This window comes from Aegilops tauschii, chromosome 6, assembly GCF_002575655.3.
Source record: "Aegilops tauschii subsp. strangulata cultivar AL8/78 chromosome 6, Aet v6.0, whole genome shotgun sequence".
NCBI classification, from domain to species: Eukaryota; Viridiplantae; Streptophyta; class Magnoliopsida; order Poales; family Poaceae; genus Aegilops; species Aegilops tauschii.
The window spans coordinates 305,373,797-305,445,627 of record NC_053040.3 but is presented as its reverse complement, the minus strand read 5'-3'; the positions used below and the strand labels follow the sequence as shown (position 1 = coordinate 305,445,627).

Here is a 71,831-nt window from a genome sequence, read left to right as displayed (position 1 = left end):
AATAACCTAGATAATTAACCTAATTAAACTAGTTAACCTGACTAGTTCTCTGTCAAAGCTCTAACTAATTTTTTTCCACTAACCTAGATAATTAACCTAATTAAACTAGTTAACCTAACTACTTCTCTGTCAAAGCCCTAACTAAATTTTTGCCCTAACCTAGATAATTAACATAATTAAACTAGCTAACCTATGCATGAGAGAGAGAGGAGGGGTGGGGGCTTACAGAGGATGGCTCCGGTGGTGGCGAGGGAGGCAGTGGTGGCGAGGGAGGCAGGGGCGTCTCCGGTGACGGCGAGGGAGGCAGTTGTGGCGAGGGAGGATCCGGTGGCGTCGACGGCGGCTCCGGTGGCGTTGATGAGGCCGCGCGGCTCCGTGGCGTTGGGGGCGGCTCCGGTGGCATCGACGGCGCACGGCTCTGGTGGCTCCGGGGGCGTCGACGTCGGCAGGAGACGGCAGCGAAGTGGGGCGACGGTGAATCGGGGAGACGGCGGCGGGCTGGGTCGAGAGATTTGGGGGGCAAGTGGTGGCCGGGGGGAAACGGTTTTTTGGTTAAGTCAAAATTAGCGGTAGCGCGTTTCGCAAAACGCGCTATAGCTAAGGTAGCTATAGCGCTTTTCCCAAAACGCGCTACTGCTATAGCTATGTAATTTTCTCCCTTTTTTATTTCCTTTTCTGTTTCTATAGCGGGGGTCTGGGAAACGCGTTGCAGCTACGTTAGCTATAGCGCCTCTTACGAACACACGCTACAGCTATGCCTTTCTCTGTTTTTTCGCCTTTTCATTTATTTTGCTTTACATTTTATTTTTTTCTTTCTCCTTTCTCTGTTTCTTTCATTTTCATTTACTTTTCTATTTGTTTTTCATTTTATTTTATTTCCATTAGCAGTAGCGCTCTTCTTAGGAAACGCGCTGCTACTCATCCCTTAGCGGTAGCGCGCTTCCTCCAAGCCGGCTACTGCTATGCGTAGCCTATCGTTCCACCAATGGGAATATTAGTAGTAGCGCTTTTACGGCCACACGCGCTACTGCTACAATTGTATCTGCAGCGCGGTTTATTCTGAACCGCTAATACTATCTAGCACTAGCGCCCTTTTTTGACCCGCGTTGTTGCTAAATTTCTGTGTATAAGGTTTTCCCTAGTAGTGTCTAGATGCATGTTGGATAGCGGTCGATGTGTGGAGTAATAGTAGTAGATGCAGGCAGGAGTCGGTCTACTTGTCGCGGACGTGATGCCTATATACATGATCATACCTAGATATTCTCATAACTATGCTCAATTCTATCAATTGCTCAACAGTAATTCGTTCACCCACTGTAATACTTATGCTATCTTGAGAGAAGCCACTAGTGAAACCTATGGCCCCCGGGTCTATTTTCCATCATATTAATCTCCCGTCAACAAGCTATTTCTGTCTCCGTTTAATTTGGTTTTATTTTACTTTGCATCTTTATTATAAAAATACCAAAAATATTATCTTATCATATCTTTGAGATCTCACTTTTGTAAGTGACCGTGAAGGGATTGACAACCCCTTTATTGCGTTGGTTGTGAGGTTTTTATTTGTTTGTGTAGGTGCGAGGGACTCGTGCGTGGCCTCCTACTTGATTGATACCTTGGTTCTCAAAAACTGAGGGAAATACTTACGCTACTTTACTGCATCACCCTTTCCTCTTCAAGGGAAAACCAACGCAGTGCTCAAGAGGTAGCAAGAAGGATTTCTGGCGCCGTTGCCGGGGAGGCTTACGTGAAGTCAAGTCAAGATTTGACTCCCAGCAACTAGCCATTTCTGGCGCCGTTGCCGGGGAGTCTACGCAAAAGTCAACATACCAAGTACCCATCACAAACTCTTATCTCCCGCATTACATTATTTGCCATTTGCCTCTCGTTTTCCTCTCCCCCACTTCACCCTTGCCGTTTTATTCGCCCCTCTTCCGTTCGTCCTTCTATTTGCTCGTGTTACCATGTGCCTTCTATGTGCTTGCATCTTCGCTTGCTAAAAATCTATTATTATGGATCCTCGTCCCCTTGCTAATCTTTTTAAGAGATCCAATTATGATGAACCAATTGCTAGTGAGTTTTGTGCACTAGATTATCTTTATGAAGTTTTGCTTGAAATTTGTGAATCTGAAAATTGTGATGAAGTACTTTATGAAGAGATTCACGATAGCTCCTTGAATAAAAAAGCATGATTGCAATGATTTTACTATAAATTCTCTTGATGTCAATTGTGCTAATAATATGCAAAACCCTAAGCTTGGGGATGCTAGTTTTGCTATGTCTACTACTTGTTGCAATGATCATGATTGGGGCGATTCTTCTTATGATCTTGAAAATTTATTTAAGCCCCATGATGATTATGAGATTGATAATAATGTTTGCAATAATATTGAAGTGGGTTTGGAAGAATGTCAACTTTAGATCCCACATAGTTGGAGAATGTTCGATCTTATGGTATTGTTGATAAAAGTGGGTTTGGAGAGGTCATGACTTTAGTTAATGATAATCCCACTATTTCGGAAGAGTGTCAACTTTGCATACATGTGGATCGTGTTAATAATATGTTTTGTGATAGCTATATTGTTGAATTTTCTTATGATCCTACATGTAATTATTATGAGAGAGGAAAATATGGTTGTAGAAATTTTCATGTTACTAAATTACCTCTCGTTATGTTGAGATTGCTCTTGTTTCTTTCCGCTTCCTTGCATATGCTAGTTTTTCTTGCCTTGATAATTTGTTTGCCTATAAGATGTCTATGAATAGGAAGTATGTTAGACTTAGATGTGATTTTCACATGTTTTATGATGCTCTCTTTGCGTTTCAATTACTATCTTTTATGTGAGCATCGTCGAAATCTCAATGCCTAGCTAAAAAGGCTATAAAGAAAAGCGCTTGCTGGGAGACAACCCAATATTTATCCTTGCTGTTTAGCAAATAATATTTGATCTAGCCTCTGGTTAGATTTTTTTATGTTTTAATTAGTGTTTGTGCCAAGTTAAACCTATAGGATCTTCTTGGATGATAGTTATTTGATCTTGCTGAAAATTCCAGAAATTATCTGTTCACGAAAACAATTGTTAAAAATCACCAGAACGTGATAAAATATTTATTCCAATTTCTTCTGATCAATAAACAAATTTTCTAGGTCTTCCTATTTTGGCTGAATTTTTTGAGTTCCATAAGTCTGCGTTAGTTACAGATTACTACAGACTGTTCTGTTTTTGACAGATTCTGTTTTTCGTGTGTTGTTTGCTTATTGTGATGAATCTATGGCTAATAAAATAGTTTATAATCCATAGAGAAGTTGGAATACAGTAGGTTTAACACCAATATAAATAAAGAATGAGTTCATTACAGTACCTTGAAGTGGTGTTTTGTTTTCTTTCGCTAACGGAGCTCACGAGATTTTCTGCTAAGTTTTGTGTTGTGAAGTTTTCAAGTTTTGGGTAAAAGATTTGATGGATTATGGAACAAGGAGTGGCAAGGGCCTAAGCTTGGGGATGCCCATGGCACCCCAAGATAATCTAAGGACACCAAAAAGCCAAAGCTTGGGGATGGCCCGGAAGGCATCCCCTCTTTCGTCTACTTCCATCGGTAACTTTACTTGGAGCTATATTTTTATTCACCACATGATATGTGTTTTGCTTGGAGCGTCTTGTATTATTTGAGTCTTTGATTGTTAGTTACCACAATCATCCTTGCTGTACACACCTTTTGAGAGAGACACACATGATTCGGAATTTATTAGAATACTCTATGTGCTTCACTTATATCTTTTGAGCTATATAGTTTTTGCTCTAGTGCTTCACTTATATCTTTTAGAGCACGGTGGTGGATTTGTTTTATAGAAACTATTGTTCTCTCATGCTTCACTTATATTATTTTGAGAGTCCTACAAAACAGCATGGTAATTTGCTTAAATTGGAAATTAGTCCTAAAAGTAATAGGCATTCAAGACTAGTAAAAAAAATTATCTTATGAGTGTGTTGAATACTATGAGAAGTTTGATGCTTGATGATTGTTTTGAGATATGAAGATGGTGATAGTAGAGTCATGCTAGTTTAGTAGTTATGAATTTGAGGAATACTTGTGTTAAAGTTTGTGATTCCCGTAGCATGCACGTATGGTGAACCGTTATGTGATGAAGTCGGAGCATGATTTATTTATTGATTGTCTTCCTTATGAGTGGCGGTCGGGGACGAGCGACGGTCTTTTCCTATCAATATATCCCCCTAGGAGCATGCGCGTAATACTTTTCTTTGATAATTGTAGATTTTTGCAATAAATATATGAGTTCTGTATGACTAATGTTGAGTCCATGGATTATACACACTCTCTTCCTTCCACCATTGCTAGCCTCTCTAATACCGCGCACTTTTCGCCGGTATCATACACCCACCATATATCTTCCTCAAAACAGCCACCATACCTACCTATTATGGCATTTCCATAGCCATTCCGAGATAATATTGCATGCAACTTTCCACCGTTCCGTTTATTATGACACGCTTCATCATTGTCATATTGCTTTGCATGATCATGTAGTTGACATCGTATTTGTGGCAAAGCCACCGTTCATAATTCTTTCATACATGTCACTCTTGATTCATTGCATATCCCGGTACACCGCCGGAGGAATTCACATAGAGTCATATTTAGTTCTAAGTATTGAGTTGTAATTCTTGAGTTGTAAGTAAATAAAGTGTGATGATCATCATTTTTAGAGCATTGTCCCAAGTGAGGAAAGGATGATGGAGACTATGATTCCCCCGCAAGTCGGGATGAGAATCCGGACGAAAAATAAAAAGAAGGAAGAAAAAAAGAGGCCATAAAAAAAGAGAAAAAGGCCCAAATAAAAAATGAGAGAAAAAGAGAGAAGGGACAATGTTACTATCCTTTTACCACACTTGTGCTTCAAAGTAGCACCATGACCTTCATGATAGAGAGTCTCTTATGATATCACTTTTATATACTAGTGGGAATTTTTCATTATAGAACTTGGCTTGTATATTCCAACAATGGGCCTCCTCAAGTGCCCTAGGTCTTCATGAGCAAGCAAGTTGGATGCACACCCACTTAGTTTCTTTTGTTGAGCTTTCATATATTTATAGCTCTAGTGCATCCGTTGCATGGCAATCCCTACTCACTCACATTGATATCTATTGATGGGCATCTCCATAGCCCGTTGATACGCCTAGTTGATGTGAGACTATCTTCCCCTTTTTGTCTTCTCCACAACCACCGTTCTATTCCACATATAGTGCTATGTCCATGGCTCACACTCATGTATTGCGTGAAGATTGAAAAAGTTTGAGAACACCAAAAATATGAAACAATTGCTTGGCTTGTCATCGGGGTTGTGCATGATTTAAATATTTTGTGTGGTGAAGATAGAGCATAGCCAGACTATATGATTTTGTAGGGATAACTTTCTTTGGCCATGTTATTTTGAGAAGACATAATTGCTTGGTTAGTATGCTTGAAGTATTATTATTTTTATGTTAATATTAAACTTTTATCTTGAATCTTTCGGATTTGAATATTCATACCACAATTAAGAGAATTACATTGAGAATTATGCTAAGTAGCATTACACATCAAAAATTCTGTTTTTATCATTTACCTACTCGAGGACGAGCAAGAATTAAGCTTGGGGATGCTTGAAATCCTTCTTGCTACCTCTTGAGCACTGCGTTGGTTTTCCCTTGAAGAGGAAAGGGTGATGCAGTAAAGTAGCGTAAGTATTTCCCTCAGTTTTTGAGAACTAAGGTATCAATCCAGTAGGAGGCCACGCACGAGTCCCTCGCACCTACACAAAAAATAAAAACCTCGCAACCAACGCCATAAAGGGGCTGTCAATCCCTTCACGGTCACTTACGAAAGTGAGATCTGATAGATATGATAAGATAATATTTTTGGTATTTTTATAATAAAGATGCAAAGTAGAATAAAAGCAAAATAAACGGCGACAGAAATAGCTTGTTGACGGGAGACTAATATGATGGAAAATAGACCCGGGGGCCATAGGTTTCACTAGTGGCTTCTCTCAAGATAGCATAAGTATTACGGTGGGTGAACGAATTACTGTTGAGCAATTGATAGAATTGAGCATAGTTATGAGAATATCTAGGTATGATCATGTATATAGGCATCACGTCCGCGACAAGTAGAACGACTCCTGCCTGCAACTACTACTATTACTCCAGACATCGACCGCTATCCAGCATGCATCTAGAGTATTAAGTTCAAAAGAACAGAGTAACGCTTTAAGTAAGATGACATGATGTAGAGGGATAAACTCATGCAATATGATATAAACCCCATCTTGTTATCCTCGATGGCAACAATACAATATGTGCCTTGCGGCCCCTACTGTCACTGGGAAAGGACACCGCAAGATTGAACCCAAAGCTAAGCACTTCTCCCATTGCAAGAAAGATCAATCTAGTAGGCCAAACCAAACTGATAATTCGAAGAGACTTGCAAAGATAACCAATCATACATAAAAGAATTCAGAGAAGATTCAAATATTGTTCATGGATAAACTTGATCATAAACCCACAATTCATCAGTCTCAACAAACACACCGCAAAAGAAGATTACATCGAATAGATCTCCACGAGAGAGGGGGAGAACATTGTATCGAGATCCAAAAAGAGAGAAGAAGCCATCTAGCTAATAACTATGGACCCGAAGGTCTGAGCTAAACTACTCACACATCATCGGAGAAGCGATGGTGTTGATGTAGAAGCCCTCCGTGAGCAATGCCCCCTCCGGCAGAGCGCCGGAAAAGGCCCCAAGATGGGATCTCACGGGTACAGAAGGTTGCGGCGGTGGAATTAGGTTTTTGGATCTGTATCTGGTGGTTTGGGGGTACGTAGGTATATATAGGAGGAAGAAGTACGTCGGTGGAGCAACGTGGGCCCCACGATGGTGGAGGGCGCGCCCCTACCTCGTGCCCTCCTGGTTGCTTTCTTGACGTAGGGTCCAAGTCCTCTGGATCACGTTTGTTCCGAAAATCACGTTCCCGAAGGTTTCATTCCGTTTGGACTCCGTTTGATATTCTTTTTCTGCGAAACACTGAAATAGGCAAAAAACAGCAATTCTGGGCTGGGCCTCCGGTTAATAGGTTAGTCCCAAAAATAATATAAAAGTGTATAATAAAGCCCATTAATCATCCAAAACAGAATATAATATAGCATGTAACAATCAAAAATTATAGATACGTTGGAGACGTATCAGAAGGAAAGGGGGGTCGACCCCCCACCCAATTCGGATTGGGCTTGTGGGGGCGCGCCCTCACCTTGGCCGCCTCCTCCTCTCTCCCAATAAGGCCCATACACTCCCTGGGGGGTCCGGTAACCCCCGGTACTCCGGTAAATGCCCGAACTCACCCGGAACCATTCCGATGTCCAAACATAGCCTTCCAATATATCGATCTTTATGTCTTGACCATTTCGAGACTCCTCGTCATGTCCGTGATCATATCCGGGGCTCCAAACAACCTTCGGTACATCAAAACACATAAACTCATAATACTGATCGTCATCGAACGTTAAGCGTGTGGACCCTACGGGTTCGAGAACTATGTAGACATGACCGAGACTCATCTCCGGTCAATAACAAATAGCGGAAATTGCATGCTCATATTTGTTCCTACATATTCTACGAAGATCTTTATCGGTCAAACCGCATAACAACATATGTTGTTCCCTTTGTCATCGGTATGTTACTTGCCCGAGATTCGATCGTCGGTATCTCAATACCTAGTTCAATCTCGTTACCGGCAAGTCTCTTTACTCGTTCCGTAATGCAACATCACGTAACTAACTTATTAGTCACATTGCTTGCAAGGCTTATAGTGATGTGCATTACCGAGAGGGCCCAGAGATACCTCTCCGATACACGGAGTGAAAAATCCTAATCTCGATCAATGCCAACTAAACAAACACCATCGGAGACACTTGTAGAGAATATTTATAGTCACCCAGTTACGTTGTGACATTTGATAGCACACTAAGTGTTCCTCCGGTATTCGGGAGTTGCGTAATCTCATAGTCATAGAAACATGTATAAGTTATGAAGAAAGCAATAGCAACAACCTAAACGATCATCGTGCTAAGCTAACGGATGGGTCAAGTCAATCACATCATTCTCTAATGATGTGATCCCGTTAATCAAATGACAACTCATGTCTATGGTTAGGTAACTTAACCATCTTTGATTAACGAGCTAGTCAAGTAGAGGCATACTAGTGACACTCTGTTTGTCTATGTATTCACACATGTATTAAGTTTCCGGTTAATACAATTCTAGCATGAATAATAAACATTTATCATGATATAAGGAAATATAAATAACAACTTTATTATTGCCTCTAGGGCATATTTCCTTCAGTCTCTGACTTGCACTAGAGTCAATAATCTAGATTACATAGTAATGATTCTAACACCCATGGAGTCTTGGTGCTGATCATGTTTTGCTCGTGAGAGAGGCTTATTTAACGGGGCTGCAACATTCAGATCCGTATGTATCTTGCAAATCTCTATGTCTCCCTCCTTGACTTGATCGTGGATGGAATTGAAGCATCTCTTGATGTGCTTGGTTCTCTTGTGAAATCTGGATTCCTTTGCCAAGGCAATTGCACTAGTATTGGCACAAAAGATTTTCATTGGACCTGATGCACTAGGTATGACACCTAGATCGGATATGAACCCCTTCATCCAGACTCCTTCATTTGTTGCTTCCGAAGCAGCTATGTACTCCGCTTCACACGTAGATCCCGCCACGACACTCTGCTTAGAACTGCACCAACTGACAGCTCCACCATACAATAAAAATACGTATCCGGCTTGAGACTTAGAGTCATCCGGATCAGTTTCAAAGCTTGCATCGACGTAACCGTTTACGACGAGCTCTTTGTCACCTCCATAAGCGAGAAACATATCCTTAGTCCTTTTCAGGTATTTCAGGATGTTCTTGACCGCTGTCCAGTGATCCACTCCTGGATTACTTTGTTACCTCCCTGCTAAACTAATAGCAAGGCACACATCAGGTCTGGTACACAGCATTGCATACATGATAGAACCTATGGTTGAAGCATAGGGAATGACTTTCATTTTATCTCTATCTTCTGCAGTGGTCGGGCATTGAGTCTGACTCAATTTCACACCTTGTAACACAGGCAAGAACCCTTTGTTTGCTTGATCCATTTTGAACTTCTTCAAAACTTTATCAAGGTGTGTGCTTTGTGAAAGTCCAATTAAGCGTCTTGATCTATCTCTATAGATCTTGATGCCCAATATATAAGCAGCTTCACCGAGGTCTTTCATTGAAAAATTCTTATTCAAGTATCCTTTTATGCTATTCAGAAATTCAGTATCATTTCTGATTAATAATATGTCATCCACGTATAATATCATAAATGCTACAGAGCTCCCACTCACATTCTTGTAAATACAGGTTTCTCCAAAAGTTTGTATAAAACCATATGCTTTGATCACACTATCAAAGCATATATTCCAACTCCGAGATGCTTGCGCCAGTCCATAAATGGATCGCTGGAGCTTACACACTTTGTTAGCACCTTTTGGATTGTCAAAACCTTCTGGTTGCATCATATACAACTCTTCTATAAGATATCCATTAAGGAATGCAGTTTTGACATCCATTTGCCAAATTTCATAATCATAAAATGCGGCAATTGCTAACATGATTCGGATGGACTTAAGCATCGCTACGGGTGAGAAAGTCTCATCGTAGTCAACTCCTTGAACTTGTCGAAAACCTTTCATAACAAGTCGAGCTTTGTAGACAGTAATATTACCATCAGCGTCAGTCTTCTTCTTGAAGATCCATTTATTCTCTATGGCTTGCTGATCATCGGGCAAGTCAACCAACGTCCACACTTTGTTCTCATACATGGATCCCATTTCAGATTTCATGGCCTCAAGCCATTTTGCGGAATCTGGGCTCATCATCGCTTCCTCATAGTTCGTAGGTTCGTCATGGTCAAGTAACATGACCTCCAGAACAGGATTACCGTACCACTCTGGTGCGGATCTTACTCTGGTTCACCTACGAGGTTCGGTAGTAACTTGATCAGAAGTTTCATGATCGTCATCATTAGCTTCCTCACTTACAGGTGTAGGAATCACTGGAACTGATTTTTGTGATGAACTACTTTCCAATAAGGGAGTAGGTACAATTACCTCGTCAAGTTCTACTTTCCTCCCACTCACTTCTTTCGAGAGAAACTCCTTCTCTAGAAAGGATCCATTCTTAGCAACGAATATCTTGCCTTTAGATCTGTGATAGAAGGTGTACCCAACAGTCTCCTTTGGGTATCCTATGAAGACACATTTCTCCGATTTGGTTCGAGCTTATCAGGTTGAAGCTTTTTCACATAAGCATCGCAGCCCCAAACTTTAAGAAACGACAAATTGGGTTTCTTGCCAGACCACAGTTCAAAGGTGTCGTCTCAACGGATTTAGATGGTGCCCTGTTTAACGTGAATGTAGCCGTCTCTAAAGCGTAACCCCAAAACGATAGCGATAAATCAGTAAGAGACATCATAGATCGCACCATATCTAATAAAGTGCGGTTACGACGTTTGGACACACCATTACATTGTGGTGTTCCAGGTGGCGTGAGTTGCGAAACTATTCCGCATTGTTTCAAATGAAGACCAAACTCGTAACTCAAATATTCTCCTCCACGATCAGATCGCAGAAACTTTATTTTCTTGTTACAATGATTTTCCACTTCACTCTGAAATTCTTTGAACTTTTCAAATGTTTCAAACTTATGTTTCATCAAGTAGATAGACCCATATCTGCTCAAATCATCTGTGAAGGTAAGAAAATAACAATACCCGCCGCGAGCATCAACACTCATCGGACCGCATACATCAGTATGTATTATTTCCAACAAGTCTGTTGCTCGCTCCATTGTTCCGGAGAAAGGAGTCGTCATCTTGCCAATGAGGCATGGTTCGCAAGCATCAAGTGATTCCAAAAGCCCATCAGCATGGAGTTTCTTCATGCACTTCACACCAATATGACCTAAACGGCAGTGCCACAAATAAGTTGCACTATCATTATTAAACTTATATCTTTTGGCTTTAATACTATGAACATGTGTATCACTACTATCAAGATTTAGTAAAAATAGACCACTCATGAAGGGTGTGTGACCATAAAAGATATTACTCATATAAATAGAACAACCATTATTCTCTGATTTAAATGAATAACCGTCTCGCATCAAACAAGATCCAGATATAATGTTCATGCTCAACGCTGGCACCAAATAAAAATTATTTAGGTCTAAAACTAACCCCGAAGGTAGATGTAGAGGTAGCGTGCCGACGACGATCACATCGACTTTGGAACCATTTCCCACGCGCATCGTCACCTCGTCCTTAGCCAATCTTCGCTTAATCCGTAGCCCCTGTTTCGAGTTGCAAATATTAGCAACAGAACCAGTATCAAATACCCAGGCGCTACTTCGAGCATTAGTAAGGTACACATCAATAACATGTATATCAAATATACCTTTCACTTTGCCATCCTTCTTCTCCGCCAAATACTTGGGGCAGTTCCGCTTCCAGTGACCAGTCCCTTTGCAGTACAAGCACTCAGTCTCAGGCTTAGGTCCAGACTTGGGTTTCTTCACTTGAGCAGCAACTTGTTTGTTGTTCTTCTTGAAGTTCCCCTTCTTCCCTTTACCCTTTTTCTTGAAACTGGTGGCCTTGTTGACCATCAACACTTGATGCTCTTTCTTGATTTCTACCTATGCAACCTTTAGCGTTGCGAAGAGCTCAGGAATTGTCTTATCCATCCCTTGCATATTATAGTTCATCACGAAGCTCTTGTAGCTTGGTGGCAGTGATTGAAGAACTCTGTCAATGACACTATCATCAGGAAGATTAACTCCCAGTTGAGTCAAGTGGTTGTGGTACCCAGACATTCTAAGTATATGTTCACTGACAGAACTATTCTCCTCCATTTTGCAGCTATAGAACTTATTGGAGACTTCATATCTCTCAATCCGGGCATTTGCTTGAAATATTAACTTCAACTCCTGGAACATCTCATATGCTCCATGACGTTCAAAACGTCGTTGAAGTCCCGATTCTAAGCCGTAAAGCATGGCACACTGAACTATCGAGTAGTCATTAGCTTTGCTCTGCCAGACGTTCATAACATCTGACGTTGCTCCTGCAACGGGTTTGTCACCTAGCGGTGCTTCCAGGACGTAATTCTTCTATGCAGCAATGAGCAGTGGCAGAGGACGAAACTTTTTTGAGGTGGGGCGAACTCTTAAGCCAAAAAAAAAATTGTGCACAACCAACATAAAGAATACCAACCAACAGTGCACACCAATATTTTCATATAATCCTAAACATAATAGCCAAGTAAAACGAAAATGCAAACATACTTTAAATAGACGAACAACCTAAAACATACCCAGGCAAGTTTTAATGGCGCGTAGAAGACCCAGGCAACGGTAGTGCCCTACCCTTCTTGTGAAAATCTTTCTTAATTTTACCAAGATCAAGACTTTTGAATATCCCTCGCTCAATGTAACACACCATCAAGTCATTAAGCCAGCCATCGGACATCTTGCTGCGCAACTCGGTCTTGATGATTTTCATTGCTGAAAAAGCCCTTTCAACTGTTGCTGTTGCTACCGGTAGTAGCAATGCCAGCTCAATGAGGCGATAAACCGTGGGAAACATGATGTGCCTTTCAAGTTCAACCATCTTTTTAGCTAGGCTTGCAATATCATGACAATCTCTAAAATCTTCAATTCTTCTCATATGAATAATGAATAGCTCAAGATGATCTTGTATATGCTCACGGTCATAACTAGAGAAATCCTCATGATAAATCTCTGTGAGTCGAGCAAGCTTACTGATATTGAACCTAGAAAAGGAGTCTCTTGGGTCAAGACAAGAGAAGTTCTGGAGGAGCTCTGAAGATACCTCATTAAAACGATGATCAAACTCCGTGGTGATGGAGTCTATAGCAACATAGAAGGTGTCCACACGGAAAAAATGATCAGCAGTGACATTGTTTCTTCCACCTTTTCTTGATTTCCCCCATTTTGTGAAGGTGTCATCCATACTTGGTATAGGAATTTCATTTTTGGTGCAGAATGCTTTGACATCTTCCAAGAGTGTCTCCCAACCATCATTTCTCCAATTGATCAAACGTGTTCTCACATCCGTAACCAATGACATAGCCTGAAATGATATAATTTGTGAGTTTAGATGCAACTCTACTTACATGAACAAAACATATCAAGCAAACTAGATACATATAACATACTCCATCTGTCTATCACATACCTGAACAACATTTTGATCCTTCTTTTGCAATAGAAGAGATAGATCATTTGTCATACGAAGGATTTTTAACATCATCTTTAGGATGAACACGAAGCTGAAAGTCTCCATTTGATGAACCAAACCTCCTGCCCTACATGGAACACGCACATCCTCCTCAACAATGCCCAAAACTTCTATCACTGCATCCCACATTGATTCAATGCGGGATAAAGTTGTGTAATGAGAGCCCCAACGTGTATCTCCAGGTCTGACCAATGAGGTTGCTTGATTTTTCCCTCTTCCCGTGGGCATCTCACCCCTCTCAATCTTATCCAAAAGGATCTGCTTTTGCTTATCAAGCAATTTATCCTTCCTCCTGCAAGATGAACCACTTACATTGACAATCATGGTCACATACTCAAAAAAATCCTCAACGCCCTTGCAACATCTCGAAACAGCAACAACTACCAATTGTAGTTGGTGGGCAAAGCAGTGAATATAGAAAGCATATGGATTCTCATCACAGATTAACTTTTGAAGGTCGTTGAATTCTCCTCTCATATTAGATGCACCATCATACCCTTGCCCTCGCAATTTTGCAACAAGCAAACCATGTTTACCAAAAACCTCCAACAGAGCCTTCTTCAAAGATGCTGATGTTGTATCTGGGACATGCTTGATACCCAAAAAGCTTTCAATGGTCTCTCCTTTTTTACTTAAGAACCTATAGGGAAAACTTACAATGAGTTCACCCACTCTACTACTTTAGATTGAACAAAACTAAATAAATACAGAAGTAATTAAAATACTTAAACATGTACCTGACAACCACAGCCATTTGCTCTTTCACTGAAATATCACGGCACTCATCAATAAGAACAGTGAAAAGACAACCATCCATCTCTTCTTTGATTGCTTTGGTGACCGCCATTGCACAATATTTAGCAAGTTCTTTTTGCATGGTTCCTGAAGTCATTTTGGCATTTTTAGGACATAGCTCATCAAATGCAAGTTTAACTTCCGGGCACCTTTCTTTGACCCAATCAAGTAACTCTAAAAAATTCCCCTTGTTCAAAGAGGAAGTGGATTCATCATGCCCACGGAATGGTTCACCTTGCAATGCTAGATAACTTACAATGCCCAAAGATGTATCCACACGAGTTTCATACTTGACTAGTGACTCTTTGTTGTAAGTTGTTACTTTAGTTTTCAAACTTGCCCTTTGATCTTTGAAATCTTCATGTGCTGTCTTTGACATATTGTGGATGCTAGTTGCCCCACCGACATGCTTACGGAATGCTGCTACTGCATTTTTCCAATTGTCATACCCCAATTTGGAGAAAACCTCATAACCAAATTTATCATCCATTCGGTCATGTTTAAAAAGAAAACAATAGTGACAGTAAGCTTTTTTCTTGGAAACACTATATTCCAACCATTCAAAATCCTTATACCATGCTGCTCGAAAGCATCTTTCATCTTTATTTGGTGGAAAATTGGGACACATTGGTTGAGTTGGACCCATCTCTATGTAAGCAAATCTAACATCATCTCTAATATTGGGGCTAAATCTATCAAGTGGAATGCGAAGTCCTGGATCATCCTTTATGTAATCCATTGAAAAAACGGTTATACCTTCATCTCCTAGAACCTCAACATTCTCCTCGACCATGGCTTCGACGGAATCTGGAATCTGTTCTTCCACTTGTTGAGAGGGCAAGGAATTTGCATTCTCTGTTTCCGCAGTATTCACTTGACTTTGATGAACAGATTGGCCCGCAGCATTGCCACTTTCCCTTGTACTTGGATTGGAGTTGGAGCTGCTGCGACTACCACCAAGTACCTCAAAGTATCTCTTCAAATCTGCAATTTCATCACATAAAAACTGCAATTAATCACTGCATTCTATCCTCTTGGCCCTTCCTATCCTAAAATTTAGAGAAAAATACCTATGCCCTTCTTCTTTGCCATTCCTTTCCCCTTCCTGTCCATCTTCACTTTCTGGCAGCCGGAAACTGGCCCTCACACAGTCACGCGTGCTCCGGCTGGCCGCCGGCGCCGGGAACGGTGCGCCCTCCTGCTGACCGTCGACCTCGCGCAAGCTCGTAGCCACCAGGAAGTGGCCCCCGCCCCCACACGCGCTAGGAGCTCCTGCTGGCCGCCGCGGCGCCGCCACGGCGCCGCCCCCCGTGCTCGGTGCTGCTGGCCGTCGATCCCCTTGCGCTCGCGGCCTCGCTGCTGCTTGCTGCCGCCCAGGCGCGCCGCTAGGGTTGTCTTTTCTCTCGTGGATGACTAGATCGAGCCAGGGCGTGGAGGCTTGGACGGCTGGATCGATCGATTGAGCGAGGCTGTACGTGCGCCTGTCAGCCTGTGGGATGGTGAGGTTGGTTAGGGCCGGCCCAATAAGGTGTCCGTGTTATATCACAGCCCAACAAAACGTTTGACGGTTATTATTAGCGATCAGATGAATCGATCGATGTATATACGTATACCTAGTAAAAATTTCCGAAAAATCAAGGTAGGGCGAGCGCCCCACCTCGCCCTACCATGTCCTCCGCCTGTGGCAATGAGGATAATCCTCAAGTTACGGACCCAGTCCGTGTAATTGCTACCATCATCTTTCAACTTAGCTTTCTCTAGGAACGCATTAAAATTCAACGGAACTACGGGCCATTTATCTACAACAACATAGACATGCAAAAAAATACTATCAGGTACTAAGTTCATGATAAATTAAAGTTCAATTAATCATATTACTTAAGAACTCCCACTTAGATAGACATCCCTCTAATCATCTAAGTGATCACGTGATCCATATCAACTAAACCATGTCCGATCATCACGTGAGATGGAGTAGTTTTCAATGGTGAACATCACTATGTTGATCATATCTACTATATGATTCACGCTCGACCTTTCGGTCTCAGTGTTCCGAGGCCATATCTGTATATGCTAGGCTCGTCAAGTTTAACCCGAGTATTCTGCATGTGCAAAACTGGCTTACACCCGTTGTATGTGAACATAGAGCTTATCACACCCGATCATCACGCGGTGTCTCGGCACGATGAACTGTAGCGATGGTGCATACTCAAGGAGGACACTTATACCTTGAAATTTAGTGAGAGATCATCTTATAATGCTACCGCCGAACTAAGCAAAATAAGATGCTTAAAGGATAAACATCACATGCAATCAAATATAAGTGATATGATATGGCCATCATCATCTTGTGCCTTTGATCTCCATCTCCAAAGCACCGTCATGATCACCATAGTCACCGACTTGACACCTTGATCTCCATCGAAGCATCATTGTCGTCTCGCCAACTATTGCTGCTACGACTATCGGTACCGCTTAGTGATAAAGTAAAGCAATTACACGGCGATTGCATTTCATACAATAAAGCGACAACCATATGGCTCCTGCCAGTTGCCGATAACTGTGTTACAAAACATGATCATCTCATATAATAAAATTTATCATCATGTCTTCACCATATCACATCACAACATGCCCTGCAAAAACAAGTTAGATATCCTCTACTTTGTTGTTGCAAGTTTTATGTGGCTGCTACGGGCTGCTAGCAAGAACCGTTCTTACCTATGCATCAAAACCACAACGTAGTATAGTGATTGCTTTTTGATGTTCAGAAAGAACCCTGTTCATTGAAACCGATTCAACTAAAGTTGGAGAAACAGACACCCACTAGCCACCTGTGTGCGAAGCACGTCGGTAGAACCAGTCTCGCGTAAGCGTACGCATAATGTCAGTCTGAGCCGCTTCATCCAACAATACCGCCGAATCAAGAATAAACTAGTCAGGGCAAGCAATATGTATATACCCACGCCCACAACTCCTTTGTGTTCTACTCGTGCATATAACATCTACGCATAGACCTGGCTCGGATGCCACTGTTGGGGAACGCAGTAATTTCAAAAAAAATCCTACGCACACGCAAGACCCATCTAGGTGATGCATAGCAACGAGAGGGGAGAGTGTTGTCCACGTACCCTCGTAGACCGTAAGCGGAAGTGTTATGACAACGCGGTTGATGTAGTCGTACGTCTTCACGATCCGACCAATCCTAGCACCGAAGGTACGGCACCTCCGCGATCTGCACACGTTCAGCTCAGTGATGTCCCACGAACTCTAGATCCAGCTGAGGTCGAGGGAGAGTTTCGTCAGCACGACGGCGTGGTGACGGTGATGATGAAGCTACCGGCGCAGGGCTTCGCCTAAGCACTGCAACGATATGACCGAGGTGGAAATCTGTGGAGGGGGGCACCGCACACGGCTAAATAATCAACTTGTGTGTCTATGGGGTGCCCCCTCCCCCGTATATAAAGGAGTGGAGGAGGGGGGGTGGCTCTCTCATGGCGCGCCCCAAGGGGGGGAGTCCTACTCCCAGTGGGAGTAGGATTCCCCCTTCCCTAGTTGGAGTAGGAGAGGAAGGAAGGAGGAGAGAGGGAGAAGGAAAGGGGGGTCGGCCCCCCACCCAATTCGGATTGGGTTTGTGGGGGCGCGCCCTCACCTTGGCCGCCTCCTCCTCTCTGCCAATAAGGCCCATACACTCCCTGGGGGGTCCGGTAACCCCCGGTACTCCGGTAAATGCCCGAACTCACCCGGAACCATTCCGATGTCCAAACATAGCCTTCCAATATATCGATCTTTATGTCTTGACCATTTCGAGACTCCTCGTCATGTCTGTGATCATATCCGGGGCTCCAAACAACCTTCAGTACATCAAAACACATAAACTCATAATACCGATCGTCATCGAACGTTAAGCGTGTGGACCCTACGGGTTCGAGAACTATGTAGACATGACCGAGACTCATCTCCGGTCAATAACAAATAGCGGAAATTGCATGCTCATATTTGTTCCTACATATTCTACGAAGATCTTTATCGGTCAAACCGTTGTCATCGGTATGTTACTTGCCCGAGATTCGATCGTCGGTATCTCAATACCTAGTTCAATCTCGTTACCAGCAAGTCTCTTTACTCGTTCCGTAATGCAACATCACGTAACTAACTTATTAGTCACATTGCTTGCAAGGCTTATAGTGATGTGCATTACCGAGAGGGCCCAGAGATACCTCTCCGATACACGGAGTGACAAATCCTAATCTCGATTAATGCCAACTCAACAAACACCATCGGAGACACCTGTAGAGCATCTTTATAGTCACCCAGTTACGTTGTGATGTTTGATAGCACACTAAGTGTTCCTCCGGTATTCGGGAGTTGCATAATCTCATAGTCATAGAAACATGTATAAGTTATGAAGAAAGCAATAGCAACAAACTAAACGATCATCGTGCTAAGCTAACGGATGGGTCAAGTCAATCACATCATTCTCTAATGATGTGATCCCGTTAATCAAATGACAACTCATGTCTATGGTTAGGAAACTTAACCATCTTTGATTAACGAGCTAGTCAAGTAGAGGCATACTAGTGACACTCTCTTTGTCTATGTATTCACACATGTATTAAGTTTCCGATTAATACGATTCTAGCATGAATAATAAACATTTATCATGATATAAGAAAATATAAATAACAACTTATTATTGCCTCTAGGGCATATTTCCTTCACTTATCATTTTAGTTTTTGTAAAATATACAACTAGCCCCTAAATTAGTATTAGTAATATGATTACTGCGACAAATAATTTGGCAACTAAATGAAATAGTTTTACATTTGTTTATTATTTAAAAGTATTTAATAATTGTTTAACCCCTATTTTATTCATCTAAGAGCATTTAAAAACTTTATAAAAAACGTGGTTTCAACATGACAAATATCCAGGGATCATTTTCCACACTTTGAACATTTTAGTTTCCATGTTTGAAAATTTTGAAATTTTGACTTTAAATTTGAATTTGAATTTTGAACAGTGATTTGGATCAAGTGAGGATTAGCAACTGTAATGTGATGACATGACACCATTAACAGGGCTTTACTGTAGCTTAATTATCCGGGCGTCACATACAAGATGTAATCAACACTACTAGTCACCCACAAGTAACAATCTATAGTTCCGGTACAAAGATTGAACACAAGAGGTGAACGAGGGTTTGAGAGGAGATGGTACTATTGAAGATTTTGATGGAGATTGCCCTCCCCAAGATGGGAGAGTTGTTGGTGATGATGATGATGATGATTTCCCCCTCCGGGAAGGAAGTTCCCCCGACGGAATCGCTCCGCTGGAGGGCAAAAGTGCTCCTGCCCAAGTTCCGCCTCGGGATGGCGGCGCTTCGCCCTGAAAGTCCTCTCCTTATTTTTTCTAGGTCAAAATGACTTATATACCAGAAGATGGGCACCAGAGGTGGGCTGGGCTGAGCATAACCCACCAGGACGTGTTGGGGATCGTTGCAGAATTTTAAAATTTTCTACGCATCACCAAGATCCATCTATGGAGTTTACTAGCAACGAGGGGAAAGGAGTGCATCTACATACCCTTGTAGATCGCGAGCGGAAGCGTTCAAATGAACGGGGTTGATGGAGTCGTACTCGTCGTGATCCAAATCACCGATGACCGAGCGCCGAACGGACGGCACCTCCGCGTTCAACACACGTACGGAGCAGCGACGTCTCCTCCTTCTTGATCCAGCAAGGGGGAAGGAGAGGTTGATGGAGATCCAGCAGCACGACGGCGTGGTGGTGGAAGTAACGGGGATCCCGGCAGGGCTTCGCCAAGCGCAAGCGAGAGAGAGAGGTGTCACGGGAGGGAGAGGGAGGCGCCAGGGGCTAGGGTACAGCAGCCCTCCCTCCCCCCTTTATATAGGCCCCCTGGGGGGGCGCCGGCCCTGGGATCCCATCTATGGGGGGGGGGGCGGCCAAGGGGGGGAAACTCCCCCCCCCCCAAGTCAGGTGGGGCGCCCCCCACCCCCAGGGTTTCCAACCCTAGGCGCAGGGGGAGGCCCATGGGGGCGCACCAGACCACTAGGGGCTGGTTACCCTCCCACTTCAGCCCATGGGGCCCTCCGGGATAGGTGGCCCCACCTGGTGGACCCCCGGGACCCTTCCGGTGGTCCCGGTACAATACCGATAACCCCCGAAACTTTCCCGATGGCCGAAACTGGACTTCCTATATATAATTCTTCACCTCCGGACCATTCCGGAACTCCTCGTGACGTCCGGGATCTCATCCGGGACTCCGAACAACTTTCGGGTTTCCGCATACTAATATCTCTACAACCCTAGCGTCACCGAACCTTAAGTGTGTAGACCCTACGGGTTCGGGAGACATGCAGACATGACCGAGACGCCTCTCCGGTCAATAACCAACAGCGGGATCTGGATACCCATGTTGGCTCCCACATGTTCCACGATGATCTCATCGGATGAACCACGATGTCGAGGATTCAATCAATCCCGTATACAATTCCCTTTGTCAATCGGTACGTTACTTGCCCGAGATTCGATCGTCGGTATCCCAATACCTTGTTCAATCTCGTTACCGGCAAGTCACTTTACTCGTACCGTAATGCATGATCCCGTGGCTAACTCCTTAGTCACATTGAGCTCATTATAATGATGCATTACCGAGTGGGCCCAGAGATACCTCTCCGTCATACGGAGTGACAAATCCTAGTCTCGATCCGTGCCAACCCAACAGACACTTTCGGAGATACCCGTAGTGCACCTTTATAGTCACCCAGTTACGTTGTGACGTTTGGCACACCCAAAGCACTCCTACGGCATCCGGGAGTTGCACGATCTCATGGTCTAAGGAAATGATACTTGACATTGAAAAAGCTCTAGCAAACGAACTACACGATCTTTGTGCTATGCTTAGGATTGGGTCTTGTCCATCACATCATTCTCCTAATGATGTGATCCCGTTATCAATGACATCCAATGTCCATAGTCAGGAAACCATGACTATCTGTTGATCAACGAGCTAGTCAACTAGAGGCCTACTAGGGACACGTTGTGGTCTATGTATTCACACATGTATTACGATTTCCGGATAACACAGTTATAGCATGAATAATAGACAATTATCATGAACAAGGAAATATAATAATAACCATTTTGTTATTGCCTCTAGGGCATATTTCCAACAGGACGCGCCCTCGTGTCTTGTGCTCACCAGGTGGCCCCCCTCCGGTAGTTATTTGCTCCAGTATTTCTTATATATTCTATAAAAATTCCTCGTGAAGTTTCAGCCCATTTGGAGTTGTGCAGAATAGGTAGCCTGGCGTAGCTTTTTCATGTCTAGATTTCCAGCTGCCGGAATTCTCCCTCTTTGTGTGAACCTTGCATATTATGAGATAAAAGGCATTAGAATTACTCCAAAAAGCATTATTATGCATAAAAACAATATAAGTAACAGTACGTAAACATGATGCAAAATGGACGTGTCAAGGGTCACGGTCATCTCCCCACATGGAAGATGAAAGTTGTGCGTCTCTGGTCGCCACCGATCGATCAAAGCCGTGAGAGTTGGGTGGACGAGAGTCGGCGGCTTACGCTTGAACTGCAGGACGAAACCCAATAGTCGGGCTCTCTTGTAGAACGGTGTGTACCGCTCATCGTACTCCATCTTAACGGTCGTCTTGTGAGCCCTCATCCGCAGTGGCGGGAGCATATGTGAAAATGAAGAACCAAAGCATAATTAGCATAAACATAATAATTAGCAACTTGTTTTCATCAATTCAAAAAGATTTGGTTTAAGAATGGTAATTACCACTCCATTCTTAAACCAAATCTTTTCGCAAGAGGTGACCCTTGTCGAACTTAGTGTCAAGCATGGTATACTTAATGCCGATATCGTTCGCAAGAGGTGGCCTCTTAAAAAAATGCATAAACATAAGCATAAGCATATCAAAAGAAAAATTAACATGAACTATGGTTTATCATGAACTAGGAAACATTTTAACATATAAGGTTGCTAGCCAACTTGGCTTCAGGAGGCTCCCTCGATTTCCTGCCTTCTCAGCCGTCGGATGATGGTCAAAACGGTCTTCTGTATGATCTGATACGTTGGATCCTCACGGCTGGTTTTGACCTTGCAGTAATTTCAGATGGCCAATGACCTGTGGGCTCGGCCTCGCCTGCGATTGGCTGGGTTGGCCGTTTTCGGGTGCGCGAGCGCCCTCTCCTGATGCGCCGCGTGCGCGTCGTGGGGCAGGTTGTGAGTCTCGTGACCCCTCGCCCACACGCCCATCCCTCCCTGCCTCCTCGATCTCTCTCCCTCGTCAGCCGCAATGGTACGAAGCAACAAACCCTAGCCCCCTTTCCCACGGCTGTTGCGCCCCGACCCCTCCCTCCACCCTCCTCCCCGATCTCGATGGTCGTCGTCCCTCTCACTCCTCCTGCTTCATCAAGACAGCCAGCACGTCCATCCCTCCTTAGGCGCCATGGTGGCGGTCGGGCCGGAGCGGGGGCGGAAAGCCGTGGGGAGTCCGCCGGCAGGAGGAAGCAGTATAGGGGCTGATGAAGCGACGGATGTGATCCACCGCCTCCCTAGGTGCTCATCCGCCTCGGCTCGTGAGGAAGCAGCGGGAGGAGGGATGAGCTCAACTGGGCGCATCAGAGAAAGAGGGAAGGAGCGGATACCAGCCAGGAGGCTGCTCGGCTCAGTCCAGCCATGGAGCTGGCGCTGCGGATTCCCTGCTAGCCTCCTTCATCTTCATGTGGATTTAGGTGGCACACTAGATGTTGCACCACCGATGGCAGTAGCCAGATTTGGCGTTCGTGGTGCAAGTAGGTGTTTTTGTCCTCCCTGCCTTTCATTCTTCCCCTCTCTTCATGTATTATGTCTTATCCCACTGCTCTTATTTGTAGTGGCTTGGTGTTGCCCTTGCTTGATGGTGCTGGATATGTCAATAAACTGATCGTGGATTATCTCCAACTGTGTAGTTACCTCTCTCGCTCTCAATGGTGACGTAGATCTCCTTTTGACCGATATGCCATTGTTTCGTGCAGCCAGTTGAGGTTTGTCTCTGAGCTTCCCTCTTTTGATTTTATTTATTTATTCTGTTGGTCCTTTTTTGTTTGGGAATTAAGAGGACTGCATGCTCCTTCCTTGAGGTGTGTAGAATTTGCTATCTTACATAGGCATCATATTCCAAAACTGAAATATGCTGAACAATTCTCCCATGACTGAGAACCAAAACGAGGCCTGAATTTTTATATTATGTGCCTTCCAACTTTTTGCACATATATAATACGCAGTACAGGGGCATAATTATGATTGAGCACCAAAACGAGACCTGAATCCAACTTCTTACAGATATATTAAGTGGGCCTTTTATGCATATTAGCTCATAAATATCAACTATTTGTTGCGAGGGAAGCTAATATGAGCTCCATTACTCCAATGTAGGTTGGGGTGTGCTTGTGCAGATAGTCGATGGGGCGCTTGGCCTTCTAGCTATAGACTGATTGACAGGCATGGTTCATTGTTATTTCCTTCCTTTAATAGGTAATGGCACTACACCTATCTCAGTTCTCTATAGACATGACTCCTGTTTCTAGCCATCAGTTCTGTTTCTAGCCATCAGTTTTTGTTTCAGTAGCAAATAACCAAAATGAATGGATATTATTTTCTGTAGTATTGTAAGGGAAGCAGGTTCTCCAAATAAATGCGGAAGATTGCAGCATCAAGGGTATCACTTCACTAGATTTTTCTACTTCTTGGTGGGCAGCTAAATTAGTTTCCCTGGTCCGTTTCTCAACTATCACAGAAGAACTCTTTACTCTGTAATTTTCTCTTTATTTGTGCTGAAGGCATAGATCAAGTGCTACATGGCTATGCTCTTCGGAGCTTAGAGCATCAGTGGTTGGCCTCCTTTCTATTTGTTCTTTTTTCTAGGATTTGCGTGTGTTAATCGGATGAATATATGGAAGGATACAGAGAGGCCAGAGGTATATATTCTTCTACCAATAGAAATCATTCTGTTCTTTTCTTCACTCGATTAAAATAATTTGGTCTATCGTAGCAAGTTCCACTGTTTATGTGTACTGCTCTCAATAAAACATAGACTAGAAAAGTTCCGTTCGGTATGCATTCTCATGTTATTAAAACATTTTTGTGGTGCAGTCTGTTAGGCAAACTCTGTTTTCCAATCAACAGTTTACTTGCTTTCTAATGCATGTAATACTGCTGACTTCTCTTCAAGTCCCATCTGGTTTGTGTGCATTTTATGGTTCAGTGTATCATTGCAAGAGTTTATGGCTCAGTATATCACTGCATGTTCCTAACACTGTCAAATTTTAATTTTTTTGTATTTTTGTTGATGCAAGCCTATTCTTCGACTATAAGACAATAGAGATTTCCTATCAAGTCTAATCTTTTTTGGGTGCATTGCAGAGTTTGCTATCAAATTCTCAAGCAGCAAGAAGATAGCTAGCCTAAATGAATCAAGACATGAACAGTGTCGAGAAGTTACGGATGCAGAAGTGCAGCAAGTATCGCCTCTATTTTTTTATCTCAAATCAACCGCAGAAAAAACTACTGGATAATCATCTTCTTGCCACTTTATAATTGGCTTACTGCTATGATCCTGGTGTTATTTGCTATGAGAAAAGAACGAGAGGTTCAATGTGCACCTCATATCATCACATCAAATGGAATAATTGAATAGGCTTATATATCATCATATCTGCACACATAATCTCTTCTATGATTGTGTACCTCTTTATTCTACTGTTCTTAGATGATGAACTTATGCTCTTTTATGCCAAGTAGTTAAATTTGTGTGCATGTTCTCATGGATCATACTTAGATTTTGCAACATTGGCCCATAGGGCCATGCTAATTAGTGTTGGCCATGATCAGGAGTAAATTTATAGATATTTTTTCAAAACTATTACTTTTTGTACAGCAAATTCGCAAACTATAGCACTTAACACAAAAAAAATCAAAACTATGACCCCGTCGGCCTCGCGTTAGCCTAAGAGGGTGTTTTCGGCCCAGGTTTGGCCGAAAAGGACTTTTCGTCCAGGTGTTGACCGAAGAAGGGCTCGCCTGGGCCAAAGAGGTGGCGTCGGTGGTGGGCCGGTCGAAAATCATAGCTTCGGCCCACGCGCGACCGAAGTGGGCTCTTTTCGGCCAGGGAGCGGCCGAAGAGCTTTTCGGCCAGGAGTTGACCGAAGAGGTCGGGATAAGGCTCGCGCGGCCGTCTCCTTCCTCTGGACTGCTCGCACTATGTTTCCTCCTCTCTCTCTCTCTCTCTCTCTCTCTCTCGTTCTTCTCTGTAACCTCACAAGCCTGCGCCGATCTCCTCCAGTTTGCACCCATTTTCACATCCAAGACACAGAATAGATAGATCATAGCATTCTCCAACGGCCTATGGTGTATTTTTTTGGTATGGGATAGTTTTTCCTGCGTTTGGGAGGGAGGAGCCATGGTGGGGTGGAGGAGGTGCGGTTGGGAAGGAGGTGGTGGTGAGGAGGAGCAGCAGCTGTGGAGGAGGAGGTGCGGCTTGGGGGGTGACCGGAGTTGAGCCTTCGGTCGTCGAGGGGGCGGCGCTGCCGTTGTCTGGTGGTGCAAGTACTCCGCGAGGTGGCCGGTGCCGCTGAGTGAAAGAGAGGAGCAAGAAGCTAGGGACACACGCTTCAAAGGTATAACCATGCCGTCACAAATTTTCTCTAAATTGTATATTTTAATTAGTTTAGATAAGTCATATTGCAAAATGTAGTGTTAATATATTTGTGGAGGCATTTTAGTGCATAGTTAGTGTAACAGGTAATATTAGTGTTCGTTGTGATTAATGAGAAGATGACAATGTCTGATAGGTGAAAATGTCTGAATCAGTAAATCTGAATGTTTACTACGGCGCTGGTAATGTTCGATATAATGAGTTGGGGGTTGATCTTAGCGAGTTTAAAAATGGCGTCATGACACTAGCAGACCCGGACAGACTGGACATTAGACAGTTGAAGTATTGGTTGACAACTAGTTTCGGGCTGGATCCTGAAGTATGTTCCGTCAGTATTCATGCATTGTGGACCAAATCTTGTAAAAATGTCAAGTGGGAGTTGATGCCGATAGATAGGAGCCAGCATTGGTTGTCCCTGTTAAGACACTGCCGAGACCGAAGAATCCACCCTATGCACTTGTGCAACCTGTGCCGAAGGAGGAGAATACCGTACAACTCCACAGGGGGTATGAACCCGGCCAAGGCAGTGAAGTGGCTAATGAGATTGTTTTATCCGGGTCACAACCACAAGATGTGGATGCTAGCCAACCTGAGAAAGAGTCGGACTACGTGCCACACACTGTTTGTGGTCCTAATACTGGGCAGAGTAGCCAGTCGATAATATTAGCTGGTTCTGGTTTTGCTGATGGGGATGAGGAAGGGGATGAAATGCAGAGGGTGATGGAGGAAGAGGACGAGGATGGATTGGTGGAGGAACTGGATTCTGAAAATTCTGAGGATGAAGTGGAGGTACCGATTCCTTCTGCATGGGAGCAGGACATATCCACCGGCCTTACGGTCAACGATGGCCATGAGACTCCATGGCAGTATAATCTGAACTAAGTACAGATAGGGGCTATGTTTGATACAAAGAAAAAATTGAAGAATGCGGTGATAAAGTGGGCTATGTCTACGCAGAGGGTTTTCCGGACACACATATCAAGTCCAACAAACTATACGGTGAAATGTGCTGAAACAGGTTGTCCAGGGAAGGTGCACGGGCACGTGCCGAAGTATGACATCCACTGGGTTGTCACCATTGTCGTCCCACATAATTGTGTGAGGAAGAACCTACTGGTGAAGCATCCGAACCTGACTTCAAGTCTCATTGCGCAACTCATGTATACTAAGATAGTAGAGAAGAAAGATATGGAAGCAAAACACATCCAGACAGCAGTGAAGGTCAGATGGAATTATGTCATTCCTTATGGGAAGGCTTGGAGGGCTAAGCAGAAGGCTATGGAGGAAAGGTTTGGGACGTTCTGAATTAAACGGTGCAGCTGAACTTGTGCAATACATCTTACATACTACAAAATGAAATTAAGATAGAACATAATGCCCTACAATAATACAGTACAAACTAATAATGCAAGTACATCTGAATGAAACGGTACAACTGGAATACATCTTACATACTACATGAAGTCATCATCGTCATCCTCCGTTGATGCAGCCCTCTTGCCCTTCGACGATGCGGTCCTCTTGCCATCCGTCGATGCAAAACTCTTGCCCTTCGAGGATGCAGAACTCTTGCCCTTGGAAGATGAAGAACTCTTGCCCTTCGACGATGCAGAACCCGGAAGCGGCGGCATGAAGATATCATCTTCGTCCTCGCTCTCCTCAATCCATAAAGATGGATTATTTGTTGCAGTCCTTCTGAAAGTTTCACTCTCCGGCTCCACTACCTTCTTTCACCTTTCATGCAACCTCCGAAGTTCTTTACGTACCTCCTCATAGGTCCTTTCAGGCCACCCAGACCTACATAATTGGTGAGCCAACTCATTCATTATGGTGTCACTACCGGTGAGTTCGTCCCATGGAACTATCATATTATCCATCCTGAAATCGGTAACTAGACTCAGAAGAGTCCTGCTCATCCCAGGGTGAAAACTACGATCGAATGGATAATGGGACATCTCGACTACACTACACTGGAATGCTTATCCACCTCCGCCTGAGGGGGTTTTATAGATAGAGAGGAGAAAATGGCGGGAAAGAATGACTGCGGTATGGCGGGAAAGGGTTGACGGAAACATAAGGTGGGAAGGGGTTGGCGGGAAACGGGTGGCGGGAACATATGGCGGGAAGGGGTTGGCGGGAAAATACATTTCAGCCTAATGTATGAGCCATGCAACTTCGGCCTACACGAGACCAAAAAGGACTTTTCGGCCTAAACTTGATCAAAAAGTCTATTTCGGCCTACACTTGACCAAAAAGTTCCTTTTCGGCCAGTTCCCCACCATTTCGGCCAAGGGAAGGCCGAAAAGGCTACTTCGGCCTAGATGTGGCCGAAAACTCCCATTTCGGCCAGGGCGTGGCCGACGGCTGCTACTTTTGATTTTTATCCAAATCATGCTATAGTTTCTGAAAATGCTATAAAATATGTCATAGTTTTGAAAAAAAAATCAAATTTATACAGATTTTAATTTGCATGGTATTTTGTCCAGCACGAAAGGCACCAATGGTGCTATTGTTATGCTTATTTTCACTTGATAAGAAAATATACGTACAAAATCTGCTTGAAGTTGTAACTGTAACTGTAGTCTGCATTGGATAATTTCTTGGACTCGTGTGCAGTAGCTTGCAGGATCTTTTCTTGGCATGCCAGAAAATTTCTATTCAGAAGTAGCCCATAGGAAGTATAATCAGGCATCTTCAGCTGCAAAAGTTTCTTTCAGCAGGCTTTTCCATGTTGATATATCTGGATGGTCCAAGTTTCAAAAGATTTTCTTAGAGACGTTAGGTAAATTTGGCTATAATGGCCCTCCAGATAGCAGGAATGATCCTGCAAAATTCTTATGTATGCTTGCCTATGTCTCAGTTTCAATTGAAGTTATACATACCGTCTAGCTCATTTTTGTGCCTTTTTTTGGAGTTCCTATGCATTTCTGACCTATGTGGGTTTTCTCTTATAATCTGAGGAGTCCTTAAAATTGTCGATATATTATAAATGACTAGTTGATAATAGAAGAGTTCAAGGGTTTACCACGTTCTGCAATTAGCATTCATTAGGAACCAAGACGGCAATCCTCCAAACTTTTTAGCATTTTCCTATGTTTTTTCGCATGTAGGCATAATAAAAAGTTTATAGAAACACTATTTTTTTAAAGGCCTCCTTAACTTTTTTACACATGCTGTTAGGTATACGTATATTTTTAGGACCAGAAATATGTGTTTTTAAACACACACCAAAGTATATTTCTTTTTACGGCATAAGGATCTAAATTCTTAGCGTTGGTATTTGCTCAAACAGGAGATTACTAAAAAAATACATGTATTTTCAAGGTGGCATAATTTTGAATGGGGCTTTGTGCTACCAAACTAAAATGTGTACATACATCTCATGTACTCCCTCCCTTCCTTAATATAAGTCTTTTTATAAATTTCAATATGGATTGCATAATGTATATAGACATAGTTTAGAGTGTAGATTCATTTATTTTGCTCCGTATGTAGTTTATAGTGGAATCTCTTAAAAGACTTATATTTAGAAATGGAGGGAGTAGAGAACAAGCCACTGTTTTTCTTTTGTTAAAGGAAATTAAATTTGCTTCATATGTGCTTGCCCACAACTAATAAACCAACTAAATAATGCATTTTGTTTTGAATACAACTCTGTGCTACCAAACTAAATTGTGTGTCTACATCTCATTGTAGACAACAAACCACATTTTTTTCTTCTTAAAAGATTTGTTGCCATATATGCTTGCCCACAACTAAACCAACTAAACCATGGAGTTTTTTTTCAATGTCCACTTGGATTCAACTGGTCTGTGTGCCATTTGGTACTTTATACAACCAAATAAGAATGTGTATATATCATCTCATTGTACACAACAACAGACCATTCTTTTGGCTAAAGAATATTTCATTTATTATCATACGTGCTTGCCCATACATATTTTTTTAAATGAGACTCTATATTATCAAGTTCTTTTTGCGAGAAAACTTTCGATCTATTCATATTCAATCATGGCAATACAACGGACACCAGAAATAATAAAAATTACATACAAATCCGTAAACCATCTAGGGACGCCTACAAGAACTGAAGCGATCCGAAGGTGCGCCGCCATCATCGCCCCTCCCTCGTCAGAGCCGGACAAAACTTTTGTAGTAGACAGTCGGGAAGTCGTCGTGCTAAGGCCCCATCGGACCAGCGCAGCAGAATAACAACCGCCGCAGATGAAGAGTAATGTAGATCGGAAGGATCCAACCTGAATACACATGAACGTAGATGAACTACGACCACATCCGAGCAAATCCATCAAGGACATATCCGTCAGAGACACACCTCCACACGCTCACCGACGATGCTAGACACACCATCGGAACAGGGGTTAGGCAGGGAGAATTTATTCCAGACACAAACTCTAACAAAAGTCAAAGGAACATCTAAAAGCATAGCCCTCTGTAACGCCCCGAGACCGACGCTCCAAATGCTTTCCATGTTCTTTGTGATCGTCGTTGCATTCATCATGTCACCATTTGCATCTGCATGTTTTCATAAAACTTGCATTCGCTCGTCGTTGCCGTTTCTCCCTTTGCCTTCATCACCTTCCCTCGGACCGCTTTGTCTTCGTTGACCGCTCCAGACCAATCGGGTTTTCGCTTCCCTCTTGACCGTGAAGGCCTAACCCTCCTTTGCGTGCGTGTCTGAAACTTCCCCGAACCCGAACCGGACTATTGTTACCACTGGGTCCGGATCATCCCCAAACATCCCTAAAATATCTCTGATTTCTTATTTGGACTTCCTAACCTATTTATTTCTCGACCGTCCGATTTAATCGAAGGGTCCAAACTTAGCCCTCATTTTCTATATATATAGACCTATTTGCCTAACCCTAAAACCTAGGCTTCTTGTCCCATCGCGCTGCCACCCACTCAACATCTTCATCGGGATCCCTCCAGATCCACCCTCTCTCCCTCGATTTCCCAATCGGGCCAACCACCTCCTTCCCTCGATCCACCCAATCCCGCAACTGAGGCCCCGAGCTCCTCCTGCTCGATCCCTCCTCGAGCACCTCGTGCCCGACTGCTGCTGCTCCTCGGGCGCCACCACCGGCAACCGTACCTCGCCGGAGCTCGTCCGCGAGCAGGACCGCCGTCGCCCTCTCCTTCCTTTATCCCTCTGTTTACCCTCTTCTCCACCTCACCTCGCCGTCTCTTGTTCTTCAGGACGAACAGGAGCCTCGCCATGGCCATCGGATGGAGCTCCGCCGCCATGGTTTCTCCCCTCCGCGCCCCAGATCCGGTCTCTCCGTCGGATCCCGCCGTCGTAGTCCTGTTCCCCGCCGTCCAGGACCTCTCCCGTCCGCCAAGTTCCCTGCCTGGCCCGCTCGTTCTCTACACGAGGGAGACGCAACGCCAGCGCCTCGTCTGCCTCCCCTGCATCACGCCCCGTCGCCGGGAGCTCGTCCCCAAGTCCCGCCAGCGCCGCCTCGCCAAGTCGTCGCCGTCCCCACCTCCGGTGCCCCAAGTCCCCGTTGCCGCTGTCGTGCCCTGCTTCTGCCTCGCCCGCTCGTCTCTGTACGCGAGGGAAACGAGCACCCCGCCCCGCGTTGACCAGTCCAGCACCAGCCTGGACGAGCGCCACTCGCCGCGCGAGGCCTCCTCTGCTTCGCTCGCAGCCCAGATGCCCAGCGCCTCCTCAAGCCCAATGTGAGCAGCCCAGTCGATCCAGATTCGGCCCAGTGTAGTTTTTTTTCATGTCTGCGATTTTAGCTATTTTTCCAGGAGTTTACAGATTTACAGAAAAGTCCCTCTAGATCATGCATTTAATAACTCACAAATGGTGCACCGGTTTAAAATGATTTTAATATGTAAAATGCTTAGAATTCTGCTAGTTTCATAATATGCAACTTTCACCCCTGTTTAAAATGTTTAAAATGCTGTTTGTTTAAATCTGCTCAAATGCCATGCTAAAATGATTTATTTCATAACTAAATAACCGTATGTCCGAATTTAATAAACTTTATATGTAAATGGGGTGGAAAATTGCCTAGTTTAACATGGTGTACTTTGTTTTGCTGTTTAACAACATTAAAATTGTGTTTAGGGCAGAATAGTACCAATTCCAAAATATGCACGTGAGGATTTTTCAGAATTGTTGTTTGTTGTTTCCGGTCTCATTTAAACTTGCCTAGATAGGTAGTTTTCATATGCTTCACCTCTTGCCATGCTTAACCACAGTTAATTTTGTTGGGTACATAAACGGGAGAGAACTAAATAATTGATGTGGTGTTTCGTCAATATGCAAGTCGTTGCATATTGAGCTCCACTTAATTTGTAGTATTGTTTGTATTCCCATATTGCCATGCCTCATTAAACTGGACACGCATCATACTTGATTATGCATCATGCCATGCTTATGTGTTGGTTGTTTACCATGATATTTGCTTCTTTCCGGTTGCGCTTCTCCTTGATAGTTCCGGTTACGTTGCGATTGTGAGGATCCGTTCGACTTCGTCCGTTTGTCTTCTTCATGGACTCGTTCTTCTTCCTTGCGGGATCTCAGGCAAGATGACTATACCCTCGAAATCACTTCTATCTTTGCTTTGCTAGTTGTTCGCTCTATCGCTATGCTGCGCTACCTATCACTTGCTCTTCAAGCCTCCCAAATTGCCATGTCAGCCTCTAACCTTTTTCACCCTTCCTAGCAAACCGTTGTTTGGCTAAGTACCGCTTTTGCTCAGCCCCTCTTATAGCGTTGCTAGTTGCAGGTGAAGATGAAGTTTGTTCCATGTTGGAACATGGATATCATGTTGATGTTGGGATATCACAATATCTCTTATTTAATTAATGCATCTATATACTTGGTAAAGGGTGGAAGGCTTGGCCTTATGCCTGGTGTTTTGTTCCACTCTTGCCGCCCTAGTTTCCGTCATACCGGTGTTATGTTCCTTGATTTTGCGTCCCTTACGCGGTTGGGTGATTTATGGGACCCCCTTGACAGTTCGCTTTGAATAAAACTCGTCCAGCAAGGCCTAACCTTGGTTTTACCATTTGCCTATCACCTATTTCTTTTCCCTAGGGAGTCGCTCGCCCGAGGGTCATCTTTATTTAACCCCCCCCCCCGGCCAGTGCTTCTCTAAGTGTTGGTCCAGACTAGAGCCCTTTGTAGCGCCACCTCGAGGAAACTTGAGGTCTGGTTTTAGTTGTACGGACTGCTCATCCGGTGTTGCCCTGAGAACGAGATCTGTGCAGCTCCTATCGGGATTGTCGGCACATCGGGCGGCTTTGCTGGTCTTGTTTTACCATTGTCGAAATGTCTTGTAAACCGGGATTCCGAGACTGATCGGGTCTTCCCGGGAGAAGGAATATCCTTCGTTGACCGTGAGAGCTTATAATGGGCTAAGTTGGGACACCCCTGCAGGGTATTATCTTTCGAAAGCCGTGCTCGCGGTTATGTGGCAGATGGGAATTTGTTAATGTCCGGTTGTAGAGAACTTGACACTTGACTTAATTAAAATACATCAACCGCGTGTGTAGCCGTGATGGTCTCTTCTCGGCGGAGTCCGGGAAGTGAACACGGTTTGGGTTATGGATGAGCGTAAGTAGTTTCAAGATCACTTCTTGATCACTTCTAGCTTCGCGACCGTTGTGTTGCTTTTCTTCTCGCTCTCATTTGCGTCTGTTAGCCACCATATATGCTTAATGCTTGCTGCAGCTCCACCTCATTACCCCATCCTTCCTATAAGCTTAAATAGTCTTGATCTCGCGGGTGTGAGATCGCTGAGTCCTCGTGACTCACAGATTCTACCAAAACAGTTGCAGGTGCCGATGATACCAGTGCAGGTGACGCAACCGAGCTCAAGTGGGAGTTCGACGAGGACCATGGTCGTTACTATGTTTAGTTTCCTGATGATCAGTAGTGGAGCCCAGTTGGGGCGATCGGGGATCTAGCAGTTGGGTTATCTTCTTTTCTTTTGGCTTTGACCGTAGTCGGTCTATGTGTGTACTCTGATTGATGTATGATTTATTTAAGTATTGTGTGAAGTGGCGATTGTAAGCCAACTCTCTCTATCCCATTCTTGTTCATTACATGGGATTGTGTGAAGATGACCCTTCTTGCGACAAAACCTACAATGCGGTTATGCCTCTAAGTCGTGCCTCGACACGTGGGAGATATAGCCGCATCGTGGGTGTTACAAGTTGGTAATCAGAGCCATCCCCGACTTAGGAGCCCCCCTGCTTGATCGAATCGCTGGCGTTGTTGACTCTAGAACAAAAATGTTTTGAGTCTTAGGATTATATATATCGGAGAGTAGGATTCTTTTTACTCCTTAGTCCCTTCGTCACTCTGGTGAGGTCTCCTGACGTAGAAGTTTTGACTTTTCTCTCCTCAAATTTCACTAAAAAAAATTTTTAGGATCACGCGGGTATCTTGGAATCGTTCCGATGGTTTTGTGACGAGAACATTGTTCTTGGTGCCTCCTGACATTTAGGGGTTGTGGCAGTGTCCCCGGGAGTTGAGCTCCGAGGTGTTGTCGTCACAATTTTATCATTGCAGTTCTGGAATACCTGAGTTTCGCCGACATCGATAATCTCTTTTATGCAGTTGTTGGTGAGATAACCTCGACGCCACCCAGTACTGGGGCGGGTGATCGTGAGTATTGCCATAACTCGTATAACGGATGCTTTTCGAAGGTTGAGGTAAATGATTTCCGAAGGTTTCTTGGTTATGTGTTGAAGGATGGATACAGCTGGATCTAGGTATTGTTAGTTTGGGTGAGATATATTGTGTCCCCTGTATCCCCAACACCTGGTTGCATAACCAGAAAGTTTCGGGAGTTTATAAGTGGGAATTCAAGTAGCTCCTAGGATATCTTTCCGACAGATGCATGATATGAGATTGGGGTTCGACGTCTAGTGGTCCGCCTTTCCACGGTTGGTTTTACAGTGGTCTCGTAGTGTCTTAAAGAGTCCTTGGCTATGCCGACTCGGGGACGCTTCGTATGTCATGTGCACTGCCTTGTACATGATGGTGCTGTACGATCGAGCCCGTGTGGGCCCCACCACGAAAACTTCAGACGAAATCTCTATCATATGTTTGTTCCGGCTTATTCTGCAAGCCAATCCTTTGTTTTGTTTTGAGTTGTGGTATTCGAGTTGCTTCAAAGTCAAATGTGGATTCCATACCTTTTCTGAACGGTGTTCTCATATTCCTATGTGGTTACTAATCCTTCTTGATCATCAAGGTTGTCTTTTCAATTCTTTTCAACCGGTGTGCTTCTCTTCAAGTGGATCCGATCATTTCAACATTCGCTAGATCATCCCTCAGTTTTTTCTCAACGGTGTTTGTTTCATCCGACCCAAGTTGCCTTTGTTTTTCCCGCCCTCCCACCCTCTTTCTTCAAGGACTCGGATTTCTGATTCAAGTATCCTTTTATTGATGGGAAGTCTCTCCATTCTTTTCCGTCAATTTTCTTATCCGGTGATTCTCAGGAAGATACCAAGGAAGCTTCAAGTTTATCATTCTTCATTCTCATATCCTTTTCCGGTGGATTCAATTGAAGCTTTCAGTGTTGATTATAGCCCTTTCCTCCTTTCAAATGCTTTCTCATGCCGGTATATCTCTTAATCATTCCCCGCTTGCTATTCAATTGTTCCGGAGTGCTGAAGATATCTCTGAAGATTCGTGTTTCCACTCCGCATCAATTCTAACTATTTCAAGGTTGTTACCTCATTCAAGCCATTTAATTCAACCGGTGCAATCTCCTTTTCAAGTAATCATTTCAACGGTGTTTCTTTTGAGTGGGCCCTAACCCACAGGTCTTTTTCCAGGATCTTACCTGACTCTTCTAATTCTTTCCGGAGTTATTCTCAAATTCATTTCGAAGTTTGACGTAAGAATGAATTGTCATCAGTCAAATGTCTTTCTCCAAGATCTTTCAAATTCTTTCATCGCTGGTTCAACCTTCTATTCTTCATTCCGGAGTGCCTCAACAATTCATGGTGGTGTTTCTCGTCATCATTCTCAACATTTGAAGACCGAAGAAGAGTTCCTCTTCAATTTTATCCGTTCTCTCAAAGATGCGTGGTTCTAGCTTGATGCCATCCTCTCATAATTGTTTTCAATTATGAGAATTCTTTTCACTCATCCAGAGCAATTCAAGAGTCTTTTCAGTTTGATTCTCCGGAACTCATCATCTCAGAATTACTCATTCCAGTTTTCAGCTCTCGTTCTCCAAATCTTACCGGTGCATCATTCAAGTATTCTCTAATCAGCTCGTCATCTATTCGTTCACTTGTATCTATATTTCCCCAAGTATCTTCGTTCGTTTTCAAATTCTTACCGGTGATTCATCCCTTTACTTCGTTTGTTTTCAATTCTTACGGTGGTTCGTTCAAGATTTCTATTCCTTCATTATCATATCAATTCATTCGTTGTTTCCAAATCCTACCAGTGGTTCCATCAAGACCTTCTCAAGTTTGCGCTATGTCTCTCTTAATCCTTTATACGAGAATAAGTAGTATGCCATATCCATTGCTTGTCATCAATCTAAATTGGTGAAGGATACGCATAACGTAATTCTTATTATTGTTTCATCCAAGTGGTCTAGTTTCTTCTTTCCAGAGTTGTTCATCATGTCATTTTCTTGGTTCGAGATGCTTCATCTTTTCTTTTCCGGAGTTCCAAGTTTTCCGCATTATCTCGTCGTGAAGCTCCGTCTAAATCATTGCAAGACTTCACCTTGTTCTTTCAACTTCTCTTTTCTTTCTTTTTATCATCCTTTATTACCGGAGTTCTTCATGGAGGCTCTACATGGTGGTTCGTCAAGGGTTCCTTTCATTCTTCAAGTGTTCTTCAAGAATTCTCTCGAAGTTATGATCCGTCAAGCTATACTCAAAATTAAACATGGTGCTCAACACATGTCTTGTTTTGAGGAGTTCAAGCATTCTTCTTCTTGCATTACAAAGTGCAATTCTTTCTACAATATCTTTTGAGGTGGTGCTATGCCATTCTTGACAATTTACCTTTGTGTTTCATGGTTCACACATAGTCAAGAATGAGATATTGTAAACCCATCATTTTTATCTCTTCGTCCAGGAGATCTTCTCTACCCGTCAATCTCTTCGTTGGAGTTATCTTGTGTCATATTTCACCTAAAGCCTTCCATTGGGAATGTTGCTATTCGTGGTGATTATCAATGATCCAAGTTTTTCTCCTATTCTCTCGGCGAATCAAGTTTTCATCTCCGTGTTGCTCTCAAGCAATCAATTGTTTTCCGTAGTGGCAGGTATACACCTCTAAGTTTTGAGTTGTTTCCATAAGCCCACTTCAAGCTTATTCTTTTCGTTGCTAGTTTTCCAACAACTCCGTTCTATCCTTCTTTTAAGGATGCTCTCTCAAATTCACTTAAGGTAGAACATGTTGTTTTCTTCTCCGTTCTTTTCATTGCATTCTTTCATTTCTACCGGAGGCATTGTGATATTGCTCTCTTCGACCCATCTTCTTGTTTTGTCAAGATCATCTTCTTTCCTTGCTTATCCTTTTAACCGGAGTGTTGTGTCGTCTCCTCAATTTCTTTTCATCTTATCAAGTTTTGCCTCCCTTCTCAACCGGAGTGCTGTCTGAAATCTTTCTTACCCCTTGTGCCATTCTTTCAATAGTTCCGGAGGCAGTGTTTGTTGATTTCATCAAGTATCCTCTCATCTTTCATCAAGTATCCTCTCATCTTGTCAAGATCATGTTCTTTCCTTGCTTATTCTGTTTCAACCGGAGTGGTTACAGGTCCTTTCTCAACGCTGGAACTCTTCATTCATGTCTTTCAACCCACAAACTTCTCATATTGTTCCTTGTTCCTCTTGCTGAACGGAGTGTTTTAAATATTGTTCACCTCCGTCGTGTCATTTCTTCAAGCTTTGCGACCTCTCAAGGTTCGTGGTTTCACTCGTTTGTCAAAGAAGCAACTTTGTTTTACCTCTTCCTCTTCCGCTTTTCTCCGGTGCCATCCTAGATCTCGGGACGTGATCCTCTTGTAGTGGTGGAGTGTTGTAACGCCCCGAGACCGACGCTCCATATGCTTTCCATGTTCTTTGTGATCGTCGCGTGTATTAATTTGTTTGTTGCATTCATCATGTCACCATTTGCATCTGCATGTTTTCATAAAACTTGCATCCGCTCGTCGTTGCCGTTTCTCCCTTTGCCTTCATCACCTTCCCTCGGACCGCTTTGCCTTTGTTGACCGCTCCAGACCAATCGGGTTTTCGCTTCCCTCTTGACCGTGACGGCCTAACCCTCCTTTGCGTGCGTGTCTGAAACTTCCCCAAACCCGAACCGGACTATTGTTACCGTTGGGTCCGGATCATCCCCAAACATCCCTAATATATCTCCGATTTCTTATTTGGACTTCCTAACCTATTTATTTCTCGACCGTCCGATTTAATCGAAGGATCCAAACTTAGCCCTCATTTTCTATATATATATAGACCTATTTGCCTAACCCTAAAACCTAGGCTTCTTGTCCCATCGCGCCGCCACCCACTCAGCATCTTCATCGGGATCCCTCCAGATCCACCCTCTCTCCCTCGATTTCCCAATCGGGCCAACCACCTCCTTCCCTCGATCCACCCAATCCCGCAACCGAGGCCCCGAGCTCCTCCTGCTCGATCCCTCCTCGAGCACTTCGTGCCCGACTGCCGCTGCTCCTCGGGCGCCACCACCGGCAACCGTACCTCGCCGGAGCTCGTCCGCGAGCAGGACCGCCGTCGCCCTCTCCTTCCTTTTTCCCTGTGTTTACCCTCTTCTCCACCTCACCTCGTCGTCTCTTGTTCTTTAGGACGAACAGGGGCCTCGCCATGGCCATCGGATGGAGCTCCGCCGCCATGGATTCTCCCCTCCGCGCCCCAGATCCGGTCTCTCCGTCGGATCCCGCCGTCGTAGTCCCGTTCCCCGCCGTCCAGGACCTCTCCCGTCCGCCAAGTTCCCTGCCTGGCCCGCTCGTTCTCTACACGAGGGAGACGCAACGCCAGCGCCTCGTCTGCCTCCCCTGCATCACGCCCCGTCGCCGGGAGCTCGTCCCCAAGTCCCGCCAGCGCCGCCTCGCCAAGTCGTCACCGTCCCCACCTCTGGTGCCCCAAGTCCCCGCTGCCGCCGTCGTGCCCTGCTTCTGCCTCGCCCGCTCGTCTCTGTACGCGAGGGAAACGAGCACCCCGCCTCGCGTTGACCAGTCCAGCGCCAGCCTGGACGAGCGCCACTCGCCGCGCGAGGCCTCCTCTGCTTCGCTCGCAGCCCAGATGCCCAGCGCCTCCTCAAGCCCAATGTGAGCAGCCCAGTCGATCCAAATTCGGCCTAGTGTAGTTTTTTTTCATGTATGCGATTTTAGCTATTTTTCCAGGAGTTTACATTTTTATAGAAAAGTCCCTCTAGATCATGCATTTAATAACTCATAAATGGTGCATCGGTTTAAAATGATTTTAATATGTAAAATGCTTAGAATTCTGTCTAGTTTCATAATATGCAACTTTCACCCCTGTTTAAAATGTTTAAAATGCTGTTTGTTTAAATCTGCTCAAATGCCATGCTAAAATGATTTATTTCATAACTAAATAACCGTATCTCCAAATTTAATAAACTTTATATGTAAATGGGGTGGAAAATGCCTAGTTTAACATGGTGTACTTTGTTTTGCTATTTAACAACATTAAAATTGTGTTTAGGGCAGAATAGTACCAATTCCAAAATATGCACGTGAGGATTTTTCAGAATTGTTGTTTGTTGTTTCCGGCCTCATTTAAACTTGCCTAGATAGGTAGTTTTCATATGCTTCACCTCTTGCCATGCTTAACCACAATTAATTTTGGTGGGTACATAAACGGGAGAGAACTAAATAATTGATGTGGTGTTTCGTCAATATGCAAGTCGTTGGATATTGAGCTCCACTTAATTTGTAGTATTGTTTGTGCTCCCATATTGCCATGCCTCATTAAACTGGACACGCATCATACTTGATTATGCATCATGCCATGCTTATGTGTTGGTTGTTTACCATGATGTTTGCTTCTTTCCGGTTGCGCTTCTCCTTGATAGTTCCGGTTACGTTGCGATTGTGAGAATCCGTTCGACTTCGTCCGTTTGTCTTCTTCATGGACTCGTTCTTCTTCCTTGCGGGATCTCAGGCAAGATGACCATACCCTCGAAATCACTTCTATCTTTGCTTTGCTAGTTGTTCGCTCTATCGCTATGCTGCGCTACCTATCACTTGCTCTTCAAGCCTCCCAAATTGCCATGTCAGCCTCTAACCTTTTTCACCCTTCCTAGCAAACCGTTGTTTGGCTAAGTACCGCTTTTGCTCAGCCCCTCTTATAGCGTTGCTAGTTGCAGGTGAAGATGAAGTTTGTCTCATGTTGGAACATGGATATCATGTTGATGTTGGAATATCACAATATCTCTTATTTAATTAATGCATCTATATACTTGGTAAAGGGTGGAAGGCTCGGCCTTATGCCTGGTGTTTTGTTCCACTCTTGCCGCCCTAGTTTCCGTCATACCGGTGTTATGTTCCTTGATTTTGCGTCCCTTACGCGGTTGGGTGATTTATGGGACCCCCTTGACAGTTTGCTTTGAATAAAACTCGTCCAGCAAGGCCCAACCTTAGTTTTACCATTTGCCTATCACCTATTTCTTTTCCCTAGGGAGTCGATCTCCCGAGGGTCATCTTTATTTAACCCCCCGGGCCAGTGCTTCTCTAAGTGTTGGTCCAAACTAGAGCCCTTTGCAGCGCCACCTCGGGGAAACTTGAGGTCTGGTTTTAGTTGTACGGACTGCTCATCGGTGTTGCCCTGAGGAGATATGTGCAGCTCCTATCGGGATTGTCGGCACATCGGGCGGCTTTGCTGGTCTTGTTTTACCATTGTCGAAATGTCTTGTAAACCGGGATTCCGAGACTGATCGGGTCTTCCCGGGAGAAGGAATATCCTTCGTTGACCATGAGAGCTTATAATGGGCTAAGTTGGGACACCCCTGCAGGGTATTATCTTTCGAAAGCCGTGCCCGCGGTTATGTGGCAGATGGGAATTTGTTAATGTCCGGTTATAGAGAACTTGACACTTGACTTAATTAAAATACATCAACCGCGTGTGTAGCCGTGATGGTCTCTTCTCGGCGGAGTCCGGGAAGTGAACACGGTTTGGGTTATGGATGAGCGTAAGTAGTTTTAGGATCACTTCTAGCTTCGCGACCGTTGTGTTGCTTTTCTTCTCGCTCTCATTTGCGTCTGTTAGCCACCATATATGCTTAATGCTTGCTGCAGCTCCACCTCATTACCCCATCCTTCCTATAAGCTTAAATAGTCTTGATCTCGCGGGTGTGAGATTGCTGAGTCCTCGTGACTCACAGATTCTACCAAAACAGTTGTAGGTGCCGATGATACCAGTGCAGGTGACGCAATCGAGCTCAAGTGGGAGTTCGACGAGGACCGTGGTCGTTACTATGTTTCGTTTCCTGATGATCAGTAGTGCAGCCTAGTTAGGGCGATCGGGGATCTAGCAGTTGGGTTATCTTCTTTTCTTTTGGCTTTGACCGTAGTCGGTCTATGTGTGTACTCTGATTGATGTATGATTTATTTAAGTATTGTGTGAAGTGGCGATTGTAAGCCAACTCTCTCTATCCCATTCTTGTTCATTACATGGGATTGTGTGAAGATGACCCTTCTTGCGACAAAACCTACAATGCGGTTATGCCTCTAAGTCGTGCCTCGACACGTGGGAGATATAGCCGCATCGTGGGTGTTACACCCTCCCACCGGCAAGGGCCGGGATTCACAATGCCACCATGACCCTAAGGCCAACGGAGACAAGGCGGACCGGTGGTGGAGCCGGCGGAAGGCAGAGAAACCCTAAACTCTATACTATCAAGTTAAAATAGGACGCGGCTTTTTTGTTTTCATTGTACATAGGAGTCCACTGTGTTTCCAATTACAGGGGATTAAACCATGGATTTGTTTTCATCGCGGACATGGTTTTAGCGTGCCTCTGCGCCATTTGGTTCAACGGGTCCACTAGTATTCATCACATCCAAAAAACCTATGAGTTTAATCTTTCAATAAGCATATGAAGATTTTTTTTAAATGAACATGAACTAGGGTTCATCATGTGATTAAAAAATAAATAAATGCATATATCAAGATGCAATCATAAAGGTTCAAATGCATCATATCATATTTTTTTCAAAAACAAAAACATGAACTAGAGTTCATCTTAAGCATATTTCCTCAAACAACCTCCACTATACATCATGCATCATATAAAAAACAAATTCCTCCAAAATGCATCATATCAAAATAAATTTCTCAAAAAAAATATGAACTAGGGTTCATCTTCATACTACCATTGCAACTAGTGACTAGAGTTCATATCTAACACTATAGAACATCTAGAATCAACCTAAATCAATCCTAGGATATACAAAAAATTAAATCTAATTCAAAAAGGGGGAGTGATCAAATAATGCGACGAATCGGAAGCTATTTGACTAAAACTAATTGAAGGGATCGGAGGAGCTTACTTTTCTCGTTTCGGGGCCATCTCGATCCGCAAAAATGGTGAAGAAACGACGAAGATCAGAGGGGGGGAGTGGAGGAGATGAGAGAGGGGGCGAGAGGAAATGCTCTGTTCTTGGGGGTGGGGGAGAAGGGGGTGGGGCGGCCGGCCCAAGGGCTTATACATGTCCATATCCTACCGCCAGGGATCCCGGCGGTAGGTTCAGACAGCCTACCGCCAGGACCAGCGGCGGTAGGGTGGGATGGAGGGGGACGTAGGCCGTTAACGTGGATAAGTTTCCAACCGCCGCAGGTTATGGCGGTAGGCTAGATCATCCTACCGCCGGGCCTTGTGGCGATAGGGAAAAGGGTCAGATTTTAAAATTTGTTTGAACGCGATCAGATCTGGACAAACTATAAAGAAAGGTCAAAACACGAAATTTTGCCGCACGATTGCAACAGCCCTATTTCTTTCTTTCTTCGCACGTCTGCCCCCGCCCTCCAGTCCGAGTAAAGTAGCCCTCGCTGCTCCTCTTCTCCTTCCATTCCCCTTCGCCTTTCCCCCTCCCTCCTCCCCTCCCTCCCAAAAACCCTAAACCCTACCTCGACGGGATCGGCCGATCGGCGCCGCGTCCTCGCCGGGTGAGCTCTCCTCCGCCTCTCTCCAGACGCTCCTTTCGTTTTTTCTTCTTCTGTACTTTTTTTTGCCCGGTCGGTCGGTCGACGCATTGGTCGATTTCCTAAGGATTTCGCTTCGCTCGCATCGGTGATTCGGTGGGACGGATCGACAGCCAGTGGTCACGTGCGTTTCTGCGGTTTTTGTTTTCAGGCTAATTTTGTCTGTGGCGAGTGGCGAGTAGTGGATGTTTCGGGGTAGGTGGCAGCCGAAAGGACCGTTTTCGCGGTCCTGATCGAAACTTCAGAAATTATAATTGTTTTGTCCTCGCCCGTTCCTTATAGTATCGTCGTCGATCGTTTGCAAATCGTCCGCCCCTGCTATCTGTCTCTTTTACTTGGGAGGATGGATGAATCGGTACGGACTGAACCTGACGCGATTCACACTTTTCGCGGGGTTTCGATTTTTGACAGTGGAGTGGAATTTGTAACTTATATAATCTCGAACTGCTCCTGACGTCAAACTTGTCGAATTAAATTGTCACTGCCATATGTTGTTTTGCTTTTTTGTGTCGATATCTGGATAGGCAAAATGGTTCAACCGAGGAGATGCTCTGCTATTGATTATAATAATCTATCTGTGATTTTTTTCTTCCCTCTATAACTCTTATTTTGGAAATTAAAAGATGGAGTTATATTCCTTAATGCAAGTGTACAAAGCAGGTTTACTACTGATTAATGATTGCTTCAGATTTTTGTTCTTGAACTGTTACAAGTGCCTGTCGTAGTTAAGACTTAAAGTGAGCAATTTGTAAATCTGAGGTGAAGAACATAGTTGATTCTCATGAAATCTTCTTACCAGCAACAGTGAAATTATTACTCATAGTATTTATGCATTGTTGGATTGTCAGCTCTTAATCTTGTGATCAATTGGGAGATACACAACTGTTGACTTATTTGTTGTGCTGGCTATGGATTGTAAGTTCTGCATCTTGTGATCATTTGGGAAATACACAACCACGGACTTATTTGTTCTGCTGGCTGTTGATTGGACTATTGCTGAGCTTACTTGTACAGTTGGATCAGAGTTGATTCTCTTACAGCTTTTGCATGCTCACTTTGATTCTCCATATTAGTTGCTACTCATATAAGTTTCTAAGTATTACTCACTGTACTTATGTGTTCCACTGTTATGTTAGAGGAAATCCTAGAGATTTATGGTCCTTTCATTATACCAGAAAACTACAGTTAGTGCCCTTTGAAAAGAATTGACTAGTGCGTGTGGTATATTGGTACTGCGATTGTTCAGCATTATTCTCACCGCTGTTTTTTGTTGTTGTAATGTGCTGTTACTATCCCCTTGTCAATCTTCATTTTTCTTATGGTTTCTGAATTTGATCACTTCAGGTTTTACTTAGAACGGCATGATCTTTGCCTTCCCATTGGGAGGGTGAGAAGCAACCAAGTATGGCTTCAAGGGCGATCATTAGGAGAAGGAAGCGTCTTTTCGATAATGTTAACACACATATCCTGTCATCCTCCTTCTCCACCTTCCAGCATGGGGCATTTGGTTTCAAGGCTCAGCCAAGAATAGCGCAGCAATTTCTCGAGCAAAGCTTAGGGGACTCAAAATCTGACAAGGAGAAAGAGCAGTATAGTGTGAATTTGACAAAGGGTGGTCTGCTAGGTCTTGGTAATGGGTTTCCGCAGCGACCAGCTCATGTGATTTCTCTTCATGGTTATGGAATTGGAAGAAGTAACGAATTTGCATTGCCTTTTGGAGCTAGAGGTTTGTTGCAGTCAGTCCGCAGAGCATCAACTGCAACTGCTGGGCAACCTAAGTTGGATATCGAAGAAGAACAGAGTGAGGATCAGAAGCAGAATAAAAAGAAAAAGGAGGCATCCCCAGAAGAATGTGACCAGGCTGTGGAAGGCCTAAGCACAGCAAAAGCTAAAGCCAAAGCCAAGCAGGTGCAAGAATCTCTAAAGGCTAGCCGATCAATCGTACAAAAATTCTGGGCAAGGCTTCTGGGTATTGGCCCTGCTCTCCGAGCTATTGCTTCAATGAGTAGGTCTGTATCTTCTTCCTTGAACTCAAACTTATGACTTTTGATACGAGATATTGTTTTCTGCCCCATTTTTCCGGTGTTCTAAACATATGCAACCTCTCTCTGTGTAGAGCTGACTGGGCTGTAAAGCTGAAGCATGGGAAGGATGAATTTATTTCTACACTGCAGCATTACTGGTTAGGAACAAAGCTACTTTGGGCAGATGTTAGGATTTCATCAAGATTGCTGGTGAAGCTTGCTGGTGGAAAGAGCCTGTCAAGGAGAGAGAGGCAACAACTCACCCGTACAACAGCTGATATCTTCAGGCTGGTACCTGTTGCTGTGTTTATCGTTGTTCCATTCATGGAATTCTTATTGCCGGTGTTTCTCAAGTTGTTTCCAAACATGCTGCCATCCACTTTTCAAGACAAGATGAAAGAACAGGTTTGTGATGCAACAATAATAATTACTAAGTGCACTAGTATGATTATACTGTTTAGCTATTACATTTCTCAGCATGCTATTATGCCACCATGTATGTCACAACTTATGATGCATGGGTTACCTACCCTGTGTTAATCAGACGTGCATGTGCAGTACATCATCATTTTGGTTCCATGGTTTGTTGACCCTGCTGTTCACTATCTCCTGATATGACAGATTTCTGTGTTTTTTTTTTGAATGTCCAGATTTCTGTGTATCAATGTTTGAATTGATCTCGTAGTTACATTTCTATATGAACCACAAACATTGTTAAAAATGGATTGGCTCAAGAATGCAGTTCATGTTCCGATGCAGGAAGCGTTGAAAAGGAAACTGAAAGCAAGGATGGAGTATGCAAAGTTTCTGCAAGATACTGCAAAAGAAATGGCAAAGGAAGTCCAAACATCACGTAGTGGAGAAACTAAACAGACCGCTGAAGATCTGGACGAATTTTTAAACAAGGTATCAGTTATATATAACATCCTTCTGTGAATAGTTTTATAATGTATAGTGTATACTATAAATTCATTTATACGATATTCTCTTGGATAATGTACTTTAAACTGCAATTAGGTTAGGAAAGGTGAACGTGTATCCAATGATGAAATCTTGAACTTCGCGAAGCTGTTTAATGATGAACTGACTTTGGATAACATGAGCAGGTTACATCTTATTTGAATTTTGAACATCCTTGTAATATCACAGTTATACCAGAGCTGATCAATGTTTTTCTGCAGACCACGCTTGGTAAATATGTGCAAATATATGGGTATTCGGCCTTTTGGTACGGACCATTACTTGAGGTTCATGCTTCGCAAAAAACTGCGCGAGTAAGTATTTGGTTTAAAAACGTGAAATATAGTCTGCTATTGGTGAAGTAGAGGGATATGCATGGAAATATTAAACTTATAATTGTATCGCAGAGCGCTAATTAGCTTGCATCTAATCATTATCTACTATTGCGCGTAATAACGAAAGTGCCAATCTTCGAGATAAGCCCTGTTGTGGAGACATGAGATTAATACAATGTTTATAGAGAACTAACCAAGTAACCAAACAATTGTCCAAATTATAATATCAAGTGTGTATTGTAATCTCTGTTAATATATGTAAGACAAATACAGAGTAGTTTGCTCGATGTTGAAGCTTTGTAGACGTAAGGAATCATGTCTTATTTGATTTATGTTCAAGACTGTTTGAATATGTTTAATATGTTTTGGGTTTCACCTCTAGTCTACCCCAATTTGTTTGGGACTAAAGGCTTTGTTGTTGTTGTTGTTACTGTTTGAATATGTTTAATATGTGCTGGACTCAAAAAGTACCTGATATTCAAGCATCTATGCTCATTTAATGTATATAACTATATATAACTATTTGTGGAATTGGATTTTCTAGTGATTTTGCGACTATATACTTCAATGCAATTTGGCGTTTATCTTTATAAGTTATCTGCTTGTTGTTTTAGTAATAGTACTCTTATCTATGCAGCATTAAGAATGATGATAAGGTGATTCAAGCTGAGGGGGTGGAGTCTCTTTCTGAAGAGGAGCTCCGGCAAGCCTGCCGTGAACGCGGCCACCTAGGCCTGCTGTCTACGGAAGAAATGCGTCAACAGGTTTGTTTGCCCTACTCAGATGATATGCACATAATTTAGAGTTTCATAGTCTCCAATACTTTATACTCAGTTACTTGGTGTACTTGTTTAGTTTTCTACCTCTGTTGCATGTTCATCCTAGCCATCTATTCATTTCTTCCACATTGTATGTCATTCCACCCCTTTGAGATAAATTTATGACACTGCATCCGATATCCTGCATATACTGTAATAACATATCCATAGTTAACTATTTCTGATATGCCTATACATCTCAAATAGGGTTAACTTCGGTCAACAGATACCATACCTAAGTTCTTATGCCAAGAACTGGAATGATTTGTGATATGAGAGGGAGTTTTCATTTTATGTCCCTGTCATAGAATAGGCCAGTGCATCATCAATTTCCATCGCCTGACCTTTCTTTTGGTCTTCAAAAGATGACTTTGTTTCTTTGTTTGTGCTATCTGTAAGTACCTCTATGCCCTATTCGGCACCATGGTACTTATCCTAGTCCATCGTGGTTTATTTATCAGTTGTCCCTTCTGTATGAGCTTGTTTCATAGTTTTTGTTCCCAGAGCTATATTAGTTCTGTAGTAACTGTAATGTGAAGTCTGATGCTGTTGTAAGCTACATCCATCATTCTGTCTCCACTTAGAGATAAACACAGTTAAAGTTAGATTGTATTGCTTCTAACAACCATAACTTCTTGTGTTAATGTAATTCATTGCAACTTCATTTTCTGTCCAGCTACGAGACTGGTTGGACCTCTCACTCAACCATGCTATGCCATCGTCCCTTCTCATACTTTCAAGGTAAATTCTTTTGATATATTTCTCAGTGGCTACAAAAGTACTGTTTGGGCGCACTCTTACTCATCTTTCTAATGTTGTCAGAGCTTTTATCGTATCTGGGAGAATGAAACCTGAGGAGGCTGTTGTAGCAACATTGTCTTCTCTACCAGATGAAGTTGTGGATACAGTTGGTACAGTATTGCCATCTGAAGATTCAGTTTCTGAGAGAAGGAAAAAACTGGAATTCCTTGAGATGCAGGAAGAACTTATCAAGGTGATGTATATGTCTTCTCCTTATAGAAGTACTACAAATATTTAAAATGGACTATTTTTACATCATCTGCAAATGCAACCATGATATCGTAGATATGAAGTTCACATTTGTCGTACTTCTGGTAAGCTAATAGTGAGTGGGTCTTCTCCTTATAGAAGTATTACAAATATTAAAAATGGACTATTTTTACATCATCTGCAAATGCAACCATGATATCATAGATATGAAGTTCACATTGGTCGAACTTCTGGTAAGCTAATAGTGAGCGGGGCATGTAGTCACTCTTCTTTTACTAATTTATTGTCTTGGCTCAAAAGTCATATTATGGGCTTCTTTTGTCTGACACCCCATGTAACATACGCTACTATTACATATCCTGTCATGCGATGAAGCTTGATAATCCTTCCTGTTCATGCCCTCATGACCTCATGCATTGGATGGATTGGGAAGCTGTTCATGGTTTATGCTATGAATGATTTTTTTCTTGAACTCTTGGTATGCCTGCATTTGTGAATTAAGGCAATTCTCTCTAGTCTCAACTGTAAAACTATCATCTCATCTCGTCTGAGCCACGTCAATGTTCACAGTGGATGGGAAAAGGTGTATTAGTTTATCATCTTTTGTATGGTTTAGGGCCATCCATAATAAAATTTGTTTCATGGGATCTGTTAGCCCAGTTTTAGACTTTTAGTTCATAAATACCTGGTAAGGTATTGGGATTTATGATCGTCTGGACCCGATTATTTTGTTTTTTCCAACATAATGCTGCGAACATTGTGCTGATATGCTGCTAGTATCAAACTGTTACCCAGTTATTCATTTCCAGCATAATGCTGCTTTACTGCTAACACTTAACTGTTGCCTGTTTATTTTATCTTTAGCATACTGCTGCTAATACTGAACTGTAACCCAATTATTTTATTTTCAGCGTATAATGCTGCTTATACCGAACTGTAGACCATTTATTTTATTTTCAGCATTATGCTGCTTACACGAACTGTTGTTAACACTTTTGCATACAAAAATATTCAGGAGGAAGAGAAGAAGAAAGAGAAAGAAGAAAAGGCAAAACAAAAGAAGGAAGAGAAGGCAAAGCTCAAAGAACCAGAGGCTGATGAACAAGATTTAGCTTTAAAGGAAATGACCGAGCCTACTGCTAGGGAAGAAGAAGAACTGAGAGAAGGAAAACAGCGTGACAAGGAACAACTCTGTAATATCAGTCGAGCCTTGGCTGTGCTAGCATCTGCATCGGTATGATCCTAGTCTATCTGTATTTTATATTAGCACATTAACTACTGATGGTAATAGTCCATGATTACTTACATTGCAGTCTGTTAGCAAGGAGCGTCAAGAGTTCCTGAGCCTTGTCAACCAGGAGGTACAGTGTGGACTTGTGAAATGGAACAATTGTCCATACGTCATTCTTCTGTTATGTTGCATATGCATGTACTTTTGAGGTCTAATAGGACTTTATTGTTGTCGAATGCAGATAGGACTGTATAACTCCATGATTGAAAAAGAAGGCACAGATGGTGAAGAAGCTAAGAGGGCATATATGGCTGCTAGAGAGGAGGCAGACGACGCTGATGAGGTCACTGCAGAAGAAAAGGTCTCGTCAGCGCTGATTGAGAAGGTAAGGAATCCTTCTATGCATTGAAAGCCATATCTCATCAGTCACATAACTTGAAGACATAAGTGCCAGATAATAAGAACATCGATGTATTGAGATGAGAATTGACTGTATGGTTGCATCTTAAATAGTTTTCTCAACATAAGAAAGCTAGTTGGTGATATAAACGAAACAAATGGACTTGTTTGTAGTGCCAGATAGCCAAACTCGCTGCTTCGATAGGCAAGTTTCCCTTGCCATTTGAAATCTAAAAAGTAAGTACATATAGATCGATTCATGTATACGACTTTATGATGTGATTTTCAGTTAAGAGCTTGTAGACGGGTGAGTTAATCTGTCCACAAGTGTGTCATTTGTCACATCTGAACTGAACTGAACAGTTAAAAACCTATCCCCCCATTTTCTGATGAGACTTAGTGGTAAACGGTAACTAGTGCCATTGATTTTTTCAAATGCCAGTCGGCAAATACAACATAAGAAATGTTCAGATCTGAGTCAATGTCGCCAAAATCCAATCGTCATATCCTAAATGAGTCAGCTTTGATATAACTTGTAAACTTCATATCTTTCTTTGTGTGTATGGTTGCATTTCTCCCTTCATGTGAATATAGTTCGCCGAAAACTGTATCCTGGATTAGTCAGCTTTGGTAGGATTTATAGCTACTTGATTTGCATTCTCACCTCTGCATATTGCTTATTTGGGAATAAACTACCTAGCTGTCATAAACAGGGTTATACTATACCAGCTGGCTATCTGCTAGTCAAATGTCAAACGTACGTATAAGGTGCCAGCACTCACATTTGAAATTCTAGTTTTATCTTTAGTTTATTTATTTATTTTGATTAAATGGTGGCTCCTTATGAATTTGTTTCTTGATTGATTTCTGTATCTACTTTTGTTATTTCCAAATAAAGTCTGTTGTTAGTCGGAGAAGTTTCTCTGGAGGAACTGCCAGTCTATCACTGGTGTTTATGTTACGTTGGATATCTATAATCTGTGTATTAGTTATTGACATATTTTTGCTGTGTTTAGGTTGATGCTATGCTTCAGGGATTGGAAAAGGAGATAGATGATGTAGATGCACAAATCGGAAACCGCTGGCAACTGCTTGATAGGTATGTCACTTGTATGTGAATGAAGCTGATTTTATATTGCATGCTAGTCAACTACTCCTGCTTGATAGGTATGTCATTTGACCATAAGTAGTACTCCCTCCGTTCCAAATTACTCGTCGCAGAAATTGATGTATCTAGAACTAAAATATATCTAGATACATCCATACTTGCGACAAGTAATTTGGAACGGAGGGAGTAGTACATTGTGCTTATGGTCAATATCACTTTGTATTTGAAACTAAACTGGGGCTTGTCGAGTAGGGAGGGTTTATAAATGTACTGCAAGTTCCATGTCCAGACAAGTTTTCAGTGGTAGCCTCATTGTCCAACACCGTTCATTATTCTCTGCTTGTTCATTTATATACTGCCAAGTCTGCCACCCATATAGATACATAAAACATGTACTCCATCTGTCTGATACTTGGACAGGGATTTGCCATTTTCCATGAATTGCTGATACAATTAATACCCATTTATTCTTTATATATCATGATTTGAACAGAAAAGCTGACCAACAGCTGTAGGGCAAAGTAGCATAATTGTGCACCATAATGTATGTGGAGTCAATGAGGTCAGAGAAGAGGTTGAAGTCGACATTATAGCATGAGTAGGGCTGATCCGTATGGCTCAGTATCACTTGTATATCAGAAAACTCATTCTGGATCAAGTTGCTGATGTTTATCATGGACCAAGACGTTGGGTTGCACTTGGAGCATGTTACATCAACATACTGATTCCATTTGCACCTCAATTTGCAGGGATCATGATGGCAAGGTCACTTCTGAGGAGGTAGCGGCGGCTGCGGCTTATCTCAAGGGTACCATTGGGAAGGAAGGTGTCCAAGAGTTCATCAGCAACCTTTCTAAAGACAAAGGTCCTTGCACTCACATGACTTCCCCGTTGTGTTGATGATAGTATTACATTGTTTGCTGACAACTTTTTATGCCACAGAAGGAAAGATCCTTGTGGAAGACATCGTGAAGCTGGCTTCTCAAACTGACGAAAACAATGAAGACCAAGAAGAAGAATCACGGCAGTAGTTGCGAACACGCTTGAAAACTTATTTTCCGTGTTGAGATGGACAACCTATTATTTCAGATCAGGAGTAACCCTTCGAGTATCAGAGCTACGCCATGGGAGTGCCGTGTGTAGATCAAAAGGCAGTACAACCATTTTTTTGTGCCTCTCCGGGCTGACTTGGATGTAACGATGAGTGGCTGTAGAGATGATGGGATGCATATAGGTAGGTTCAGTGCTGTGGATTCGGCTGGTAAATGGCAACTGTGATTTCGACAGGTTGCTACGGAAGTAGAAATACAGATCGGTTGAACTTTGATGCATGCTACGTTCCATCCTTGGTTTGGGTTACGTTCCGTTTGTGCTTTGGGTTACATGCGGTTTGTTCTTTCACAGTCAAAATTTTACTAGTGTTTTTTTTTTGACAACTAAAATTTTACTAGTTTGCTTCAATAACTATCTAGCCTGGCTCATGTGCATTCGAGAAACCCTGGCAAAACTCCCACCACGGTTGTTAGGAAAGAACGAGGAAAATCAGTGACCAAAAGCTAGGTTCAGGTAATCGAAATCATAGAAGCTGCTGGTCTGCGTAGGACTTGGCCAACGGGCCACGCTGGACTAGTGCCCCAGGCTCCACATCAGCCTAGATTCCCTAGACTTAGGAAAAGGCTACTGCTTGCAGGGAGAGACGGGATCTTGCAGAGGAACCAGTCTCCCTGATGAAAAACAGCTAGCCAAGGTGAAAAAGAAGGGAGGTACAGAGAGGATGTGGGACAAGAAAGGTTGAAGGTGGGCCCAACAAAGAAAAACGTATGTGTGCTGCTTCCATCGTGGAATGACCATGGCTGCATTTGCTTTATCTATGTGGAGTATCGAGCAGCTACAAGGTGATGCTACCATTGTACATGCCCTTACACAGAATTAGTACTAACATGACACCCGACATTCTAGGACACTTTTTTTCCCCTATAAAGTGGAATGGAGAGAAGGAAAGGAAGGCCTGCATGTTGTTCTACTAACAGATTATATAGACCGCTTGCTTAAGCATTTACAATCTTGTACAACCACCTGATAGTTGACAATTCAAAGCAACATGATGCACCGGGATCATGACAGGATAGAGCTCATTCAGCAAAATCATTTACATGCTCGGTTAAAAAATAAATCATTTACATGCCCTCAACAAGAGCCACTGCCACACTCGGCGCAAGAGATTAGATGTTGCTAATGTTGCTGGAATCGACATCAATCAAAAGATAACTGTCTTCTACACATGTCAGGACTGCAGCAGCATGACCCAAATGAAGATGGCACCTGGCCGCACAAATGCTTGAGGGTCACGCTGCGATCATTGAGGTGCGCTTCTCTTGCTGCCGGCATGCCTACACAAGATTCCTCTTGGCATCAGGACTCCTCTTTCTCTGCATATTTACCAACTCCTGGGATCTCCCAAAACGCGACCATCAGGCCATTACTGTCAACACCTCAACAAATAATGGTGCAAAGAGAAACAGGAGTCCCAATGAGGAAAAAACCTGTTGTGAAGAGTGCCCTTAGCCAGCTGCAGGTCCTGAGGTTCCATTTGACTGATGAGATGTCTCTGTTGGCTTCTGGGCACGGGGTCGCTTCCTTTTACCGTTTGCTAATGTGTCTTGCGCGGCTCCATTTGGCTGCTGAGGTATCTACGTGCATCCATAACATTATATACCACACGTGAATGGTCCGGCCAAAGTGGGAGAAGAATGCATGAACTTGCTGCTAATACACGTAAACACAAACCTGGAACATCTGCTGGTACATCACTGGCATCAAAACACCATTTCCAAATGCCTGCGGGTCAACGCCACTCTGAAATTTCAAATAAGCAAGAGTTAACTTTACAGCGCGTGTTTCCAGAAATGATGCACTCAGGAACCATGCATCATGCAGATGAATATGGGCAAGTGCCAGAGTAGTATGGGCTATGGAGCCTCTAATGTTGGTGTAAAAAAGGCCATCCGAATATGCTGGAAATCTTCTGTTCTGGTGCTATTGGTACTTGTACAATGCGACATTTTAGTCGATAATAAAGTCATCTGTGTTTTGACGTACCGGAACCATGTAAACAATACTTGGGCGCATTGCAGCTTGATTGCCCATGAATTGCTGGACGTTAGCTGGCACACCAATGTAACCAGCAGGAACTACAGCCTTTTCTGCTACTCCCTGCAGTTAAAAGTAAAAACATTAGGCAGTCAATATACCCACTATGCTATATGTTTCAACTGATGAAGTGGTATTGCACCAATAGTCCTGATGCTTATTCCAATCTACCTTCTGGATTTGTGATGCCTGCGCCGATGCAGAAGCCTGCGTTTTGCAAAATAAGAATGGTTTCAGATGGTAGCAGTTCAAGTAAACAATTTCCGTAAACAATCAAAAGCAAGAATGTATATTGCCAAGAGATTAATTACAGGTTGAACCAGTACCTCTGGTCCTTTGGGCCCACCATTCCCATTGTCAGTAACGACATTCACCAAATTTTGACCAGTCACTGTATTTGGTTTTACTTTAGGAATGCGAGACTTGATCCTTGGCTGTGTATCATCATGTGTATTGCTATTTAATAGGAACTTCTCAACCTCTCTCACCAGCCTCAAAGCAAGGCGATACTTATCTGACAGGACTGCAGAGTCAACAAGCTGCAGGCATCTCATCGACAAATAGTCATATCTATCCACACGATTGTCGGGAACAACATCACTTGAAAGTCGTCCCATCACATGTAACTGTCTAAAATCCTTTTTCCACCTATCAAGAACATACTGTGAAGGAACTTCACGAACCTGTTGGAACTTGAGCACGGAGAGACTATGCCTACATAATATGCCGCTAAATTGGAAACCTCCACATATACAAGTTATATCCTTTTCCTCTGTGTTATAAGTAACTGCAAAAATCTTGCTCATAGTCCTTTTACCATCTTCAAGGAAAATACATTCCTTGACATTAAATGTGGAGATGGGCCCATCACCATTCATCAAAGATACATGGCAGTACATAATGGCTTCAATCTCATCTTGGAACTTCTTGAACATGTTATGGGTGTATACATTTGAGAGCTGTTCTTCCATATAGAATTTTGAAACAGGTGGACGTTGCTTATGAAATGTCTCAAAATCTGCTTGGGCTTCTTTCTCGTATTTGCTCTGCAAAATCATCACATACTTACCAAGAAATTGCTTCAAAGAGGTTTTCAAATCAACATACCCTTCAAAGAAAGGAGTGATAGTTTCACTTCTTTGTGTAGCAGACATTCCTGCCCAAAAAGCATCTTTAAGAAAGATAGGAACCCATGAAAATCTGCACTCATAAAGTGATCTTAACCAGTCATGACCCTGAAGCCCATTGTATGTGATCAAAGTACTCCATTCTCCTTCAAACTCATCTACTGTTAAAGAATCATATGCAGCCTTTTGCAATGCCTTGCTGATAGCTTTGTACTCTGATAGCCCACTTAATTGGTCTGCCGCCTTTTTCATTATCTGATGCAAGCATATTCTATGGCGAACTCCAGGAACAACCTCAGCAACTGCACTCTGGATGCCCCTGCATTGGTCAGTGATGATAGCCTTTGGAAGGTTGCCAGACATGCATGCTACCCACGCCTTAAACAGCCACGTATAGGTTTCTGCTGTTTCATCAGAGAGCAGGCCACAACCCAACAAGACAGATTGGCCATGATGGTTCACCCCAAGAAAGGTCACAAGAGGCATATCATGTTTACTAACCACATAGGAAGTGTCAAGGGTGATAGCGTCATTATAATACTCATACATGGCTCTTGACCATGCATCCGCCCAAAAAACATTCCTGACACAGCCTTCATCATCCAAGTCGATAACATTGAAAAAGTTTGCATTTTTGGCCTGCATTCGGGTAAAGAAAAGTCGAAGTGCTTCTGAATCTCCAGGTTGGAGCTTCAAACGGCCCCTCTCAACAAACTTATGGTTCTTGCTCTCTCCAAACAGAAGTTCCTCGAGTGCACCCAACTTATCAACAGGCATCTTGCTTGGCTCTTCAACTGGCATAGCTCCAGGTCCACCCATACGCAGCCGCCTCTTCGCAGGGCCAGAAAGCTGCTTATAAGAGTTCAAGAACCTTGCCATTGCTGGGCTCACAGGATGATTATGATCAAGGTTTGCCAACTCTACATGCAACAATTTGTCTCCCCATAACTTCACACGGATCCTTGCTGGGCAATTGGTGGTTGATGAGGCCCGCTTCCTGAACTTAGGCTCATAACGTGGACGCCCTCCTTTACAGCACATCAGCTCGAGATATAAGCAGGTGCCTTCTTGTGAGAACGAGGACCTCCTAACCGAGACACCAAAACCAACACGACGGGCATACCTACGGTAGAATCGGTTGACCTCCATGTGGTTATTGAACACCATGCCAACTTCTGGAATGCCAATGTCCTGTCCATCAGATTCCTCTAAATATGGATCCTGAATAAGAAAACTACCATCAGAACATGTACAACACAAGTGCTTAGCAGGAGAAACCATATTTTTCTAGCCACATAGGATAGCATATTGGTGCTTATTTGAAAGGATGTGTGCTTGATTATGTACCAAGAGGTTCTTATGCATTTAATTAGTACTTCTTCCGTTCCAAAATCATAGGGAGTACTTATACTAATTAATAGCATAAAATAAACCATTCAAGCACCTAGAAAGCTGAGCTTAAATATTCTAGAGTAGATGAAAGAGTGTTGCTATACATACGATGTTTTCCATCTGATTTTTATAAGATGTGGCAGATCCAACCATCGATGCACGGGGCAAGGTACAGCAGACTCACTGGATTGACCATCATAGCAAGGTCGGACACCAAGTATTGGACGCGCAGTAGTTCCGTAGATGAATTACATACTCCAGGTGCTTAATGATGTGGCTATATTCTCTCTCTTCACGCGGTCATTAATAAGCACCTTGCATGTACATGCCCTTGGGAAACCGTTTCAACCGCAAAATTATCTTCTACAGCATCAAAGTGGCATCGGTAACTACAAATACATTCTAAATTTAGGATTTCGGATAGCATGACACTAGCATTTTGTTTGTCATATCGTAAAATACTCTAGCAATCATCCAAGTACAGTCATCCTAATATTAGTACTCCCTCCATCCCTTTTATAGGTGTTAATTTCTCCTTAGGTGTTAGCTTTGCCTCAGATTTGTCCGGAATTGTTAGGCACGATTTGCCTTATGAGGACCTCTTCCAAATTTGCCCCACTGAAACGCTTCATGGACGCTAGGGATTAATGTCCCTTTTTATGCCAGATGACCTAGCTTTATTTATTCGGTCCACCTAATTGATGGAATTGCAGAACAGTTGACGTGATAATTATTGCCGATAAAAAGGGACTGGGAGAGTAGCTCTGAAGCAAAATTCCAGCTTACTGGAAGAGGGAAATGGTTTCCCAAAATGGAACTCCCAGCCCTCAAGAATGAACAGAATTATGGGTGGAACATATCGCCCTCTCAAGAAAACCAAAATGCCACGCTGATTCACAAAAATAAAGTCTAATACGAGTCACTGTCAACAGAAAACAAATGATGCTATGAGCTCCAAACTCGATATCCAACTTCTTTCCAGGCGTCTGAACCACCGCAAACTCGGCATCCATACTCATGTAAAAACCCTAAAACCCCATGAAATCTTAAGCTTTTTAACCAGGAGACACCTAAACCCTCAGAAATCACGTAAAAATCCTGGACCCTCTCTCCCGCACTTGCGCACATCAAATGCTCAGGATCGCAGGCCGCTAAAAGATATAGAAGAACAGGAAGAGATGGGGTCGATCGGGGAGTACCAGTGCGTTGAGGTCGCGGCGCCGGGGGCGGCGGGGGGGATTCTTGGGCGGGGGGGCCGCCCCCTCCGTCTCCATAGTCCGAGAGCCCACCGCCGGCGAGGTCGGCTAGGGTTTGGGAGCGGGTGGGGAAGATGACGGGTGTAAATTTTGGTGACAAATGAATTAGACACGCACCTGAAGAAAGGGCCCCGGTGGGCATTGGGTTATGCCTCCGGTTCGGTCGGTTCGGTTTCTCTTTTATTAACCAGCCGAATTAACAACCGGTTCGGGACAAGGCCGGAGCGACGGCGACCGGAAGAGAAGCCAATCCCCGTATCTTTGACTTCGAGTGAGAAAAACCACAAGGGATATGAAGTTTCTAATTCCGAGCTCACATGGGTGAACACCAAACAGTAATTTTTTTAAAAATAGTGAAGAATATAAAAATTCTTAATTTTTTGTGATAAACACCGAGGAATGTTTCATCTGCGTGCAAAATTTTATGATGGAATGAATATTCACTGAGGTTGGACAAAAAAACCGATGCTCTAAAAAGACTGTTTTTAGAAGCATTTTGGAGTATCGATTTTGTATTTTTTGTTGACTCCATGAATGTTATTTTATCACAAAAATTTGCATTAACATGAAACACTCATCAATGTTTCTTGTAACTTTTTTTTGAATATTCTGGTTTTCTTTTTAAATTTAATGTTCAATGGTGTCGTGGAAAATGCGCACCGAGAGCGGTCGTCTTTGTGGGATCGTCGCCGGTTCAATGTATACTCATTGAGAACCCGCCCACCGGTAGATGAACAAGCGCGCTGGTAATCGAGGAGGCGTGAATACATTCATACCTCATTTCACATTCTCGTCTGTCGCTGTGGGAAGAAGAAGAGGACAAAGTTGAATAGACAACAATGACCGGCCACTAGCGCGGGGGGGGGGGGGGGGGGGGTAGTGATTAAGGAATATCACTAACATGCCAAATCTGACATATGTGTATGACGACATGCTGACCATGCAACAGTGGAAGAGGACCTCGTCATTGACCGACCAATTGCTCTCATGTCTATGATAAAAGTGTCAGCTGACCAACTGAGGCTCATCACTAACACGCCTTTGTTGGTTCGTCGGTGATGAACCTCATTAGTGACACCTCTCTAGTTGTAGGTCAGTGATGAGGGGTCGATGCTATTTGGATCTGTAGTAGTGATCTTATGATCAAGGTGGTTCTCAACATCTTGAGCGAGTATCCATAAGAGTAGTACTAGAAGACATGTGTCTCTATTTTCTTAGATATAGTGCAAAAACTATTTTGCTACAAGTGATGATTGTATGGGATTTTGTTATATATTCCTATATTCCGGTTGAAAACTTATCTGTGTTTTTACTTTTCTTTGGTAGGATTATCGAAAAGGAAGCACCTTACGAGGAATCTTTCTTTTTCCGTATTCGTGTTTCCACCTTGATGTTCCACACTCATGACAATGAGTATTGTTGTCATGGTCTCTCCAATACAAAGCACATCAGTACTTGCATACATGAATTGTCTCATAACCAAGCCTTAAATCGTTGTACCACCATTCCTAATTCCCTTTTTACAAGGGAAACCAAAAGATCCATATTCCAGGCAAGTTTTAGCTACTAACAAAGGACACGCCACAAAATAAGTTAGCTACAAAAACAATTTTTTTTATATTCAAAGAGTGACCCATTTAGCATTTTTCGCGACATAGTAGACTGTCATCGAATATGCCCGTGCTTGTGACCCTCAATTGCGTCACCTAAAATTGATCAAATACCAAAGATGCCGAGGGGCTGCCCTGGGTAGGCACCAGTTTGTGACAGTCACTGTCACAAAAATGATCTTACGTGACGCTTCTTTCCTCACCACGTGGATTTTTCATGACTAACAATCGTGCATTTTGTTGTGTGAAGATAGACCTTTCTCACTTCGTCGTACCCATTTACGAGGCTTTCGGCCTGCCATGTTTCTTCATACCGAAAAACCTGCAAGGCTCATGATGGGAGAAAGTTGCTCATTGAGTCATCTTGGACAGTGTTGGGTCGCAGGAGGAGATCCGACCCCATTGGGCGCCAAATGTCAACGAATAATGGTCCGCCAATCTTACGACCTGAAGTTTGTTGTGGAAGAATGTAGAGAGAAGGATGGTGTCCGAAGTGATCTTGTTGGACGACGATGAAGGTGACATGGTGGTTTAACCTACGTCTTTATTAATCAACAAAGATGACTAAAATGGTGTTTTCTATCTAGCGAACTAAGGTACAAGAAAGAGCTTCCATTTTTCCTTTTAGCGGATGTAGTACCCTTATAGTTAGTCGCAAGTCCAGTCATTTTGTATCGATCTTCAAGTGATACGATACAATCATAGTCATCCAGTCATGGGGTACAAATCTTTCGCGGCCGTAGAACTCCTGAAGTAGTAATCTCGCCCTTATCTCTTACGAATGCCTATTCGGCCGCATCGGGCATGGCAGCTCTTAGGCACTAAGGCCGATGAACAAGCTCAGATGCGTTTGTACCATACCTCTCTCGGAGTGGGTATCCCTACTCACCGCCACATAGTTTTTTGAAACCGCGGTAATCTAAAACCTCAGTATTCTACTATTCCAATGTGTGGGCAATTCATATGTATAAGTTTGTAAAAACAACAGTTTTTCTTGGCTTGGTTAAGATTAAGACATTTTAAAAAAATACTAAGAAATACTGTATAGAGATACTACGGACATTCATGGATTCTATTGACTCAAAATAAGCATCAAATAAATACAAATACAATGAACACACACTCAGTCTCTGCATAATTATGATGTAAACAACCAACAAAGCATAAACATAAAAAACACAAGCGAAGTCATATAAGACCAAAGCTATGCCTTCGCGAAAAAAAAGAAAAACCAGGGATCAAAACAACGATCGAACTACAACAACGAGCATATCTGCATCAACCATCTTTTGACCACCTCAACGAGAATGGGGTTCTTCAACAACAACATCTTCGGCAAGGGAACACGGCCAAATACCACATACATATCTGTGTATATGTTGACACCGATGTAACTTTCCCGAACTAAAGAACTGAGCTGGCAATGACAGCCTAAATCTTCCATTTCATTCTTACAAGAACTCTGGCAAGACCACGAAGCGAGGATCGGGATTCATCATGTACAAGGACTGAATGCCAAGGATGAGGTCCGTGGGCTTGTACCCTGTCAGCTCCGTGAATTCTCTGTTCCACTTCTGCACCTGGCTGGCCGTTGGATTCAAGATCAGCCTGGCGAGAAAGACCGCCGACGCCGCCACGGCGGACGGCAGGAGCTGCAGGCATCTGTAGTCGACCAGCGATGTTTCGGCGAGCTGATGCGCCAACTTCTGAACCTCCAGGTCGCTCTCTCCTTTGCTGTACCTGGTGAAGTGGTCCACGAAGGTGTAGGCCGTTGGTCCGCTGAGCTCGTACCGGAGTGCCGCAAACATGTTGCACTCCATGTCGGTCACCTCCTTGCTCGTGGCGAACCCACAGTCGTCGGCAATTTTCGCGGCGTTCACCTTGAATCTGGTGCCCCGCTCCTCGTATTTGGCGGCGGTGAAGACGGCCGTGGCGCCCAGGAGACGGAGCTCATACTCCATGTCCATGCGAGCCGTAGACAAGGTTCGCGCCGACAGGACGCGGTCGACGTAGGAGACGGCACGGTGAAGCGTGCCAGGGGCCAGGTCGTAGTGCCGGGTGAAGTCGTCCATCCAGAAGATGAGGGTGGCACGCATCGATGGGCTCATCCGACCCCCCTGCACCGTCTTCAGGTAGTCCGGCAAAGGCCGCTCCTCGACGTTCTTCTCCATCTCCCGGAGGTTGAAGTCGATGTCAATGTCGTAGTCGGAGAGCCGCGGGCGCGTGGCCGAGTTCTTGCAGTCCGGGACGACGCGGTCCGGGAGCAGGGACGGTGCGGGCACCTCGAAGGATGGGTGAAAAAGATGGGCGTCGAGTGCGGCGGCGTACAGCTCGCACGTCGCCGGGAGCTCCACGGAACATTCGATTGCGGCGGCGTGATCGACGGGCGTGGGAGCGAATCCGAAGCCGGACAGATGCGGGCGTGCCGCCGTGTTCTTGGAGTCCGGGACGACGCGGTCCGGAAGCAGGGACGGCAAGGGCACCAAGAACGGCGGGTGAAAAAGATGGGCATCGAGTGCGGCGGCATACAGCGTCGCCGGGAGTTCCTCGGAATCTTCGAGTGCGCCGGCGCGGTCGAGGTGGGTGGGAGCGAGGTGGACAGTCGGAAGAGGAGGGAGTGTGCCGATCGCCCGGAGGTAGGCGTCGTCGAACTCCATGCGGTGGCCGGCGGCGCATGAGAAGGCGCCGGGCAGAGAAAGTAGGTCGGCGGTGAAGGGATCCATGACAGCCATCGCTTGATCGAGAGGGAGAAAGGGGTCTGGAGTCTCGAGCTCTTGGACTGGAGGGTGGTGCTACGTGATTGCAAATGCAAAGGAGGCAAGGAGGGAGTCCTGCCATTTATACATGACGGCGACTCGTTCGATGGGTTTCTTGAGAGTTGGGAAACCACATCGCTACCGGTCTCGTCTCGTATTGGCGATGATTCGGATTGCAGGTTCGCGACTAACCATGGAAGACACACGCTACTGCTTCCACGCGTAAATAAATTGTTGCCGTCATTGTTTTGGATCGAGTTCGTACGCTGCGCGGAAGACACGCGCGACTGGCAGTGCGGCAATTGTTTTTTCGAACACCATAGTATAACAAGAGTCAATTACATCGGTGGTGCTTGAACTTGGCGTAAACGGTCACTTTGGTGCTAGAACTTGTGGCATACATTGAACTGGTGCAACAACTTGGTTCAGGTGTGCAAATACAGTGCTAACCGCACTTGGATACGAAATCAACGCTGACTTGGCCGCCAGCGTGGCGTGGGGCCCTTTGTCAGAGACTAGAAGTGCGTGGCCTGTTTTTTTCTTTTTGCAGAAAAACCTCGACATTTTTTATTTCTCACAAAAAAGACCCTGTCCACGTGATAGATGGTATTTTATTTTGTTTGTTGTATGACAGGTGAGTCCCGACGAGAAAATTAAAAGGGAAAATGTTTTTTTGGCAGGAATTAAAAGGGAATATGATAGACTCCTACACTCCAACACGTGACCTTTTTTTTGAGAATTCAACACGACGACCTACTGTTAGGGCGCTCGTGCTCATAGCCACTGCATCAATTACATTCGGATGTCTAACAAGGATAACAACGGTTAATGTAGTATAAGGAAGATACATGTGGGGCTTAAATTGGCTGCAGATAGTGCAGCCCATTTGCACGCGCTAATTCTTTTTGAAATATTTGTGAAATGTAAGTAATTAAAATAATGTTCAAATATTTATTTTTTGTAAATGTTAGACATACAAACAATGATTAGTAGATAAAAATATTTAAACATACACACATCTATTATATAAAATTGTTTATTAAATATGGACATTTAAAATGTTTATTTAATAGAAAAATATACATGTGCTGCTTATATTTAATATTCAAATTGATGAATACAAAAATTTATCTGAAGTTGTGAAGACTGAATGGTGTAGCAGCCAGACTGTGACATGGGCAAGGGTCGCATGTTCGAGACGTGGAGGCCTTCGTTTTTTCTTGTTAATAATTCTCAGTGTGTACACACGGGGCCCACTGGCTATAGAGTCGAAAAAATGAAATGCCATCTTCCAACGTCGACAGGGCCTTTTTGAGGGAAAATAATAATTCAAGGGGGTTTACACAAAAAAATTGGCCACACGCCCTCCTGTCTGCCTTCGGGTCACTGACGGCGGGACCCATGCCATGTTGGCGTGCCTAATCAGCGGCCCGGGCGTACACAGCCAAGGTTTGTACCGTATTTGCACGCCCGAGCCAACTTGTTACACCAGTTCGATGTATGCCACAAGTTCTAGCACCAAAGTGACCGTTTGCACCAAGTTCAAGCACCATCGGTGTAATTGACTCGTAAAACAACTACAGGTACATCAATTTGGATCTAACATCCAAAAAAATACAAAATAACTCATATGACTAAGAATTACAATGAAATCTCTAGAAAACACCTTTTTCATGGCGTTAATCTATGCTCGGAGAAAAACTCCAAAGACTTTGGTAAAGAAGCTGCAATTGGCCTGTAGCAACGATGTTGTCATTCCTTCACCCGCATGAACATTACTAATAATGGGTTTTGAAAGTGTCTTGAGTCACCCATCCAAAAAGATGGGAAGCCTTGATCGATGAACGTACTTGGGCCAGGGATGATCCTCTAGAAGTGCAGGCCGTCGAATCACTATATCTGCACCATGATGTCGATGAAAGATTCACCTTCATAAAGAATCAGAGCAAAAAAAAAGGTTGATACAACAACATAACCTCATCAGATCTAAATAATTGGATCCGCGAGGACAGAAAGGCCACTGCTACAAATCAGCCGACTTATTTTTTGAAAAATCAGTCAGGTCCTGTACCGTCGGATCCGTCGCTGGCGAACCATTCAATCGGCCAATACAACAAGCTGAACCGCAGCAGCCGCACCTTCCTCATCCGCGGATTGACCGTTGCACTGCAGCTCCGCCGCCGGCGCGCACCACCATGCCCGCTGCACTGCAGCTCCGCCCCGCACACCGGCGTGCAGCACCATGCCCGCTGCAGTGCAGCTCCGGCCCGCCCACCGGCGTGTTGCACTGCAGCTCCGCCGCCGGCGCACATCACCATGCCCGCTACACTGCAGCTCTGCATTGGCCACCAGCGTGTTGCACTGCAGCTCCATCGCCTGCCGAGATCTGCGAGGACGCGACACCACACGCTGCATGGAAGCACCCCTCGCCGCTGACAAGATTCACGGGTTGCAGCGCTCCTCCTCCGCAACACCGACGACGTTGCATCGACGTGCTCGGCAACACCATCCGCAGCCAACAACCTATGATGCCGACGATGCGGCCGCTCTCGTCATTGCAGCGCCGGCCACGGCTGCGGCGCCAGCGAGCTGTGCGGCTGCAATGGAGAGGACAACAGCCACCGCCACACACTGCATTGCAACAGCCCGCCGGTTACACCAGCTGCTACCCCGGTTGCAGCGCCTCCGGCGAGATTCCGCGGTTGCAGCATCGGTGAGGGCTGCCGCGAGCGGCGCACCCATGGCCAGCAGCACCGACGAGATTCAAGACATGGGGATGAGTGGTTTGTGGTCAACGCGTAGTGTGAGGGGAGAAAAGGATGTGTGGTCGAGAGCCTCCTCTGTTTGGATAAGAAAAGGAAGACGGGGAGGAAGCGGGCCCCGACCGAGACAGAATCAGCAACACGATTCAGCCGCGATCCGACGGTTCTCGAGGAGGTTTGCACGCGAGAGAAATAAGTCGGATGAAAATGAACGTTTTCCGGACAGAAAACCCTCTAATCTCATGGCACCGTCAAAAGAACGAGAGGAAATTTATTCTCACAAATTATAATGATCACTAGATGGTGACGAATGACATAGAGGTCTTGAAGATTCGAGGTCCCCCCACCTCTTAGCGCCAAGATGACAACCGAAGACGAGGGGACCTAAATTTCTCAGATGATGACGACTGCGGCACGAGAAACCCTAACAATGAAAAAGGTTCCAGTGCAGCAATTGTTGTGACGTATGCATGACTGGGGTCTCCGGCTCAAACAAAGTGTGTTTGATCGTTGTTGCTGATTGGGAAACGATTCGTGCCGGCCCACCGGCTAACGAGTTGTGCCGGTCGCACGCACGCTGTCAGATCGCACAGGGATTTGTGTGCCACGTCTTCCCCGTAGGACCACTTTTTTCTACTCCCTTATCTTTTCGTGGGTGAAACGCCGTCGTCCACTCATTTGCTGGACAGAATCACTATTTTGTCTTTTTTCTTAAAGTTTAAAACAATTTGACCTCATTTCTAAAAGAATTATCTGACCTTTTTGGGTGACGCCAACATCCATGACATTTTAGTTGTATGGTTCATGGCGTTTACCCAAGGGCCAAAACGCCATGGTTCATGGCGTTTCGTCATTTGTCAAAACGCCAAGTCCCATGGAGAAAACGCGAGGGAGGAAACACCAAGGACCATGGTGTTTTTCATGCAACAAAAAATGCCATGGATGTTGGCTTCACCAAAAAAGGGTAGATGAGATTTTTCTAGAAAGTGGGTGAAGCAGTGCTAAAATTTAACAGAAAGGTAAAAACAGTTATTTCGTCCTCATTTGCTTGCCAAGCCCAACTGCTGACAACGGGGTGCTGCAACCCGAGGGTGTGGCGGTGCTGGAACTAGCCGGCGTGATGCAACAACCTAGGCCGCTTTTTGCTGGAACTGACCATCGGTGATGCTGCGTCCAGTGGCCACCAAGTGCTGAAATCTACAGCGATGCTGGAACAGACGATGGTTTTTGCTACAACCGGCCATGGAGTTTGATCGAACCAGCAGTGTTCTCTCCCGGGGATGGCTGTGCGAGAGGTGCTGGATCCGACGAGGTTTATTTTGCAGGAACCGACAGGCAAATTGCTGGAAACGACGCGGTTGTTTTTGCTGGAACCGACAGGGCTGATTGCTGGAATTCGTGACGTTATTTGCTGGAACCAACCATGGAGAATGCTCGGACGGGGCGGTGGTGGATGTTGCTGATACGTCCCAAATATATCTACTTTTCCAAACACTTTTGCTCTTATTTTGGACTCTAATTTGCATGATTTGAATGGAACTAACCCGGATTGATGTTGTTTTCAGCAGAACTATCTTGGTGTTATTTTTGTGCAGAAATAAAAGTTTTCGGAATTGGCTGAAAATTTATGAAGGTTTTTTTACGGGATTAATAAAAATACTGGCGAAAAGATCTAATGGAGTGGGGGCCACCACAGAGCCACAAGCTCAGGTGGCGCGCCCCGGGCCCCTCGAGCCTCCGTTTGCCCTACTCCTCGTCCTATAAGTTTCGTCTCGCGAAGAAAAATAATCAAAGAATTATCACGTATTACGATACGGAGCCACCTCCACCTCGTGTCCTTCATCGGGAGAGGTGATCTGGAGTCCATTCGAGGCTCCGGATAGGGGATTCGTCACCATCGTCATCAACAACCCTTCTCAATTAACAATTCCATGATGCTCACCACGGGAGTGAGTAATTCCTTCTTAGGCTTGCTGGACGATGATGAAGATGGATGGGATTTGTCATGTAATCGAGTCAATTTGTTAGGGCTTGATCCCTAGTATCCATTATGTTCTGAGATTGATGTTGCTATGACTTTGCTATGCTTAATGCTTGTGATCACTAGGGTCCGAGTGCCATAATTTCAGATACGAACCATTTATGTTTTCATGAATATATTTGAGTTATTGATCCTATCTGCTAGTTGTATGCATTTGTTATTGTTCTGATCCGTAGGCCCCAAGGTGACAATAATTGGGATACTCTTCAGGGATTACTGTAATTTGAGGAGTTAATATATTCACGATGTGTCAATGCTTTGATCCAGTTCTCTATTAAAAGTAGGCCTTAATTATCCTTAGATTTACTTAAGGGCCCCACTGCTACGTGAGGGTAGGACAAAGGGTGTTATACAATTTCTTATTATAAGCACGTATTACTATATACGGCATACATGCCTATTTTGAATTGATAAATTAGAGCTATTGTGTATCGCTCTAGGTTGTGACTGCTGCATGTGAATGTCATCCATACAAATATCCATCACTGATCCAATGCCTATGCTTTGTTCATATTGTCTTTGCTAAATTACTACTGGTGCTATTGTTGTTACAATCACTACAAAACTGCTATTGTTATTATTACTGTTATTGCTGCTATTGTTACCACTACTATCAAAGTACTATGCTACTAAACACTTTGTTGTAGAGAAACAACTTTCCAGGTGTGATTGAATTGACAACTCAACTGCTAAAGCTTATAAATACTCTTGGGCTCCTCTTGTGTCGAATGAATAAATTGGGTGAAATACTACCCTCGAAGACTATTGTGATCCCCTATACTTGTGAGTAATCAAGATTATTTTCTCGTGCCATTGCCGGGGAGCATAACTCTATTTATGAAGTTCAGTTGGGAGTTGAATACCTATTTATCACTATGAAGAATCTGAAGGACTCTACGACCAAGATCATACCCCTAAGACGAGGGGAGGTAAGTGATACGTGTCCAACATATCTATACTTTGTGATCGTTTCATGCTATTATATTACCAATCTTGAATGCTTTATATGCAATTTTTGAAGGAAATATGCCCTAGAGGCAATAATAAAGTTATTATTTATTTCCTTATATCATGATAAATGTTTATTATTCATGCTAGAATTGTATTAACCGGAAACATAATACTTGCATGAATACATAGACAAATAGAGTGTCACTAGTATGCCTCTACTTGACTAGCTCGTTGATCAAAGATGGTTATGTTTCCTAGCCATTGACATGAGTTGTCATTTTATTAACGGGATCACATCATTAGGAGAATGATGTGATTGACTTGACCCATTCCGTTAGCTTAGCACTCGATCGTTTAGTATGTTGCTATTGCTTTCTTCATGACTTATAGATGTTCCTATGACTATGAGATTATGCAACTCCCGTTTACCGGAGGAACACTTTGTGTGCTACCAAACGTCACAACGTAACTGGGTGATTATAAAGGTGCTCTACAGGTGTCTCAGAAGGTACTTGTTGGGTTGGTGTATTTCGAGATTAGGATTTGTCACTCCCATTGTCGGAGAGGTATCTCCGGGCCCTCTCGGTAATGCACATCACTTAAGCCTTGCAAGCATTGCAACTAATGAGTTAGTTGCGGGATGATGTATTACAGAACGAGTAAAGAGACTTGCCGGTAACGAGATTGAACTAGGTATTGAGATACCGACGATCGAATCTCGGGCAAGTAACATACCGATGACAAAGGGAACAACGTATGTTGTTATGCGGTCTGACCGATAAAGATCTTCGTAGAATATGTGGGAGCCAATATGAGCATCCAGGTTCCGCTAATGGTTATTGACCGGAGACGTGTCTCGGTCATGTCTACATAGTTCTCGAACCCGTAGGGTCCGCACCCTTAAAGTATTGATGACGGTTATATTATGAGTTTATGAGTTTTGATGTACCGAAGGTTGTTTGGAGTTCCGGATGTGATCGCGGACATGACGAGGAGTCTCGAAATGGTTGAGACATGAAGATTGATATATTGGAAGCCTATATTTGGATATCGGAAGTGTTCCGGGTGAAATCGGGATTTTACCAGAGTACCGAGGGGTTACCGGACCCCCCCGGGGGCTTAATGGGCCACAGTGGGCCTTTGTGGAGAAGAGGAGAGGTGGCCAGGGCAGGGTCGTGCGCCCCTTCCCCCTAGTCCGAATAGGACAAGGAGAGGGGGGGGGGGGCGCCCCCCTTTCCTTCCTCTCTCCCTCCTCTTTCCCCCCTCCACTCCTAATCCAACAAGGAAAAGGGAGGGAGTCCTACTCCCGGTGGGAGTAGGACTCCTCCTAAGCGCGCCCCTCCTGGCCGGCCGCACCCTCCCCTTGCTCCTTTATATACGGGGGCAGGGGGCACCCTAGAGACACAACAATTGATCGTTTGATCTTTTAGCCGTGTGCGGTGCCCCCCTCCACCATAGTCCACCTCGATAATACTGTAGCGGTGCTTAGGCGAAGCCCTGCGTCGGTAGAACATCATCATCGTCACCACGCCGTCGTGCTGACGAAACTCTCCCTCAACACTCGGCTGGATCGGAGTTCGAGGGACGTCATCGGGCTGAACGTGTGCTGAACTCGGAGGTGCCGTGCGTTCGGTACTTGATCGGTCAGATCGTGAAGACGTACGACTACATCAAGCGCGTTGTGCTAACGCTTTCGGTGTCGGTCTACGAGGGTACGTGGACAACACTCTCCCCTCTCATTGCTATGCATCACCATGATCTTGCGTGTGCGTAGGATTTTTTTTGAAATTACTACGTTCCCCAACAATGGCATCCGAGCCTGGTTTTATGCGTAGATGTCATATGCACGAGTAGAACACAAGTGAGTTGTGGGTGATATAAGTCATACTGCTTACCAGCATGTCATACTTTGGTTCGGCGGTATTGTTGGATGAAGCGGCCCGGACCGAAATTACGCGTACGCTTACGCTAGACTGGTTCTACCGACGTGCTTTGCACACAGGTGGCTGGCGGGTGTCAGTTTCTCCAACTTTAGTTGAACCGAGTGTGGCTACGCCCGGTCCTTGCGAAGGTTAAAACAGCACCAACTTGACAAACTATCGTTGTGGTTTTGATGCGTAGGTAAGAACGGTTCTTGCTAAGCCCAGTAGCAGCCACGTAAAACTTGCAACAACAAAGTAGAGGACGTCTAACTTGTTTTTGCAGGGCATGTTGTGATGTGATATGGTCAAGACATGATGCTAAATTTTATTGTATGAGATGATCATGTTTTGTAACCGAGTTATCGGCAACTGGCAGGAGCCATATGGTGTTCGCTTTATTGTATGCAATGCAATCGCCCTGTAATGCTTTACTTTATCACTATGCGGTAGCGATAGTCGTAGAAGCATAAGATTGGCGAGACAACAACGATGCTACGATGGAGATCAAGGTGTCGCGCCGGTGACGATGGTGATCATGATGGTGCTTCGGAGATGGAGATCACAAGCACAAGATGATGATGGCCATATCATATCACTTATATTGATTGCATGTGATGTTTATCTTTTATGCATCTTATCTTGCTTTGATTGACGGTAGCATTATAAGATGATCTCTCACTAAATTTCAAGATAAAAGTGTTTTCTCTGAGTATGCACCGTTGCCAAAGTTCGTCGTGCCCAGACACCACGTGATGATCGGGTGTGATAAGCTCTACGTCCATCTACAACAGGTGCAAGCCAGTTTTGCACACGCAGAATACTCAGGTTAAACTTGACGAGCCTAGCATATGCAAATATGGCCTTGGAACACCGAGACCAAAAGGTCGAGCGTGAATCATATAGTAGATATGATCAACATAGTGATGTTCACCATTGAAAGCTACTCCATTTCACGTGATGATCGGTTATGGTTTAGTTGATTTGGATCACGTGATCACTTAGAGGATTAGAGGGATGTCTATCTAAGTGGGAGTTCTTAAGTAATATGATTAATTGAACTTAAATTTATCATGAACTTAGTACCTGATAGTATCTTGCTTGTCTATGTTAATTGTATATAGATGGCCCATGATGTTGTTCCATTGAATTTTAATGCGTTCCTTGAGAAAGCAAAGTTGAAAGATGATGGTAGCAATTACACGGACTGGGTCCGTAACTTGAGGATTATCCTCATTGCTGCACAGAAGAATTACGTCCTGGAAGCACCGCTGGGTGCCAGGCCTGCTGCAGATGCAACTGATGACGTTAAGAACGTCTGGCAAAGCAAAGCTGATGACTACTCGATAGTTCAGTGTGCCATGCTTTACAGCTTAGAACCGGGACTTCAACGACGTTTTGAACGTCATGGAGCATATGAGATGTTCCAGGAGTTGAAGTTAATATTTCAAGCAAATGCCCGGATCGAGATATGAAGTCTCCAATAAGTTCTACAGCTGCAAGATGGAGGAGAATAGTTCTGTCAGTGAGCATATACTCAAAATGTCTGAGTATAACAATCACTTGATTCAACTGGGAGTTAATCTTCCGGATGATAGCGTCATTGACAGAATTCTTCAATCACTGCCACCAAGCTACAAGAGCTTCGTGATGAACTATAACATGCAAGGGATGGATAAGACGATTCCCGAGCTCTTCGCAATGCTAAAGGCTGCGGAGGTAGAAATCAAGAAGGAGCATCAAGTGTTGATGGTCAATAAGGCCACCAGTTTCAAGAAAAAGGGCAAAGGGAAGAAGAAGGGGAACTTCAAGAAGAACAACAAG

At 43.9% G+C, this 71,831-nt stretch overlaps 3 protein-coding genes and 1 long non-coding RNA gene across 5 annotated transcripts; 2 read left to right on the top strand and 2 right to left on the bottom strand.

Annotated features, from left to right (window-relative positions):
• The first annotated feature begins 22,402 nt into the window (after positions 1 to 22,402).
• Positions 22,403 to 24,964, top strand: LOC109774890 (uncharacterized). The gene is made up of 5 exons (XR_002235675.4): positions 22,403 to 23,056; positions 23,138 to 23,287; positions 23,679 to 23,777; positions 23,908 to 24,220; positions 24,666 to 24,964. It is a non-coding gene; the product is annotated as an uncharacterized lncRNA (long non-coding RNA).
• Positions 24,965 to 42,928: 17,964 nt separating this feature from the next.
• On the top strand, positions 42,929 to 52,374 carry LOC109774889 (uncharacterized). The gene is made up of 15 exons (XM_020333653.4): positions 42,929 to 43,121; positions 44,502 to 45,166; positions 45,274 to 45,586; positions 45,941 to 46,087; positions 46,199 to 46,287; positions 46,363 to 46,455; positions 47,114 to 47,240; positions 47,971 to 48,035; positions 48,117 to 48,288; positions 49,321 to 49,539; positions 49,619 to 49,666; positions 49,778 to 49,921; positions 50,952 to 51,034; positions 51,793 to 51,908; positions 51,986 to 52,374. Exons 2-15 carry the CDS (start codon positions 44,562 to 44,564, stop codon positions 52,072 to 52,074), a joined length of 2,310 nt encoding a protein of 769 aa, XP_020189242.1. The 5' UTR covers positions 42,929 to 43,121; positions 44,502 to 44,561; the 3' UTR covers positions 52,075 to 52,374.
• A 787-nt stretch (positions 52,375 to 53,161) lies between these two features.
• LOC109774887 (protein FAR1-RELATED SEQUENCE 6) lies at positions 53,162 to 58,091 on the bottom strand. 2 transcript variants are annotated; one of them, XM_020333651.4, is made up of 7 exons: positions 57,912 to 58,091; positions 54,520 to 56,541; positions 54,365 to 54,400; positions 54,143 to 54,256; positions 53,831 to 53,899; positions 53,587 to 53,733; positions 53,162 to 53,490 (listed from the first exon to the last, which is right to left on the bottom strand). In XM_020333651.4, exons 1-6 carry the CDS (start codon positions 57,984 to 57,986, stop codon positions 53,605 to 53,607), a joined length of 2,445 nt encoding a protein of 814 aa, XP_020189240.1. In that variant the 5' UTR covers positions 57,987 to 58,091; the 3' UTR covers positions 53,162 to 53,490; positions 53,587 to 53,604. The 2 variants fall into 2 exon arrangements, with proteins under 2 accessions (XP_020189240.1, XP_073357609.1); XM_073501508.1 differs by lacking the exon at positions 57,912 to 58,091 and adding an exon at positions 56,897 to 57,101.
• Positions 58,092 to 60,679: 2,588 nt separating this feature from the next.
• Positions 60,680 to 62,310, bottom strand: LOC109774892 (putative cyclin-F2-1). Its single transcript, XM_020333654.3, has one exon. It carries the CDS (start codon positions 62,308 to 62,310, stop codon positions 61,030 to 61,032), a length of 1,281 nt encoding a protein of 426 aa, XP_020189243.3. The 3' UTR covers positions 60,680 to 61,029.
• Positions 62,311 to 71,831: the final 9,521 nt, after the last annotated feature.

Bases quoted from the DNA above. Each gene is read 5' to 3' on its own strand.
- LOC109774889 (XM_020333653.4), top strand. From the start codon at position 44,562: ATGGCTTCAAGGGCGATCATTAGGAGAAGGAAGCGTCTTTTCGATAAT. The intron at 47,241-47,970 runs GTTTGTTTGCCC...TTTTCTGTCCAG, and splicing joins CGGAAGAAATGCGTCAACAG to CTACGAGACTGGTTGGACCT. The intron at 51,909-51,985 runs GTCCTTGCACTC...TTTATGCCACAG, and splicing joins CAACCTTTCTAAAGACAAAG to AAGGAAAGATCCTTGTGGAA.
- LOC109774887 (XM_020333651.4), bottom strand. From the start codon at position 57,986: ATGGAGACGGAGGGGGCGGCCCCCCCGCCCAAGAATCCCCCCCGCCGC. The intron at 56,542-57,911 runs GTACTCCCCGAT...TTTCTTATTCAG, and splicing joins GCCGCGACCTCAACGCACTG to GATCCATATTTAGAGGAATC. The intron at 53,900-54,142 runs GTACGTCAAAAC...TTGAAATTTCAG, and splicing joins GTATTGTTTACATGGTTCCG to AGTGGCGTTGACCCGCAGGC.
- LOC109774892 (XM_020333654.3), bottom strand. From the start codon at position 62,310: ATGGCTGTCATGGATCCCTTCACCGCCGACCTACTTTCTCTGCCCGGC.